General features: G+C 38.5%; 3 protein-coding genes across 3 annotated transcripts; 2 read left to right on the top strand and 1 right to left on the bottom strand.

The window, feature by feature from the left end:
- Window positions 1–7,644: 7,644 nt before the first annotated feature.
- On the bottom strand, window positions 7,645–9,633 carry LOC127949564 (microfibril-associated glycoprotein 4-like). The gene is made up of 4 exons (XM_052547018.1): window positions 9,433–9,633; window positions 9,257–9,353; window positions 8,994–9,161; window positions 7,645–7,934 (listed from the first exon to the last, which is right to left on the bottom strand). The coding sequence occupies exons 1-4, from the start codon at window positions 9,631–9,633 to the stop codon at window positions 7,675–7,677; spliced, it is 726 nt and encodes a 241-aa protein (XP_052402978.1). The 3' UTR covers window positions 7,645–7,674.
- Window positions 9,634–14,195: 4,562 nt separating this feature from the next.
- LOC127948406 (putative zinc finger protein 286B) lies at window positions 14,196–38,737 on the top strand. The gene is made up of 6 exons (XM_052544839.1): window positions 14,196–14,354; window positions 14,471–14,698; window positions 20,411–20,578; window positions 20,695–20,906; window positions 33,443–33,840; window positions 37,580–38,737. The coding sequence occupies exons 1-6, from the start codon at window positions 14,196–14,198 to the stop codon at window positions 38,596–38,598; spliced, it is 2,184 nt and encodes a 727-aa protein (XP_052400799.1). The 3' UTR covers window positions 38,599–38,737.
- Window positions 38,738–43,731: 4,994 nt separating this feature from the next.
- Window positions 43,732–49,995, top strand: LOC127949496 (zinc finger protein 664-like). Its single transcript, XM_052546862.1, has 2 exons — window positions 43,732–44,136; window positions 48,610–49,995. The coding sequence occupies exons 1-2, from the start codon at window positions 43,932–43,934 to the stop codon at window positions 49,632–49,634; spliced, it is 1,230 nt and encodes a 409-aa protein (XP_052402822.1). The 5' UTR covers window positions 43,732–43,931; the 3' UTR covers window positions 49,635–49,995.
- Window positions 49,996–60,948: the final 10,953 nt, after the last annotated feature.

Genomic DNA, 60,948 nt, shown 5'->3' with positions numbered 1-60,948 from the left:
ACGTAAAACACACCAATGCCCCTTAGCAGGTTCAACTGTAAGGTGTGTTTATGTTCAGAAAAAAAAAAACTTCTGTGGTTTACATGAAGTAAGGCTTGACAGGGAAACAGGTTGAGTTACACGAGTGAAGAACAGGTGCTGTTTGACGAGATTAACAGCTGACCAACCTAGGAGTTTTTCATGTTCTGGGAATTTTTCAACAGCAAGTTTTATTTTAGTTCCCAAAATGTTCTGCTATAAGTTAGGATAACATTCTCTAAAAACATTCTAAAAATGTATATTGATAACATTGATAAAACATTATTCTCTAACATTCTGATAAAGCTTCCCATCACACTAGATGTGTACTGACATAGCTCAAAAGTCAAATGTTGGTTGAAAGTGAAAACCCAACTTTTGTTAGATGACAGCATTACCCGCTTCACTTATAAACAAGGTTGACTTTATTTCTGTCATAAATTAAAAAAGTTCCTATTGAGATTAACATACCTGTTGATGGTTTATTGAAAATAATAGTTTGGTTTGACTTCACCATTATGGTGATCAATAGTTATTCAGTATGACTCTTTTTAATGTTAGTTTTTATTTGATTATTGTAACTACAGAGATGGGCAGAGTACCCGAAAACTGTGTTAAAATAAGTTCTAGTCTGAATAGTTACATGAGTAACAGTAAAACAAAGTATCGGATTAAAAAAACTGCTCACGTAGTTAATTTCTTTGGGTCATATACTGAATATCTATGCTCTATTTTTATTTCGATATATAGATAAAATATATGTGTGTATATGTATATTTCATCAGCCTTTATTCCAGTCTTCAGTGTCACATAATCCTTCAGAAATCACTCCAACATGTTGATCTATGTTGATCATGTGACACACAGCAGCCACAACATCATATTGGCAAATAATTATTAAGCATTATTATTTTATTTTTTTTATTATTAGAAACATTCCCAGTTCCCAGATGCATAAACTGTATCATGAAATATCTCGATTCTCACCATAGACTATTTTAATAACGATAATATGCAATGGTCAATGTAGCCTAATAATGTAATTTGTTAACTATGCATAAAAACCTGTCTGTTTATTTAAGTAACAGATATGAGCCTCATGACATAACATATTTTAATACGACTGACTTTATATAAAATGTTGAAACATTTAAAGTTACTGTGACATAAAATCAGCTACAGAAAGAGAGCAAATAACATGTACATTATCAAAGAACACTTTCACTGAATGTCTAGAGTTCAATCACTCTCACAAACTATTCATTTATTATTATTTTTGAGAATTAACAGAGGTTTAAATGTTAATGTTTTATTTGAAAATGTTTGATCACCATTACTGTGATCAGTGTTTGCTTTAGTTGGGTAGTTTGACTCTTGGCTTAGTAAGTTTTAGGTTCCTGTAATAGTGTTTACCAAAACACATAATTTGTTATAAATTATTATTAATTAACAATATTCAAGAAAGTTTTCTTCCATCAGCAAAGAAATCTGAGTGAAATTAACTCTGCTGGGAGTACATGTGAGACCACACTCAAGAGTGTGAAAGTGTTAAAATAGGAGTGTTAAATTAACACTGAAGCACAGTTAAAGTTAATGAGATAATTAAGTGATTCATTGAGTGATGATTGACCATTATTGACGAGAGCTGATGTTAACACACAGAATCAACAAAGATGAAAATCACTATTTTAATGGTGTCACCTTTATAGCGGTCAGTGTTTGCTTTAGTTGGGCTCTTGACCCCTAAAATGTTAAAGTCAGATTTTAATTGGCTGTTATAACTGAGTTATAAATCTGATGGACAAGCAAAGCCCATTTTTCTTTCTGAGTTAAAGTTACATTGTTGATTATTGCAGCTCTATGAGTCTTCAACAAAGTTTTTTCCAGCACCAAAAACCTCTCAGTCAGACATGCAAACATCAAGAATCAACCTATGAATCTCAACAATGGTGAAAATCCAAAAAGCATGTTGCAGTGCATTTTGGATGCCACCTATCAAAATTCATCCATGGCTCCCATGATGCATTGTGGCATGATTAAATTATTAGCTGGATTGTTTCAGTAATTTCCTTTATTCTTACTATTCTATTTTTTTTTTTTATGTTACTTTTAGTAGTTTGTTTTCCAATGTTTATAGTTGTTCTGTTTTTCTGAAAATGCTGTTTGTCATACACAAATTTGAGTTTCATACACAAATATTGGATGTATGTGTGTGCCTAAAACAAGCTTTTTTTTATTATCAGAACAACTTTCAAGAAATCATTTTAATTAACAGTTACCATTAGTGATGTGACATTTGAACCGAGGCGTCGGAGCTTGTGTCGAGAAAAAAGGGGCGTGCCAGATAAAGCCGCGATTCGAGGCTTGTGTTGTTGACATGGAGAACACGTGACTGATGACAAACGAGGCCTCGGTTTGTGTGGACACGTCATCGGTTCGGTCTGAGTGTCGGTTCCGGATAAAGGGGGTTCGAAACTCATGCCACCATGTGAGTGTTTTCAGGTGTAGATGAATCAGTTGTAGTAGAGAGAGTCAAAGTTAGAGTTAGATAGTTGTGTCGTAATCGTTATTGTGTCATATATGTGTTAGGGCTGTATAATATTAGATTATATCAGGTTATATTAGGTATAGTATATTGTTATTATTAATTAAAGTAGTTATGTTATAGAATTGTTATATTAATTAGATAAGATTTTTTGGATTGCTTTGGTTTTTTGGATTTGGACTGGACTGCTTTTTGATTTGGATTGCCCTTTTGGATTTGTTTGCTTTTTGTGAACTCTTCCTTTTTCCTTGTAATGGAGCCAGCAAGAAAAAGGAAATCCTCCCCTGTCTGGGAGTTTTTTTTAATGGTTGGTCACATTAAGGTATGTGTATTATTATTGTTTTACTGTCTTGATCTAATAATAATACTCACTATAAGGCTTTATTATATTTCATGTCTATTCGTTTATGTTTCTAGGTGAAATGTTTGCTGTGCCTAAAGGAGCTGACATACAACAATAACACCTCCTCCATGCTCATGCATCATCGAGCACTGCACGAGCATGCACAGACTACTAACAATCTTTATCAATCAAATCAAATCAATATTTATCCAAAGTGAATCTCACAAGATCTGAGGATCCACTAGTATATTGGGCTCAACATAAACATCTGTATCCTCATTTATAACAGCTGGCCCTGCGTTCCTCTGTTCCAATGCGAAAGGATCTTTTCCAAGGCTGGAGAGGTTCTGTCCAAAAGGAGGATTCGTATTCGTTGAATACGTTGATTCAGTATTTTTTTATTGGTCTGTTATTTCTTTGCACAGTAGCTAGGTGTCACTAGTGAGCAATAATAAATGAAGCCTCGAGTAATGAACCTTTTGGTGAAGCAATGGGCTGCGAGGTCTCAGTGGTTCAGGAAGCCTCATTTTGCCACCACTAGTTACCATACAATCACAGGGTTGTTATAATCAATGAGGTCAATCAAATCTGTTTAGGCTTTATTTGAGTTTGGTGATTCAGATCAAATGCCCATGTTTTGATTTTCTCTCGTCTATTTGTTATAATTCAGTTATAACAGCCAAACCAAATCTGAGTTTAAAAATGTAAGGCTCAAGAGCTGAACAAAACACTGACCACTATAATGGTGACATAAAAATAGTGATTTTCATCTTTGTTGATTCTCGTCAATAATGGTCAATCATCCCTCAATGAATCACTTAATTATCTCATTAACTTTAACTCAGATTCAGTGTTAATTTAACACTCCTATTTTAACACTTTCACACTCTTGAGTGTGGTCTCACATTTACTCTGAGCAGAGTTAATTTCACTCTGTATTTTTTGCTGTGTAGTTTGCACTGCACAAGACATGGTTTCTTTTCCCCATGTATAATAGATAAACATTCACTACATTGGTTTTATGTGGTAATATAAGTCATCCGGCGAAGCAGGTTAAATGAATAAAGTAGCTCGGAACGGACTAGAAAATCAGACAACGATTAGCTCAGATCTGATTAATTTGATCTAAACATTTATTCATTGTTGATTATGCGCTTTTGAAGATAGCTCAACTCCATCAAGCTGGGGTCACAATATTTCAGTATTTCTGGTCATAAGTGTTTGTGATTTTAATAGTTTTATCATTCAGTTCAGAATGTTACCATTGTTAAGTCATCATTTCAGGAGTGACTCATCATTCTGTACACACAACAATCAGACTACTCCAGATTATGATGTTGGGAGGGACTGTACAGACTGATTAATAAAACATTAACCCTTTAGGCGCCAGGGCCTTTTGGAAAAAATGCTGTATTTTGACATCAAGATTTCAAAAGCATGTGGCTTGAAAGGGCTTAAAGATAGAGATCTACTGTCAGTTAGACAAATGTTGGGCATGACCAAAAGTTTATGTGGGGTGTAAATATACTCATCTAATTTGCATATTATGATGTCACCAGGGGCGGTCATCTACGATTTCATAATATTCAGGAAATATTAGATATTGAATTGATGTTTGAATTTATTTGCAAAAAAAAAATTGTGTGTGTGTGTCTTTTTATCTTCATTCTAAGGAGAAAGTACTAAATTATTTCTATATTACTACACTATATAGCAGTAAAAAAAAATACATGTGAAGAGTAGCCTACTTTTTGATCAGCTCATCAGTAATATTCAGGAAATAATATATATTAAATGGATGTTTGGACTTATTGCAAAGTTTATGGTTTTGTTTCTGTTTAGCTTTTTTCATATTTTTATTCATATTCCAATTAATCAGGGGAAAAAAAAGGGAAAAGTAGTAAATTATTACTATATTACTGTTCCATAGTAGAATACATGCACCTATTTTTTGATCAGTGGACCAGCTATCTGCCCACTCTGATATCTAGGTGACACAGTTGTAGTTCTTGAGAGTATGGTACCAATATCTCATTGCATGGCATATTAGGGCTGTCAGTAGAAAGCTGTTGTAGTGACAGCTGAACTACAGCAGAGAGCAGCAAATTACACCGCTCCAGCCATCTAACAGAGAAGCTACTGTACCTTGAGACTTCAGGAGTCATTCACTTCAGCTATTAAATCTTCAAAAACAGTCCATTATGCTGCTTTATATTACACAGTGCATCAGAATGATTTCACTTAGTTTTTCTCCTTGTGATGAATGCAGGATGAAGCATTCACAAAAAGTTACTGTGAATAGCCCTATTCAGATTGTAATTGTTCATTAGGGGGATGTAAGTGATTTTCACCATTTACAGTTGGTGTTTTTAATGCCGTCCGAATCCAGGATCTTGGTGCTTTTCTCTCACCACCCTCGTAAAGATCCCCGTCAGAAATGCTACTTTTATTAGACAAACACAGAGGTCTATTTGCTATTTTTTAAACAGGAGATTTGAATAATCAAATAATAAATATGATTATATATTATAAAATATCCTTGGAATAATAATAATACATTTTACTTACCAATAAGTATTTTTAAATACACTGTACACAATAATAACAACAAATTTGTAAATAAAAATTTATTTTATTTACAGCAGACAATCATGTGACTGGCCACGTGAGCAGCACTTTCCTGAAGTTTCCCTCTTTTCAGGGTTAACATAGTCAGAGTTTTCATTTAACCTTCTTTCTGAAATAGGCCTCTGGATTTGCTCCAAGAGTTGTCATCTTGTTTCTATATTACAAAATCAACAACGTCACCAAAAAAAGTGTGTTTTTTGAGGGAAAGATAACCTTGTTCAGTTTTTCCGGTGCAGCAACAGGATGTTAGCATGGCTCTCAAGTCTTACTCGTCCACAGTGAGGCACACGCATGTCGAGTTCACACGCTCTCAGGCCACGCTGAGAAGTAAGTGATAGCTTGTCCCGCTATTTAAACAATTAACTCTTTCCCCGTCAGCATTTTTTTAAAAACAGTTTGCAGCCACCGCCAGCAATTTTGATGATTTTCAGTCAAATTTGATGTTCTCCAGTATATTTTGCTGTATGTAATACACTAAAATAATGATCAGATTTAAACAAAAAAATATTTTTTATTTTTTAATTTTTTTATCAACACTAGAATATAGGTAGGTTTCATAAATAATCCATAATTTTGAGCAAAAAGCTGAAAAAAAATCTAATTGTTATCAAAAACTACATCTGGATAATATTCAGTATGAATATCAAAGCATAAATCCTGTAAATCGCTTCCATCAACACCTCCAAAGCTAGCACAGATATATATACCACTTCCTGGATCAACATTGTACTCTGTAACATTATGCTGTTTTCATTTATATGCTGTCTATTGCTGATAATCACATTATTTTTCATATGCATCTGTTTACATAAGAGATTAATGTTTACCATCCTTTTCACGTGTGTTTTTGTTTGGGAGGTCTTGTACTCGTTCAGAAGATGTGTAATAGTGCCCCTGAGTGTATAACAGTGAAAACTCATTATAACTCCTCAATGGAAGGGAAATTAATAAACAAGGTTGGGGAAGTTATCTGTCGAGGTCATATCTGTCTCAGAATCGTACAGAGTTACATAACACCTACCAGCCAATCAGAAATTACAATGTTTTTTCTGTGTAAATATGGTGATCACACTGCAAGCATGAACATGGATGCACATCCACACAGAGAGTAAGGTGATAGATCAAGATCCCCTTCGTTTTTTTTTTTTTTTTTTTTTTTTTATAGCATTTTTTACATTTAGATTTTACGATTCCTGGACGAATCAGTTACCTACCTGTCAACACTTTGCTCTCACAGTGATGTCACCATGAGCTCCCAGGATACTTGTGATGAGGTCACAATGTGAGGTCACTGTGAGCTAAAAGTGTAACCTCACACTGCACTCAATGTGTGCTCATACTAATGTGAGGTCAAAGTGCACTCACTGTACAGAGACTAGGTACCCAGCATGCATTGCAGCATGGAGCTTTTAATTGTCACCATTGTTGAGATTCCTACACTGATTTTTTATGTTTCTCTGTTTTTAAATGACACAGCAGTTCAAAATGCTTGTGACTTGTAATGCTTTTCATAAATTATTAAACTGCTGGCATATGTTGCATCATTAAATACCTTTTATAATTAAAAAACTTTAGATAAGTAGCTCCCCACAGAAACTGCGTATTGAATCTGGGTGGTGATTGTGTTATCAAATGTGCTTTACAAACACAGTTACAGCAGCCCAAAAAATATAATGTCTAAAAAGTCAAGGGTTAAGAGTCCAACTAAAGCAGATACTAAGCAGCTTGATGCTAGCGTGTGAAATGAAACAATCAAACATCATCATCTAAATCTCTGTTCATTCTCATTGTCTCAGTGTGGCAAGAAAATTGATTTATCTAATGTATTTCACTTTTTAATGATAAATTGTTAATTTATTTACTTCACTTATTTAATGATTTATCAACTTTATTTTATTTAAGCATTTGTTTCACTTATGTTATGATTTATTGTTCATAAAATGATTGATTTCTGATGAGATCACATCTGACATATAGACATAATGCTTTCAATGCAGTTGAAATTTATTTGAAGGTTTGCTACATTTATACAATAGTAAATCAAACGATCAAAAACAAAGATAAAGTAAAAGCTAAACCTTCACATCTATCAAATGATGAAAATAATATCAGACATTGGTTTCTGAAAACACTGATGTTTCTAAAACACACGTTTGATCTTCATGCGGATGGATTTCAGACCGACATCAAGCCCCTTCCAACTTTGCCAAACATCTCCAATGGCAAAAAAGTTTGTATTTGGAGTTTTTCCCCATAAATACACACCGTTAGGGTTTGTGCCGTGACAGTTTTTGTACCAAAATGCGCCGAGATGCAGACCGGCACAGTTATGTTCATAGGAATCTTGGTCCTTGTCAAAGGTGGAGAACTTCTCTCCGTCATGGTACAACAAAGATTCACCTGCAGAGGAAGAGCATCACTCAGCACATTGAGATCTTGTGACTTATTCACTTATTCATGACATATTGACCATTCATAATAATACATTTCTGATTATTTAGAATGACATCTATTTCTGATTTTTTTTAAAAATAGAAATAATAAAAAAAAAAAAAAACTCTGATATTCTACTATATAAGGAACTCTCTAATTTGGTACATTACTGTAATATTAGAGGTTAAAATTAACAACAGAGCCCAAAGTACTATATTCAGCTGCTATTTATTTTCAGGTTATCCACTGATGTATATAATGACTGGATGCTCATTGCGTTCTAAACTACAGACAATGACTGACAGCCAAAACATTGACCCACATCACCCGATTTAAAGCGTATCAGTCGCACGGGATTAGATTGCATGGTATTTTTATGTAAATTAATTTCTACTTCTACCTGCAATATTCTGATATATAATGTGAAATTACATAAACTGACTGTGCAAGGCAAATTAAGGTATGTGAATAAAAGGCATAAATCTTTATTCAGATTTCAGAATGAGCTTGTCGTTTGTACATATGTTGAGGATTTCGTCTGTCTGTCGTTTATCACAGGCAGGGATGTTGTGGCAGGCTCACACATCTGGTCAGCCAGAATCTCAGGCTTTTCCTCAAAGAAAGTATTTAGCAGCATCCAGTAGGACTTTACCTGGGGCGTCACAAACCAGATCTTGCTGCCAGATCAGACCCTGAACCCCTCCATGAGGGTAATGTTATTTCAGATGACGAGGTGGCTGGCACCAATTAACTTCTTCACATACACTTCTTCTTTGTCAAATAAAGATTGTGGCCCAGTTGGGGTTGTAATGATTTCACATTGGGGCCATATTTATTCAGGCAATCTCCAATTTAATTTGTTCTGTCACAATAATGCTTGTAAAGACAATGATGTTGAAAAAGGTAAAGATCCAAAATAGTCTTTAATAACAGTCACAGGTCGAACCAAACAAAGCAGGCAACAGAGACGGCAGCAGACAAAGATCAGCAAGAAGGACCAAAACAGATCAAAACTGTAACACCTACCTGCTCCGCCATCTATGAATCCTGAAACATGCAGTCGATACCCATCAGCTTCAGGACCCACAGAGAAAGAGGAGTACACCGCAAAAACTTGATTTCCTTCAAAGTCCTCCAGATCCACTCTCAGCGTGTACTTCCTGTTGCGTGTCAGCTGGTTCATGTTCTCCAGCCCTGATCACACACACCCACATGAAGAACACATTCAACCAAACACGGGACATGAACATCCACACAAACACACACACACACACACTGTGAGATCTTACCCAGCCAGTATTCACTTTCCACATTCCCAAATCCTCTCTTGTACTGATCCCACGGCCGATAGAAGTTCACACTGCCGTCCATTCTCCTCTGAATCACCTGTGATGGGTTTATACAGAAGATATTATTTATAATCTATGTTCTGATGTGTGTTAATGATTTATAGTCACATTAATACCGTCCATCCTCCATTGTCTTCAACTTTCCCATCTGAGATCATCTCACAGTAAACCCAGAGAGGAGCGTCGCCCGCTGGATAGATGGGATAAATCCCACTGATTTTTTGTCCTGAGTTAAAAATGTCAGAACAGTCGAATGGCATGAATTTACAGTCACTGCCCAGTACAGCCGGAAGAAGAGCCACCAAAAACACCATCATCTATATGAGACAGAAAGATAAAGAGATTAAATTAAAAAAAATGCTGAAAACATCTCTAGGAATGTAGAGTTAGTATAAACTTACTGCCATCTTCTCAATCTTTCCCACAGCAGATCACAGCAGAGATCTGTTTTACCTTGACAAAAATAACAATCATGTTTCTGTTATGTCTATTTCCTGAAAGATCAAGTTAATTTTCTGTAAAGTAACTGACCATTTGTGTTGTGCCTCTTGTGTTGTTCTGTTTGATAAAAACACTCTTTATATATCTGTCAGATTGACAGGCGCCTCCTCTGCATCTTCATGTAAATGTAAGCACTAGATGTCTAGCTGCATGATCATGTTATCTGTAATGTATGTTTACAGAGAGAGAGAGAGAGAGGGGATGCAAAATTAAATATTAGATTCTGGTAAATAACCCATTCTGCAGCCAAACATTATTTACACACTAAGTCATACACCATCAATTATAACAAAGGACAAAATGGCCACAACTGTTTTATTTATATTAATTAATCAAATTAAATTCAAAGTGTAGATTGCCTCTCAAACAGCCTGACAGCTTGCACTCAGATAGTCCAGTAGAGCCAGACAAATATATTATGATAGCAAACCCTAACAAAATATGTCCTCTGAATTTCCAAAATGTCTCTTTCTCTATAGGTTTTATGAACAATAAGGGAACTTCTTTCCATGTTATCATTCTGCAAACATTATGTAAATTTTACTTTCAAATGGGAATTTTCTGAAAGGAGTAGCAATACTTAACAAAGTACATAGTAAATACCAGAGAATTTGGAACAAACATTCTGTTCATGTCACTGAAAAATGTTATGTAAAGCTTTAGGAGCAGCTGACCGGAGTTTGAATCTATTCCTGTAACTTATTGCATTACAGATTATAACCGGACCCTTCATCGGTTTCTGTTCAAGATGTTGATGCAGAAACACATCTTCGCGAGCATCTGACCAGTAATGCAGTTCATGTTCAAAGGAAGAGCTTTTAAAAACAACTTTCACTTGCGATGGAGTAATATTTGACCATCAGCGTCTGTACTTTCACTCAAGTAGTGGAGTGGTTTACTTTGTCCACCTCTGGTTGCAAGCCCCAGCCTATGAAGAAAAGGGGCACAGGAGACTTGCACAGGACACTAGAAGAGGCAGCATCCATGACATTTTGGTAGGGATCCCAATTCGTCAGTCATTACCGACATGGCGTTGAGAGTGACTGACTGAAAGGGAACATCTCGGTTACGTATGTAACCCTCATAACATGAAGGTGGGACCGGGGACGTCACCACAGCTGATCGGCAGCAATAACCTAACTAGGCCAATGCATTCATACTCGCGCTATGATCAGTGGCAGCTGTGCATTGGCTCATTTATTTTACACTTAAGTTGGATTGGTTTCTCAAAGTGAGACCCCAATGCGCCTGTCATTACTGACATGATGTCTATGTCCCCTTTTCAAGGAAAGAGGGTTACAAATGTAAGTGAGACGTTTCTGAGAGAAGTTCAGAATAAGGGTTGAAAATAATATTTTTTTTTCACATATCATTTATTTATTTACTTATTTATTTGTTGTGTCATTATAAGCAAACCTCAAGGAACATATTAAAAATAATAAAAAAGTCCATGTCATGAGCCCTTTAAAGAAAGAAACTTAATAAGAAGAGAGTTCCGGCTTCAGAAATGTTATTTTCAGTGCTGTTTAGATGTTTAGACAGTTTCACTGTATATTCTGTAGAAAATATAGTTTGTTCTCATTGTATGTTTTTGGGTAATTGCTGTTTGTCCTCGATGGGTTTTGGTCTTGAATGTGTTCTAGTGAAAAGCTTAAGAGCTAATAACAGATCACATGGCCTCCAGCTTTGCATGTGTCATGAACAGAAATGAGTCTTATGTTGGTTTTTGGGATGTCAACAGCTCAAACCAATTCATTTTGTGTGTCAAGAGTACAAATGTATAAAAACAAATAAAGCACTATGAAGACACAAATACAGACAGTGTCTTGAAATGTAAGCCTGTTTACCTCTCAAACATCTGATCTACCGAAGAGCAAACCATTGAGGATGTTGTGTTTTGTTTTGAACATGTCATGTCATCTGCAAAGAAAAAATGGATCCAAGAAACATGTTTGTTAATGTAAGTTAAACAGTACATTGTGCATTATGATGAATTTCCAAGTGAAGGCAGGTGTGAGTGCATGTGATCTGCATGGAAAGTGAGGCCAAGACTTTTGGAGGGTGCCTGGTGTCAAGAAGGGCTGCGAAGAACCCACTTCTCTCCAGGAAAAGCAACAGTACAGATTGGTCTTCCCCACTGGGCAAAGTTACGTCCAGTGGACGTCTTTTTATGTCTTTGCTGACGTTGAAAAGACGTCCCCTGAGGAGCCAGGATGAAAGTTTTTATGACGTCTATTGTTGACGTCTTCTGTACGTCCGATTTAGACGTTCACAGAACCTGCTTACAAGGTTAAAAACTAGTTCAAAAGTGTTCAGTAGAAATATTTTCAACATCATTTAAGGTTAATTTAGACATAACTTATACTTTTTCTGGATCAAATCAACACTCTCAGGATGCATTAGATTTAGAGTCATGTTATATCAGTGTAATTCCAGACACTGTGTTCATCCTAAAATCAAGAAAATAAAATAATATTTATGAAATAATGAAATAACTGACGATTGAGCATGTGGTAAAATCAACTGCAAATCAAAGACATTAAATCTCTGAAGATCTCAGCAGAGGAGGATCAATCATCTTTTATCATAAATATTATTTTATTTTTTTGATTTTAGGACAAACACAGTGTCTGAAAATTACATTGAAACAACACTAGTCTAAATCCCGAGAGTGTTGATTTGGTCCAGAAACAGTATAAATTATGCCTAAATGAACCTTAAATGATGTTGAAAATATGTCCACTGACCACTTTTGAACTAGTTTTTAACCTTGTAAGGAGATTCTGTGAACGTCTAAATCCGACGTATAGAAGACGTCAAAAAAGAGACGTCATATAAACTTTCATTCTGGCTCCTCAGTGGACGTCTTTTCAATGTCAGCAAAGACATAAAATGACATCCACTGGACGTAACTTTGCCCAGTGGGGAAAACACGGTAAATTAAGAACTGTTTGGCATGATGACCTTTCATTTCTGACAGCAGCCACTGTCCCATTTAGCAACTTGTTGGCAACAGTCTTTTTTAAGAAACATAACAGTTAAAAAAATCACAACTGGGGTGTAACTGGTGTGTTTTATGTTGTAGAATAAAACGTGAAAGTTGAACCTGTGTGAATCACGGGCCTTATTTTAGGGATTTAACCAAAATCCCATTCAAAAAACCAATTGACTCTCTATGGAACTGGAAGTGCTAAAATGCTAACTCTCTTCCGGGTTTTTGCCTGCAAAGTGACATCATAGGTCCAGGACTCTATTCTCATGAAATGTGTCAAAAATGTACTTGTTACCTATTGAATTTTATTTTTTTTATTTTTTTTTTATGCTGGGATGACATGCACATGACCAGCATAAACCAGCAAAGGACCAGCATCCCAGCATCAAAACATACCTAACCAGCATATGCTTTTTTTTTTCCAGTAGGGTTGTATGTAAATTATTATTATTATTATTTTGTATTTGTGACATTACTGCATATGATTACATTTACCCCATATACTACCATATACTTTACTCTATATTATACTTATAATATTTTAAAACAGGCTTTAAACAGATGTACAGTATTTTAAAAGAGCTTAGAAGAGTTGCTATCAGGATAACTGTCATTAACAGATATAAGGCGGGGCTTGAGAGAGGGACTGTTATTGTTACATTTGTTGTTCATTTTAGGTGAAATATGTCCCGGACATATGTGAGTCACGTAATTAGTGCTTGGCTACATAACACCAGCAGTTTCCTTAACTCACACAATCGGTGTCAATAAAATCCACTATTTTGCTTAAGTATGTATTATATGAAATATAAAATGGGTTAACTAATCATTATATCTGTGATTGTTTCACTCATTTTCCTACAAGCATCCGTTGTCTGTCAATGCGCTCATTTTCGTCAAACTGAAGTCCTATCCAGCGCTCCAGTCCAGCAGGGGGCGGAAGTGCGTCATATGTTGCTGCGTCTCGCGCAGACTCTGCTGCTGTGTGATTAACGTATTTCAGGTCGGTTATGTGAATTTACTGCATAATGTACTTTAAGAGATTATGACAGTGTGCTTTATTGTATCTCGCTACTGTGTGTCGGACGATGATTTATGTTTTACAGAGAAGCGAGTTCAATATCATGTTTTAATACTTCAAATCCAGCAGCTAAACGTTTCTTAAATGTGATTAATATTATGCATTATTGTATAATATTTGATAGAAAGCATAAATCATCTTTGTAACAAGGCAGTTCATTTTAATAAATTGTATTAGTATAAAGAAAGGTTAGTGAGATTGAAGAATCTGAAGAAACATCTAATTATATGTGAATTAGTTTTTTTTCAGTCCATAATCAATGTGTCTTCCAGTAACCATTAAGTTTTTGTGTTCAGATGTTGATCATGAAAGCGCAGGTGGATGTGGTCTGCTGTAAATCAGTAGGAACTGATCTGTCCATGCTGGATATTGAGGATTTCATCACAGAAATCTGTCAGCTGAAGAAAGAGGTGGCTTCACTGGAGGCAAAGCTGAGAGAAAGAGGAGACAAACTGAACAGAGAGGTTTGAACAGATCTTCATTTCATCTTTAGCTGCTAATATGGACTGATTGTTGTGTGAATCAATGTCTTATTGTTAATCATACTCTCACTAGATATATTACTGATTGTGTTTGTCAGGATGTGGAGCAGGTTTGGGTGCGTGAGACTGATGGGACAGAAGCTCAGGATTCAGTCTGGAGCGTCAGAGATCAGAGATCCAGAGACACACAGGACTCAGAGCTCAGCCTCACTTTACTCTGTTATACTGACGCTCAGGATCATGAATCCACTGATCAAACCTCTGACTGTAACGCTGGAGAACAGCAGATGCTGCAGACGCCGCTGAAGATGTGCTCCGTCAAACTGGTGGACTGCAGGAACCTGATCGAGAGCAGAGGAGAAGAAACCACCGCTGAGAAACAACAACACACTGATGAGGAAGAGGAGGAGGAGGAGGAGGAGAATAATGGGGAGGATGATGAAGATGGTGAAGATGAAGATTTCATTCTTCACGGTTTATTTATCCTTTCATGACCTTTTTTCATGACACTTGAAAGTCAGCAGAGACTCTGATCAGGTTTATATTGGTTGATGGTGCAGATTTTCTGAGATATTTGGGAACATGATGGAAAATGAAAAACTTATAGCAAATTCAAATTGACATATTTACGACAATATTTTGATAAAGTTGTCCAAGCACTGAGCCTTGAGGAACCCCAATAGCAAGAAGTTGTGGCTTAGATACCTCATCCCTCCTATACACCCTGAAGGATCTATCTGAGAGGTAGGACTTGAACCACAGGAGTGCGGTTCCTGAGATGCCCACTGTTCTGAGTGGGACAGAAGAATCTGGTGATTAATGGTGTCAATAGCAGCAGACAGATCCATTAAGATTAGTACTGAGGATTTGGAAGCTGCTCCTGCCAGTTTGCAGGGCTTCAGTAACTGCGAGCAGGGCAGTCTTAGTTGATTGGCCGCCTTTGAAGCCAGACTGGTTGCTGTTAGCTGTAAGAGTTGATGAAGGAGGAGGGAAAAGAGGAAAGAGAAGAGAAAGCTTTGAAAAGTGTTTGAGAGTCAGAACATTTGATAATTTTGGTAGTATGTCATTTTAGCAGTCGAGACGTTTGCAGAGAAGGAACAGATGAGTGACTGATACACATTAAGGTCGGTAGAGTTTTTTTATTTGCACTGAACTCAGGGCTGCAAAGAGGAAATAGAGCGATGTTCCAAGGGGCAGAGGGGGAAGTGCATGCTCGTTTGGATGAAAGTGGGCAAAATTTGTCAAAGCAAGATGTTATAATGGAGATTGTCAATAGCATTGATTGTGTCCAGTGCTGAAAACTGAGAGAGTGAAGGAAGTGTGGATTAAACCATAGAGGATAGGCGAGAAGGAGAGAGTGGGCGTAGTTTGCATTGAAAGGTGACCTGCGGAGGAGCGTGTGCTGTGTCAGGAGTTAGTGTGAGGTTGGAAGTGATGAGGAAGTGGTCTGAGGTGTGTAGTGGAGTAACTAAAGTGTTGTCAGTGGAGCAATAGCATGTGCAGATGAGGTCCAGTTGGTTGCCTGACTTGTGAGTAGCCGTATTAGACGCTCGCATTAGATCAAATAACGACAGCAGAGTGTTGAAGTCAGAGGCTTGGGGTTTATCTAGATGGATGGTGAAGTCACCGAGCAGTACCAGAGGAGTACCATCCTCAGGAAAGTTTGACAGTAACACATCCAACTTAACCAAGAAGTTGCCCAGTTGACCTGGGTCACGATAAATGACTACAAAGTGGATTTTAACAGGGTGGGTTATAGTAATTGCATGTGATTCAAATGAACTGCCCGGTAGAAGATCAAATTTCCATTCATTTTAGATTAGGAGAGCAGTACATCCACCCCTCCCAATTGTGCGATGGGTGTGGGAAAAAGGGACATTAGTGGAGAGGGCTGCAGGAGTGGCAGATACATTTTTACTTGTTTACGTGTTTGCATCTTTATCTTTTGCTGGTTTGCATTGCACATGAACATTAGTTAAGTTCACTAAACATTAGACTCGCATAAAGAGTGCTGCAAAATGTGTGCATTGAATTAATTCAGTCGAGTTCAAATGATCACTAAACATTTGTCATGACATCTCTCTGCTTGCATGATAAATATTATTTTAGAAATTAATAATTATTTTATTTTAACACGGCATAGTTGTTCAGTGATAACTATGAAAAAAAGAAGATAAAAAGTCTTATTGACCATTTACACATGTAACTGTTGCATACGGCTATGAATTAATCAGCGTTTAATGATAAGAACTGTTTAATGTCTTTTCATTTACTGTAGCATGAACCACGAGTAGTCGAGATTTAAAAGCACAAAGTGAGAACAGTTGTCCTATACAAGTATATTAGAACAAGCTGTACAAAGAGTAAAGAAGGGGGAGAAAATAAATACTCAAGTGCCTTGTCGATGGCGTCACGCAGGTAGTATTAAAAGATGTCAGTGAAAAACAAAAAATCATTACAAGCACTGACAGCGAGAGACTCATTAGCACTGCATCTTATGTCTTCGATGAGGAGAAAAGAGTGGTTGTTGTTGGTGTAATGGAGAACAGAGAGTCGGAACTGTGCCGCCAAACCTCACTCCCCTGATCTCAAGAGATGCATTAGTAATTGATGCAAGTGGCTGCAGTCATTTAGCCTCCTTTTAAGTGCATCCGCCTCCCATGGCTGAGATCTGGGTTTTGAGGCCCAGTTGGAGGAAGGACGAGTTGTGGCGGTGAGGACCCGGGGGAGAGGGGTTACATTGGTGCCGTGACCCGGATGAGAGTGAGGTTTAGGGGGGGTGAGTGTAACGGATGCCAGCGGGTAGGTGCTGTGCAGGTAAAACCTCACTCCCCTGATCTCAAGAGACGCACTAGCAACTGGCTGCAGTCATTGAGCCTCCTTGTTAGTGCGTCCACCTCCGATGCTGGAGACCCAGGTTCGAAGGCCCACTCAGAGTGAGTACGTAGTGTTGCGGTGAGGACCCGGGAGAGAGGGGTTACACTGGTATGATTATTGAAATTGCAAAATGTGCTTCAGCCAAGAATTTTCATTCAGTGCATCCCTAGATGTTATCTAACTTTATTCAGCTATATTTTAAAGTTCTTTATTAAAGTTTTTTTCCCTTTCAGATGTCAATGGTGGCTCATCTTCTGATAGAGATGAAAAAACAGTCTCAACATCAAAAGAACAGCTGACGGTCAAGAGTTTCTCCTGCAGCACCTGTGGAAAAACACTGAGTTCAGAGGGCCATTTAGTAAGACATGAGAGAACACACACAGATCAGAAAGACTTCAGCTGTAAGATATGCAACATCAGCTTTCCTACCACAGAAGAGAAGAGACTTCACTCAAAAGAGCACAGTAAGGTATTTCACTGCGAACAGTGTGGGAAGGTTTTTTTCACCACTGCTCAAATTATGAAAGCTCATAAAAAACACACATCGAAAAGTTTTTCCACTGCAATGAATGTGACAAGTATTTCAGCACCAAAGGAAATCTTGTTGCTCATAAGCGAATCCACATGGGAGAAAGACCATACAAGTGTCCTCACTGCGAGAGAAGATTCAATCACGGATCTCATCTGAGGACACATTTGCATTTCCATACTAATGAGAGACCGTATCAGTGCAGTGAATGTGGGAAAGCCTTCACAGACTCAAGATCTCTAAAGCCACACCAGAAAATCCATTCAGATGAGAAACCCTTTCAGTGCAAACACTGCGACAAACGATTCCGTCAGGTTGCTAATCTGAATTGTCACGAGAGGATTCACACCGGAAAGAAACCGTATCTGTGCGCCCACTGTGGGAAGAGTTTTTCTGATCCAACTCATTTCAGGGAACATAAGCGAATCCACACTGGGGAAAAACCATATCACTGCAGCATCTGTGGGAAGAGTTTCACGCAAAACACTAACTTAATAAAGCATCAGAGGATTCATACTGGAGAAAGACAGTTTAAATGCTCACAGTGTGAAAAGACGTTTACTCGATCAGACGTCCTTAAGATCCATCAGCGAGTTCATACAGGAGAGAAACCTTACTCCTGCCCCATCTGCGGCGAGAGATTCCCTTATTTAGGTAGTTTTCAGACCCACCAGAACAAACACACTAAAGAACAAACTGCTCCAGAATCATCAGAGTGACTTTCATGTCTTGGTCTGTCAGTAAAGGCTTTATTTCTGCAGTTGCTTTCATCATTCATGCCATGTGATATATGACAATAGCATCATACAAATTATGATTTCAATTTAAAACATGAACCATATATTATGGATCAGGTGAATTGGATTTCTGAGCAGTGTTCGTAGTGTGGATATTAAGTCCAGGATCACTGAGTGATTTCACTGTTCGTACAGTAGGCTATTCCACACCAGAGAGTGAGTTGTGTTATTTGTGCCTGTTATTTTTCCTCATATAACGTTGGTGTCAAACTCATTTCCTGGAGAGCAGCTCTGCACAATTTAGCTCCAACCCTAATCAAACACACCTGATCCAGCTAATCAAGCTCTTCAGGATCACTAGAAACTTCCAAGAAGTTGTGAGTTGGAGATAAACTCTGCAGACCTGTGGCCCTCCAAGAATCAGATTTAAGAAAATATTCTCAGATATGGAGCCAAATCATATGAACTATCAATTAAAGTTTGACGTTACTTGACATTATTTTTTTATAAAACAATTAAATAACTCAAACTACTGTTGTATAAATGTAGTGTTCACAGTTGTTCTGATGTGCAGAATATCAGCGTTAATTTCACAGAAGAATGAAGATCAGAAACTGTCAGAGATCTACAGTAATTCACATAAAATATGTAAAAAATGGCCATGTATGTAAATTATTATTATTTTGTATTTGTGAGAATACTGCATGTGATTAAATTTACCCCATATGCTTTACTTATGTACTGTATATTATACTTAACGGATTTAAGGCGGGGTTCAAGAGAGCGACTGTTATTGTTAATTTAGGCTTTCTACATTTGTTGTTAATTTTAGGTGAAAAATGTCCCGGACATATGTGAGTCACGTCATTAGTGCTTGGCTAAACAACACCAGCAGTTTCCTTAACTCACATAAATTATCTTTTAGTGTGCAAATCTGTCTACAAAATAGGCTATTTTGCATAAGTATTTATCATACGTAATACAAAATGGGTTAACTAATCATATGTCTGTGATTGTTGCACTCATTTTCCTACAATCATCCGTCTGTCAGTGGCGCTCATTTTCATCAAACTGAAGTCATTTCCAGCGCTCCAGTCCAGCAGGGGGCGGAAGTGCGTCATATGTTGCTCAGAGCTCACGACGGAGGTAGTACCAGTAATACAGAGTTTTCTTTCTGCTGCTGTGTGATTAACGTATTTCAGGTCGGTAAATGTGAATTTACTTCATAATGTACTTTAAGATGTCATGACCGTGTGCTTTATCGTATCTCGTTATTGTGTGTCGGACGATGATTTATGTTTTACAGAGAGTTCAATATCATTGTTTTAATACTTCAAATCCCGCAGCTAATATTTTGCTTCATTGTAAAATATTTGATATAAAGCATAAGTCACGTTTATAACATTGTTTACTTTTTTGTCTCTAAGGTCACTTTTTTAAATATTTGTTATGAAAGGTTTTGCATTTGACGCGTTTTATTGAATGCTTTTTATGTTTAGATGTGGCTGCTTTACCATTATCCCAGACATTCAGTAGAAAACCATAAAAAAGTTATTGTAAATATTCTTTGAACTAATAATTAGGAGTAACTTTATTAACCATCTATATGAAGGCAGTTGATTTTACTAAATTATATTAATATGAAGAAAGGTTAGTGAGATTGGCAACAGTTACATTTACAATATTAAGTTATGATAAATTATTTGACTATTCACTCCGATAAACATAATTTTAATATTTAGTAGTGTAAAAAAATTATATCATATATGAAAGACTAAGATACATTTTAAAAATACAATAAAATTAATTTGAAGAAACACCTTATAATATGTTAATCAGTTTTATCAATCATTTATGGATGCGTCTTTCAATAATCATGAAGTTTTTGTGTTCAGATGTTGATCATGAAAGCGCAGGTGGATGTGGTCTGCTGTAAATCAGTAGGAACTGATCTGTCCATGCTGGATATTGAGGATTTCATCACAGAAATCTGTCAGCTGAAGAAAGAGGTGGCTTCACTGGAGGCAAAGCTGAGAGAAAGAGGAGACAAACTGAACAGAGAGGTTTGAACAGATCTTCATTTCATCTTTAGCTGCTAATATTGACTGATTGTTGTGTGAATCAATGTCTTATTGTTAATCATACTCTCACTAGATATATTACTGATTGTGTTTGTCAGGATGTGGAGCAGGTTTGGGTGCGTGAGACTGATGGGACAGAAGCTCAGGATTCAGTCTGGAGCGTCAGAGATCAGAGATCCAGAGACACACAGGACTCAGAGCTCAGCCTCACTTTACTCTGTTATACTGACGCTCAGGATCATGAATCCACTGATCAAACCTCTGACTGTAACGCTGGAGAACAGCAGATGCTGCAGACGCCGCTGAAGATGTGCTCCGTCAAACTGGTGGACTGCAGGAACCTGATCGAGAGCAGAGGAGAAGAAACCACCGCAGAGAAACAACAACAACAACACACTGATGAGGAGGAGGAGAATAATGGGGATGATGATGATGAAGATTTTGTTCCTCCAGGTTTGTTTCTCTTTTTATGTTGTTTTAAATGACACTTCATTGTCAGCAGCGACTCTGCAGGATCAGGCTCACATTGACTGATGGCGCAGATTTTCAGAGATATTTGGGACCATGATGGAAAATTTTAGTAGTGCTAAACGATTTACAGGAAAATCAAATTGACACATTTCTGATAATTTTTTGAATGGGATTAAAAATGTCCCTTTTTAAGAGCTCCAGGTTTTCTGTGTTTGTTTGTAGGGCTGCAGGGTTTGGCCAAACATCACACTTTGATTGTTTTTCAGTATAGTGTGACAAATATTCATACATTATGAATCATTACTTTTACATTTATTCCTTTTGCAGATAATTTTATCCAAAGTGATTTTGAAATGAGAACAATAGAAGCAGTCAGACCAACAAGATAACAACAACATTAATAGTGACGTGACATACACCCAAGTATGGTGACCCATACTCAGAATTCGTGCTCTGCATTTAACCCATCCAAAGTTCCCAAACCCACATACAGCAGTGAGCACACACCTGGAGCAGTGGGCAGCCATTTTTGCTGCGGCGCCCGGGAAACAGTTCGGGGTTCGGTGCCTTGCTCAAGGACACCACAGTCATGGTATTGCCAGCCCAAGACTCGAACCCACAACCCTAGGGCTAGGAATCAAACTTTCTAACCACTAGGCCACAATTTCTTCTATACAAAAATGCCTTGACATGTCTCAGTTAGTCTAGCAGAGTACACGTAGCTAGTTTTTTATATATATATATAGAATGGAATAGAATAGAAAAAGTAAGTGCTAGGATTTAGTTAGTCAGGTGCTTGTAAAAAAAAAAAAAAAAAAAAAACATATGTCTTAAGACCTTTTATTTTTATTATTATTATTGGTTAAAGAGCTGTTCGAATAGGATCAGGAATGATTCAACCAGCTGGGTACAGTTCAGGAAAAGGTCAATGAGAGTGATTTTGTGCTTTTGGTTAGCAAAACAAGACGCCATTCAACTTGCAAAACGCAAGCTTCTTGACGGCGCAAAATTTTAATAAGTTTAAGTTTATTAGTTTTCAAACTAAGTTTGAACTAGCGATATTAACTTTAGATATATTGGTTCAGTGCCAGTGGTTGCCTTGTAGGCATGCATCAGTACCTTGAATTTGATGCTAGGGCTGACAAGCTACGCAATGTCACGTTCATTATCGAAGGCGATTCATCTGGGATAATGAACGCAATATTGTGTAGCTTTTCAGTGATCTACAGCTCTGTCTATAAAATGTCACTCCATTTAGAAGCAGGTGATGGTGATTTAGCAGTAATCAGGGAACCAGATTTACTGATTAAATGCGAATGATCATATCGTTAGATATATCGCCCAGCCCTATTTGATGCAAGCGGCTAATGGTAGCCAGTGTAAACTGAAAAGGAGAGAAGTAAGGTAAGCTTTTTTTGGCTAATTGTGGACCACTCTCACTGCTGTTGTAAATAGTTGTATATAGATAGTACGTGCTAGAAGGGCCATCAAGAGAGCATTGCAATAGTCCAGGCTAAAGAGAACAAGAGCTTGGACAAGAAGTTTTGTGGTTTGCTCTGACATAAAGGGTCTAATCTTGCTAATGTTGTATAAGGCAAATCTGCAGGACCAGGCCGTTATAGCAATATGGTCTGTGAAGCTCAACTGATGGTCCATCATAACTCCCAGGTTTTTGGCTGTACTTAAAAGAGTTAAGGTTGACGAACCCAGTTGTATAGAGCAGTTGTGATGAAACGATGGATTTGCTGGAACCTCAAACAGTTCTGTCTTCGCTAGGAATGTCTGTCTGACAGACTGCAATGCGAGCAGCTACCGCCGAATCATCTGGTCGGAATAAGAAGAAGAGTTGAGTGTCATCAGCATAGCAGTGGTAAGAAAAGCCATGCTTCTGAATGACAGATCCTAATGACGACATGTAGATAGAGAAGAGGAGTGGTGCAAGCACTGAGCCTTGAGGAACCCCAGTAGCAAGATTTTGTGACTTAGAAACCTCACCACTTTAAGACACCCTGAAGGATCTATCTGAGAGGTAGGACTTGAACCACAGGAGTGCAGTTCCAGAGATGCCCACTGTTCTGAGGGTGGACAGTAGAATCTGGTGATTAACGGTTTCAAAAGCAGCAGACAGGTCCAGTAAGACGAGTACTGAGGATTTGGAAGCTGCTCTTGCCAGTTGCAGGGCACCAGTAACCAAGAGCAGAGCAGTCTCAGTTGAGTGGCCACTTTTGAAGCCGGACTGGTTGCTGTCCAGCAGGTTGTTCTGTAAAAGGAACTTAGAGAGCTGGTTGAACACAGCTCACTCAAGTGTCTTTGCAATGAAATGTAAGAAGGGATACAGGTCTGTATTTTTATGTTTATTTTGTTCTAAAAGTGCTGGATTTAGAGAAGCTTTTTTTAAGCAGTGTGCTTACACGAGCCTGCTTAAATGCTGTAGGAAATGTACCAGAGTGAATAGAGGTGTTGAAAATGTTTGTTAGCGAAGGTATGACTGAAGAAGAAATGGCCTGAAGGAGGTGACTGGGGTCAGAACAGTTGATAAGTTTGTTTTGGTAGTATGTCATTTTAGCAACGGAGACTTTGCAGAGAAGGAACAGATGAGTGACTGATACACATTAAGGTTGGTAGAGTTGTTTTATTTGCACTGAACTCAGGGCTGCAAAGAGGAAATAGAGCGATGTTCCAAGGGGCAGAGGGGGAAGTGCATGCTGGTCTGGATGAAAGTGGGTAAAATTTGTCGAAGCAAGGTGTTAGAATGGAGATTGTCAATAGCACTGATTGCGTCCAGTGCTGAAAACTGAGAGAGTGAAGGAAGTGAGGATGAAACCATAGAGGATAGGCGAGAAGGAGAGAGTGGGCGTAGTTTACATCGAAAGGTGACCTGCGGAGGAGTGTGTGCTGTGTCAGGAGTCAGTGTGAGGTTGGAAGTGATGAAGTGGTCTGAGGTGTGCAGTGGAGCAACTAAAATGTTGGTTACCCGACTTGTGAGTATTAGACGCTCGCTTTAGATCGAATGAGGCGAGCAGAGTATTGAAGTCAGCAGCTTGGGATTTATCTAAATGGATGGTGAAGTCACCGAGCAGTACCAGAGGAGTACCATCCTCTGGAAAGTTTGATAGTAACACATCCAATTCCTCAAAGAAGCTGGTCAGTTGATCTAAGGCACGATAAATGACTACAAAGTGGATTTTAACAGGGTGAGCAATAGTAATTGCATGTGATAGAAGGTAAGATTTCCATTATTATTTGAGATTAGGAGATCAGTACTTCCATCACTTCCATCACACAGGTGTGGGAAACCAAAAGTATTTGGCAACCAAAATTATATGGCCAAAAATAGCAAAACATATAGCTCTGTCTGTGTTTGAATAATCAAAAAGGCCAACAGCGTGACGTGATCAAATATCTTTATCCAAGTATATTTTAAAGTTGTTTTATTAAAGTTTTGTTCCTTTCAGATGTTAATGGTGGCTCATCTTCTGATGGAGATGAAGAAACACAGCTGCAGACCAAGAGTTTCTCCTGCAGCACCTGTGGAAAAACACTGAGTTCAGAGAGTCATTTAGCAAGACACGAGAGAACACACACAGAACAGAAAGACTTCAGCTGTAAGATATGCAACATCAGCTTTCCTACAGCAGAAGAGAAGAGACTTCATTCAAAAGAGCACAGTGGGAAGAAGGAGTTTCACTGTGAACAATGCGGGAAGGTTTTTTTCCATCATTCTAGTCTAAAACTTCACTTAAAGACTCACGGTGAAAAGTCTTTCCACTGCAGTGAATGTGGCAAGTATTTCAGCACCAAAGGAAATCTTGATGCTCATAAGCGAATCCACACGGGAGAAAGACCATACAAGTGTCCTCACTGCGAGAAAAGCTTCAATCACGGATCTCATCTGAAGAAACATGTGCGTTTGCACACCAATGAGAGACCGTATCAGTGCAGAGAATGTGGGAAAGCCTTCACAGACTTAGGCTCTCTAAAGTCACACCAGAAAATCCATTCAGATGAGAAACCGTATCAGTGCAAACACTGCGACAAACGATTCCGTCAAAGAACAAATCTGAATTGTCACGAGAGGATTCACACCGGAGAGAAACCGTATCTGTGCGCCCACTGCGGGAAGAGTTTTTCTGATCCAACTCATTTCAGGGAACATAAGCGAATCCACACTGGGGAAAAACCATATCACTGCAGCATTTGTGGGATGAATTTCACACAAAACACTAACTTAATAATGCATCAGAGGATTCATACTGGAGAAAGACCGTTTAAATGCTCACAGTGTGAAAAGACGTTTGCTCGATCAGATGTCCTTAAGGTCCATCAGCGAGTTCATACAGGAGAGAAACCTTTCTCCTGCTCCATCTGCGGCGAGAGATTCGCTTATTTAGGTAGTTTTCAGACCCACCAAAACAAACACCCTAAAGAACAAACTGCTCCAGAATCATCAGAGTGACTTTCATGTCTTGGTCTGTCAGTAAAGGATTTATTTCGGCAGTTGCTTTCATAATTCATGCCATGAGATATATGACAGTAACACCATACACATGATGATTTGAATGTAAAACATGAACCGTATGATATAGATCTGGAGCTATTCCACACCAAAGAGTGCCTGTTTTGTTTTTATATATATAACTTTGGTCTCAAACTCATTTCCTGGAGGGCACAGCTTAGTTTAGCTCCAGTTTAGCTCCAACCCAATTCAAACACACCTGATCCAGCTAATCAAGCTCTTCAGGATCACTAGAAACTCCCAAGCAGTTGTGAGTTGAAGCTAAACTCTGCAGACCTGTGGCTCTCCAAGAATTGAGCTTGAAAAAATGTTCTAATTTACTTCCAATTAACTATCAAATAAAGTCTGAAGATACTCAACATTGACTGTTTTTAAAACAATTCAGTAACTTAAAGGGGGGGGGGGGGGTGAAATGCTCATTTTCACTCAATATCCTGTTAATCTTGAGTACCTATAGAGTAGTACTGCATCCTTCATATCTCCAAAAAAGTCTTTAGTTTTATCATATTTATAAGAGAAAAAAAGTCAGTGCCGATTTTTTTTGAAAAAAAAAGGCGTGACGTGTGGGCGGAGCTAAAGAATCACGAGTGCGAGTAGGCTTTTGCGTTGAGAGCGTTTGGAAGCTGTGACATTACCCCGAGGGAAAAAAAAACATCATCCAAAACAAACCATGGCTTACAGTCAGATTCAGCCGTTTAATTATGATCCAGAATCAGATCCCGAGGCTGAAACTGAACGAGAGCAGCAGCAGCAACGACTACAACAGCGTCTCTATGTGGTATGTATTGAAACTGTATATATTTGCTTATGTAACCCCACTCTCCCGGGTCCTTTCTGACGCTCCTTGTACTCGCTCCGAGCGGGGCTTGAACCCGGGTCTCCTCTAACAAGGAGGCTAAATGGCTATAGCCACTAGTGTCTGTTGCTAGTGCGTCTCTTGAGATCGGGGAGGTTTACCTGCACAGCACTACTCGCTGGCCTCCGTTACACTTTATGTCGTCTTTTTTTTTTATCTCTAAGGGTGTACAAGAAGTTTACTTGATGTGCTTACACGCCGATAGCTAAGTTAACAACACAGAGATATTTGAAGCAGTTTTACTCACCGCCTGCGGTTCCAACACACGATCGTGACCCTTTTTCGTTGGGACTGCATTATCTTTAAAGGTGGCATCAGTCATGTCTGGCAAAAAAAAAAATCAAGTCATACTCCACATTCCATACCAGATGGGGGCAGTATGCCTCAATAAAGTGAATTGGTTTACTCTAGAGTAACAAACGAGAAACGGCATAGTCTCTGTCCTCTGCCCCTACCTTCACAACAACACTACAGCCATAGCCGAAGCCTAAAAGAGGACGTTTTGCCTCCAGAGGAACGTTGGGTGATGTCAAGTGATTTTGAAACATGACATCTTCAAGCTACTCCCCTTCACCTTTACCAGTCAATATGTTCCTATTCGTTTTCTTCATATTACATTTTGAGTTGTATATACACATTATTTGAATTAAATTAATTTGACAGACAGCATTCTGTCAACATCATTGGTAAACATCAGACAGCTGATCAAAGCTAGCGCCAACCAACGTAACCAGAGCAGCCAACTCTCAAGCATTCACCGTGAAACACACGCAATTGACTTTTTTCACACACTTTCACGCCACACATCAATTTTCTCACGCACAGAAAAACCACGAAACCACGAAGCAAAGAGGACACGGAGACCAACAGACTAGACAGAGCAGGTTAATAATGAAATAAAACAATGGGTAAGTTATAGCTAGCTAATTATCAAACGCAGCTACGGTTAGCCATCGTTAACATTAGCACGTTTATCGAACAGCCTTCTATACATTTCTATATTATAACTTCCCGAAAACAAATACACAAACATATAAAACAAACTTCTAGCGAAATACTAACAGCATCATACTTACCAATCCAAAAGAAATGTTGCAAGTTCGGAGTGGAACCTCATTTATTTCAGGTCCATCAGTTGTCTCCAGTGATTGAAAGCAGTGCCGATGTTTACTCTGGTTCGGCTCCTTTTCTTATTGGATTTGATTTGTGTTTCCGAGTGCGGTTGTTTCCCTGTAGCGGGTGACGCTCTCTTCCCTGAACTTTAATAAAGTAGTGGGCTGTACTTTCCACATGATTGACATCAGGTTCAAGTACACGGCCACAAGCCGTGCGAGTTATTTGTGTATTGCAGGTTGGCTGGTGGTTATGTTGCCTGCATACCGCCTCCCATGGCCGAAACTGGTATTACGACACCTGTCAGGCCGCGGCTAGTAATGCTAATGCTAATTAAGGTTGGTATCTCTGCAGCACTATAACTTGACATTTTTTTAATGACATCATCGCCCTTATTTCTTCTCATTCTTTTGATGCGTGTAGGTCATATTTTGGATATTTTTACCTCAATTTTTGCATATGGCACCTTTAAGAAATAAACTATATGCAAATCCGGCATCAAACTGGGCCTTGTTTGTAAAACAAGCATCTTCGAAATGCAGGGAACAAACAAAAACACTTGCACAACTCCGTCGATGCTCTTTAAAAATAAACTCCATCCACTGGTCCCTTGATGTATTTTTTTTTTTTTTTTTGGTAATCTGTGCAGGGTTGTCTTGCCCTGGCAACCAAAAACACACTTCTTTTGTGACATTTCAGTCTCTCGCTCTGATCAGTGAATGTCTCGTCTCTGCTCCACGGGAGCGCGAGCTCTTCTGGCAGAAGTGCCCTTGGGACCCATATAAGGAGATTCCGCTCCATCTAACGTCACACAGAGCCATACTCGAAAAAAACGTTCCAAAACTTGTTACAAACCGTAAAGAGTAAAAATACTCCTTCAAACGTACAAATTAATTTTTTAAACTTTGTCCATGTTTAGCATGGGAATCCAACTCTTTAACAGTGTAAAAAACTCAGTATGCATGAAATAGCATTTCACCCCCCCCCCCCCCCCCCCCCCTTTAAAAACTCACATAAATCATCTTAGATGCATATAGCTGTGCATTTCTGTGTCAATAAAATTGTCTATTTTACTTATAAGTACTTATTTAATGTAATATAAAATGGATTAACATAATCATTATGTCTGTGATTGTAGTACCCAATTTCCTACACTCAGGGCTGGATTGGTAATTGAGCATACCAGGAAAATTCCCGGTGGGCCAATGTTTTTAAAATCACCGGAATACTGTACAAAGTTCATTTTCATTATTTGTTTTGGGGCAAAAATAAGTTCAAAGAGGTTGAGTGATGGTGTACCGTTTCCGAACATTCCACTGCTGGCAAAATAATACAAATAATAATAATGATTAGCAGAAGTTAAGAGTCAAGTATCAAGTCTGATATACAGAAGAACCGTAATAAGTACTTTATGAGAAGTGTGAATGTCTCAAAGTCTGAAAACTTTAGCATGATGTGAATCTTTGAATTTGTTGGAACATGTTTGGTGTCTTTTCTGAATAAATGCTTGAGCACTGGGACTATCCCCGACATACTAAAACAAGCCACTGTTACACCTCTCCTTAAGAATCCTTCACTTGATTATAGAGATTTTAATAATTTCTTTGACACGTCCTTTTATTACAAAAATATTGGAGAAAACGGTTCTTTATCAACTCCAGTCTTTTCTTAAATCAAATTTTCGAAACTTTCCAGTCTGGTTTTAAGTATCTGCACAGCACTGAGTCTGCTTTATTAAGGGTTTCTAATGATATACTGTTAGCGACTGATGCTGGTGATTCTGTGATCCTAATACTGTTAGACTTAACCTTGGCTTTTGATACAGTTGATCATAAAACTCTCTTATCCCAAATATAATTGTATGTGGGCATCCAGGGAACTGTCCTAAGTTGGTTTAGATCCTATCTAAAAAATAGAAGTTTTTCTGTCAAACTTGTTAATTTTTTTTTTCCCTCTCCAACCCAACTCTTTTGTGGAGTGCCGCAAGGGTCTATTCTTGCACCCATTCTTTTCTCTCTGTGTTTGCTTCCTCTCAGCTCTTTCTTAAGGCATGGTGTATCATTCCATTGCTATGCAGATGATACACATTTATTTGCCTCTGAAACGCAATGACGCAAATTAATCCAAAACCGAGGTTATAGTCTTTGGCCCCCACGGCAACTTTAATTGCAGTAACATTGATCCGGATTACCTTTCTCCAACTTCATCTTGCACTAAGAACTTGGCTGTTCTCTGGGACCACAACCCCAAATTTGAAAAACCTTTGAGATTGCTGTCCATGCACTCATTACATCACAGTTGGATTATTGCAACTCTCTCTATACTATGGCATCACCAAACACTCTATTGCTCGTCTCCAATCAGTACAGAATGCTTCTGCAAAGTTCCTCAAAAGGAAAAGTAAGCAGGTTGGCTACCTGTGCATTTTAGAATTGAGTTTAAAATTATTCTCTGTTTTTAAATCCGTAAGCAATCTGTCACAGAGCTATTTGCCCGAGCTTCTCTGTCCACACAATCCCACACGAAACCTGAGGTCTGGTGATCAGAGACTTTTGGCTGTCCCCAGATAAGATCACAGCTAAAGAAAAGAGGAGACAGAGCCTTTGTGATTGCCGGGCCTAGACTGTGAATTGAACGGCTCAATCTCTAACTGTTTTTAAATCTTCTCTTATAATCTACTTTTTTTCTTTAGCTTTTAATTCATTGTGATGTGATGAAAGTGTTTTATTTTTATAATTGTTCATTGATTAGTACTTTGGTCAGCCCTGCTTGCTGTTTTAAAATGTGCTTTATAAATAAATACAAACTTGAAACTTGATGGTGTGGAAAAAAAAATATATGGTCGGTCTGTTACTTTATTTTATTAGTGTTCATTTATTTTATTAAACTGGATACATTATTACACCTTTTTATATTTATGTGGTGTCATGACTTTATTGAAATTAAATGCTTTCTCTTAATCTTTAAAGGTGCAATGTGTAATATTTACAACAATCTATTTACATAAATGCAATATAATCGACATAACTATGTTTTCAGTGTTGTATAAAGACCTTTCTTTATGAACCGTTATGTTTTTATTACATTAGATTGAGTTATTTCTATCTACATACACCACATGTCCTCTGACATGGAAGTCGCCAACATGTTTCTACAGCAGCCCTAAATCGTCCAACTGCTCTAAAGAGCACGTTTGATAACTTTGTTGTTCTTGCGAATAAAACCCTGACACAATGTCGAACAGGTATGTGAACATTTGCAATAACATTGATGTATTGAATAATTAAGTAAATATAATTCCTTGATTCACCTTTGTAAAGAAATCTCATTACTCTCTGCTGTCATTACCGACGACATCTTTACATGCGTCCACCACCGTGGCTTCGCTAAAGGGAGGGTGAGCGGGGCACTGAGCCGTTAGTTGCGATTCACAACCTCACTGCTAGATGCTGCTAAAAATTACACAGTGCACCTTTAACATCTCTCAATCGTACGGGTGTGGATACATCTGTGCAAGCTCAGCTATTCGACACCCCAGTGTATTCATGTTGCTAGTGACTAGGAGATATTGTTTTCTCTTTCCTGACCTCTGTTGATAAAGAAACGAACAAAGAAAAAATAATTGCACGTCAAAGAAGGTGGAGTTTCAGAACACACCCATCGATTGCTGGCACGGACCAATGGAATCTCAAAGGTGTTTAGTAGCCAAACTAAATCAAAATGAACTTTGTTCTGGCCTAATTTTGTTCGAAATGACATCATATCAGTGCGTTCTTCGATTTAGTTTGAAGTATATTGGGGCCTTGTTTTGTTTTTTTTGTCGAGGACCATCCCGCTGGGACAGTGAGCAGCCAGTGCCCCATTGGTTTGTCTTCTATATTGACAGTGTAAACATCCAATCACAATGCGCTATAGACAGAGTAATTATGTATTTTGTTCTGGCTAAATAAAGATCGCTTCACCCCATCTTCCTTATCATTTTTCCCAAGTTTTCACAGCAGCATTATCAAGAACAGGCTTGTTCTGCGGCGAGGGATGCAGGCCAAAGAGGCAGGCAGGAGGAGAAGAGAGTCGTTGAATTGGCGAAGTGATTTATAGGGACTTGCAGCGGAGACAGGCATCTAAACCTTTCCTAGTGTGTGCACGCCATGAGTGTAGAATATGTAAACCATTTAAAAAAAAAAAAACATATTAGTCCCCTGCGATTTTTTGGAATTAAAAGAAATACTTTTATTTAGCAAGGATGCTTTAAATTTATCAAAATTGTTTATAAATACGTTTATAAAGTTAAAATTTTTTTTTTTTTTTCAGATAAATGCTGTTCTTCTGAACTTTCTGTTCATCAAAGATACCTGAAAAAAATGTATATATGTTTTCAACATAATAATAATAGTAATAAATGTTTTTTGAGCAGCAAATCAGCATATTTGAATGATTTCTGGATGATCATGCGACTGGAGTAATCATGCAAAAAATTCAGCTCTTAAGTCGCAGGAATAAATTCGATTTTAAAATATATTCAATTAGAAGAGCTATTTAAATGCTAAACAAATGTAATAATATTACTGCTTTGCTGTATTTTGGATCAAATCTTACGGTTCAAAAACTTTACTTTTATCCCAGTCCAGCCCTACAGTAAAATCGTAAAAGTATTTATCATATGTAATATAAAATGGGTTAACTTATTATTATGTCTGTGATTGTTGTAGCACTCATTTCCTACAACCATCCTTTGTCTGTCAATGCGCTCATTTTCATCAATAAACTGAAGTAATATCCAGCTCCAGTCCAGCAGGGGGCGGAAGTGCGTCACATGTTGCTGCGTCTCGCGCAGAACTCACGACAGAAGTAGTGCGGGTTTTCTTTCTGCTGCTGTGTGATTGACGTATTTCAGGTCGGTTATGTGAATTTACTGCATAATGTACTTTAAGAGATTATGACCGTGTGCTTTATTGTATCTCGCTACTGTGTGTCGGACGATGATTTATGTTTTACAGAGAAGCGAGTTCAATATCATGTTTTAATACTTCAAATCCAGCAGCTAAACATGTCTTAAATGCGATTTAATATTATGCATCATTGTATAAGCAAAAGGCTCGTTTTTAACATTTTTATGATTTCTTGAGCACTTTTTTGCTTCTACGATCTTTTTTTTATATCTTTGTTATGAAAAGGTTTGTATTTTAAACGTTTTATTTAATGGTTTTTATGTTTAGATTTAGCTCTTTTACCATTATCCCAGACATTCAGTAGAAAACCACAAACAAGTTATTGTAAATATTCTTTGAACTAATAATTAGTAACGTCAGTAACATTATTGACTGGCAATATGAAGGCAGTGAATTTGACTAAATTATATTAATATAAAGAAAGGTTAGTGAGTTTGGCAACGGTCACATTTACAATATTAAGTTAATTATTTTAAATTATTTGACTGTTCACTCCAATAAACATAATTTCAGCATTTAGTAGTGTAAAAATGATATAATATATGAAAGACTAAGATAATTTTTTTCAATATAGTAAATATAAAAAAATGAAAGTATTCTGAAGAACCTAATCATATGCAAATTAGTTTTATCAGTCATTTATACATGCGTCTTTCAATAATCGTGAAGTGTTTGTGTTCAGATGTTGATCATGAAAGCGCAGGTGGATGTGGTCTGCTGTAAATCAGTAGGAACTGATCTGTCCATGCTGGATATTGAGGATTTCATCACAGAAATCTGTCAGCTGAAGAAAGAGGTGGCTTCACTGGAGGCAAAGCTGAGAGAAAGAGGAGACAAACTGAACAGAGAGGTTTGAACAGATCTTCATTTCATCTTTAGCTGCTAATATGGACTGATTGTTGTGTGAATCAATGTCTTATTGTTAATCATACTCTCACTAGATATATTACTGATTGTGTTTGTCAGGATGTGGAGCAGGTTTGGGTGCGTGAGACTGATGGGACAGAAGCTCAGGATTCAGTCTGGAGTGTCAGAGATCAGAGATCCAGAGACACACAGGACTCAGAGCTCAGCCTCACTTTACTCTGTTATACTGACGCTCAGGATCATGAATCCACTGATCAAACCTCTGACTGTAACGCTGGAGAACAGCAGATGCTGCAGACGCCGCTGAAGATGTGCTCCGTCAAACTGGTGGACTGCAGAAACCTGATCGAGAGCAGAGGAGAAGAAACCACCACAGAGAAACAACAACAACACACTGATGAGGAAGAGGAGGAGGAGGATGATGAGAATAATGGGGATGGTGATGATGAAGATGAAGATTTCATTCCTCCAGGTTTGTTTCTCCTTTAATGAGCTTATGTTCAGTTCTTACACATCTCACAGCAGACATAAACTCTTATTTCCATTCTTACACATCTCACAGCAGGAGGTGTTTCATTCATACACTTGATACACTTGATTGATACATTGTCCTGTGTGTGTTGGTAGCGGGTTTGTGTCGTGTAGAAGATTACGTCACGGTAGTTTTCTGTGGCGTCGCTAGGACGACCAGGTACTATTGTGGAGGTACTATCTGCAATGGAAAAAAGTGAAAGGTGAGGTGAGTCGAGTTGACCTGGTACTGGTAATGGAAAGCTGCCACAATCTTCTTAATGTTGTAGAAGGCCGTAATATGGTCTGTGAAGCTCTGTTCCGTGAATATGGTCTGTGAAACTGATCATTGATCACAACTCCTAGGTTACTGGCTGCCCTTGAAAGAGTCATGGTTGACGAACCCAGTTGTATAGAGCAGTTGTGATGAAACGATGGGTTTGCTGGAATCTCAAGCAGTACTGTCTTAGCTAGAAATGTCTGTCTGACAGACTGCAATGCGAATATCTACCGTCATATCATCTGGTTGGAATGAGAAGTAGAGATGAGTGTCATCAGAATAGCAGTAATAAGAAAAGCCATGCTTCTGGATGACAGATCCTAATGATGACATGTAGATGGAGAAGAAAAGTGGTGCAAGCACTGAGCCTTGAGGAACCCCAGTAGCAAGAAGTTGTGACTTAGAAACCTTACCCCTCCAAGACACCCTGAAAAATCTATCTGTGATTCCTGAGATGCCCATCCTTCTTAATGAGTGGGACAGAAGAATCTGGTGATTAACGGTGTCAATAGCAGCAGACAGATCCAGCATGGTTAGTACTGAGGATTTGGAGGCTGCTCTTGCCAGTCGCAGGGCTTCAGTAACCGGGAGCGGGGCATTCTCAGTTGATTGGCCATTTTTGAAGCCAGACTGGTTGCTGTCCAGGAAGTTGTTCTGTGAAAGATGCACAGATTTGCTCAAGTGTCTTTGCAATGAACGGAAGATGGGATATGGGTCTGCAGTTTTCTAAAAGTGCCGGATTTAAAGAGGGTTTTTTTAAGCAGTGGGCTTATCCAAGCCTGCTTAAATGCTGTGGGAAATGTACCAGTGTGAAGAGTGGTGTTGCTAATGTGTGTTAGCAAAGGTATGACTGAATGAGAAATGGCATGAAGGAGGTGAGTGGGGATAGAATCAAGTGGACAAGTACACAGCAAAATCCCCAGTGTTCATTTAACACTCTGAGTGTGGACTTCTATAAACTCTGAAGCAGTGTTCAAGTTAATGGGATAATTAGGTGATTAATTGAGTTATGATTGACCATTATTGAAGACACCTGATAATAGCAAACATAATCACCAAACGAGAAAATCACAATTTGTGTGTCACCATTATAGTGGTCAGTTTTTGCTTTAGTTGGGATCTTGACCCTTGATTTTTAATTATAAAATTAGTTTGGCTGGTATAACAAAGTTATAACATACACTCAAGCCAAGAGCAAAAGTCATTGGTTTTTGATTATTATGTTTTAATGTATTCATTATTTGTCCTGAATCACTGAACTCATTTAGAGTCTTTTCTTTGAGTTATTATTTCTTTATTACACTCAGACTGTTAAATTAACACTGGGAATTTTGCTGTGTAGTAGGATGATCCTAAAGGATAAGTTTGGAAATTTCCATCTCAGAGAGTGGAGAGGAAGAGGAGAGAGAGTGTGTATTTGTCGTTATGAAGTTATCTTCAGTTTGTGATCTGGGGAATTGGTCACTGTTGGTTCTTGTTTTATTTTTGAAAAAAAAAAAATTGCATCAGCTGTAAGAGTTGATGGAGGAGGAGGGAGAAAAGGACAGAGAAGGGAAGAGAAGAGAAAGTTTTGTGAAATGTGAGAGGGTCAGAACAGTTGTTAATTTTGTTGTGGTAGTTAGGGTCATTTAGTCATTTAAGCAGTTGGAGACATTTGCAAAGAAAGAGACGAGTGACTGATACACTTTTAGGTCAGTAGAGTTTTTTGATTTGCACTATTAACTTTCTGCAGCCCAGAGGGCTGTGAATCTTTGGCAAGGCAGCGATTCGATTACGATTCATAGGTTTTCGATTCGATTTAAGAATGATTTTTGCAAATTTAGAACGATTCGATTCGATTCACAATTAAATTCGATTCGATTCGACTATAACGATTCGATTCTGCATTCTTTAAGTGCATTCACGGGATTATTTAAATGCTTCTACTAAATTCTTTAAATGCTTAGTCAGGGGGCAAATTACAGTAGCATTTATGGTTAGAGAACCATAGGTTAAAAAAAAAAACGTTAAAATGTATGCAAGCCAAGTTTTTAAAAAAGAGCTTAAAGTGCATTAAAGTGCTTAAATTCCTTGTAAAAAAATAAAAATAAAATAATAATAATAATACTTACTATTATTATTATTATTATTATTATTATTATTATTATTATTATATAGTCTACATACATAAAATTATTGTATTTGACATTTCTGTCACTTCTGAAATTATGGCTACGCCCCTGGTGTGACAAAATGTTAGCTTATACATAATACTCTTTAAGCTCTTTTTTAAAAACTTGGCTTGGCTTAAAAACTTGGCTAAATTTGAAAAAATCGTTCTTAAATCGAATCGAAAACCTATGAATCGTAATCGAATCGCTGCCTTGCCAAAGATTCACAGCCCCACTCGCTTTAGATCGAATGAGGCGAGCAGAGTGTTGAAGTCAGCAGCTTGGGGTTTATCTAGATGGATGGTGAAGTCACCAAGCAGTACCAGAGGAGTACCATCTTTAGGAAAGTTTGATAGTAACACATAGGGCTGCACGATATTGGGAAAAAATGACATTGCAATATTTTATTTTTCTGCGATATATATTGCGATATGAAATTTAATAAAAAAAATTCTTAGAAAAAAAAATGGGGTGAGCAGATTTACATTCTCATTTTAAATGATTTAAACATCAACACCATGTCAATTGATTAATATGCATGAGGGAGAGAGAGCAAGACAGCGCTCGTGTTCGAGAGCAGAGGAGCTGATGATACTGCGCATGCGTGATTCAGCGTGAAGCAGACTGACACACAGTGCATCAGAACCAAACTGATTCTTTTGGTGATTGATTCTGAACTGATTCTCTGCTAATGTTATGAGCGCGGGTAAACCGAGCGCTTGAATGAAGGGCAGTCTTGCAAAACGTTAGTTTATTTAATAACAAATACATCGCAATGGATTATGTATAGTAAGTGGATCATGGTTTCTGTGCCGTTGACAGCTAATTTATTTACTTTTATCTTCAAGACATAAATCCTTGTATGCACATTATTGCTGTTACTTTATTTGGGTTCGTTGTTGCAAAACTTAATTGTAAACTTTTCATGATTATGAGGTTTTTAACTGACTGAAGTTATGATTACTGACTTTATATATTTGAATGTTTGATATACTTGACGCCATTACGTCATCGCCATTGACATCATTGTGTCGAACGTAAAAGAACCGGTCTTTTCAACCGATTTATTGAATCGAACCGTCTGAAAGAACTGGTTCATGGAAAAGAATCGAACGTCCCATCACTAGTGGTTGTTGCTGGTCGCTGTATAATTATTGAAATTGCAAAATGGGCTTCAGCCAAGAATTTTTATTTCGGTGCATCCCTAGATGTTTTCTATCTTTATTCAAGTATATTTTAAAGTTGTTTTATTAAATTTTTGTTCCTTTCAGATGTCAATGGTGGCTCATCTTCTGATGAAGATGAAGAAACACTCTCAACTTCAAAAGAGCAGCTGACGGCCAAGAGTTTCTCCTGCAGCACCTGTGGAAAAACAATGAGTTCAGAGAGTAATTTAAAGAGACACGAGAGAACACACACAGAACAGAAAGACTTCAGCTGTAAGATATGCAACATCAGCTTTCCTACCGCAGAAGAGAGGAGACTTCATTCAAAAGAGCACAGTGGGAAGAAGGAGTTTCACTGTGAACAGTGCGGGAAGGTTTTTTTCAATCATTCTAGTCTAAAAGTTCACTTAAAGACTCACGGTGAAAAGTCTTTCCACTGCAGTGAATGTGACAAGTATTTCAGCAATAAAGGAAATCTTGATGTTCATAAGCGAATCCACACAGGAGAAAGACCATACAAGTGTCCTCACTGCGAGAAAAGATTCAGTTATGGATCTCTTTACAAGAGACATGTGCGTTTACACACTAATGAGAGACCGTATCAGTGCAGTGAATGTGGGAAAACATTCACAAACTCAAGCTCTCTAAAGTCACACCAGAAAATCCATTCTGATGAGAAACCGTATCAGTGCAAACACTGCGACAAACGATTCCGTCAGATTGCTAATCTGAATTGTCACGAGAGGATTCACACCGGAGAGAAACCGTATCTGTGCGCCCACTGCGGGAAGAGTTTTTCTGATCCAACTCATTTCAGGGAACATAAGCGAATCCACACTGGGGAAAACCCATATCACTGCAGCATCTGTGGGAAGAGTTTCAAGCAAAACACTAACTTAATAAAGCATCAGAGGATTCATACTGGAGAAAGACAGTTTAAATGCTCACAGTGTGAAAAGACGTTTGCTCGATCAGACGTCCTCAAGGTCCATCAGCGAGTTCATACAGGAGAGAAACCTTACTCCTGCTCCATCTGCGGTGAGAGATTTGGTTATTTGGGTAGTTTTCAGACCCACCAGAACAAACACACTAAAGAACAAACTGCTCCAGAATCATCAGAGTGACTTTTCATGTCTTGGTCTGCCAGTAAAGGCTTTATTTTTGCAGTTGGTTTCATCATTCATGCCATGTAATACATTGGGAAGGTTACTTTGGAAATGTAGTAGGTTAATAATTTCTTTAATAAAGTAATGTAACTAATTACTTTTGAGTACTTTTTGATTACATTTGCATTAAATTTACATTTAATCATTTAGCAGACGCTTTTATCCAAAGTGACTTACAAATGAGAACATTAGAAGCAGTCAGGTCAACAAGAGAACAACAACAACAGAATACAAGTGCCATGACAAGTCTCAGTTCGTCTAGAATAGAACGCCTAGCCAGTTTTTTTAATGAAAAGAAAAGAAAAAGAAAAGTGCTAGTATTAGTTGGTTAAGTGCTGTCGAAAAAGATGAGACTTTAGATGTTTCTTGAAAATGAGTAAAGACTGTACGAATTGAGATTGGGAGGTCATTCCACCAGCTGGGCACAGTCCAGGAAAAGGTCCGTGAGAGTGATTTTGAACTTCTTTGGGATGACACCACAAGGCGTTGTTCACTTGCAGAGCGCAAACTTTGGAGGGCACATAAGATTTAACCAGTGAGTTTAGGTATGTTGGTGTCATGCCAGTGGTCGTCTTGTAGGCTAGCATCAGTACCTTGAATTTGATGCGAGCGGCTACTGGTAGTCAGTGTAACCTCATGAGAGGAGTAACGTGAGCTTTTTTTGGCTCATTGAAGACAACCCTGCATTCTGGATCAATTGTAGAAGTTTGACAGTACATGCAGGAAGGCCCGCCAGGAGAGCATTACAATAGTCCAATCTAGAGAGAACAAGAGCTTGGACAAGAAGTTGGGTGGCTTGCTCTGACAGGAAGGGTCTAATCTTCCTAATGTTGTATAAGGCAAATCTGCAGGACCTGTTTGTTGTAGCAATGTGGTCTGTGAAGCTTAATTGATGATCCATCACAACTCCTAGGTTTCTGGCCGTCCTCGAAGGAGTAATGGTTGACGAACCCAGCAGTATAGAGAAGTTGTGATGAAGCAATAGGTTAGCTGGAAACACCAGTTCTGTCTTCGTAAGGTTAAGCTGAAGGTGATGGTCATTCATCCAGCTATAAAATGTCAGACAGGCTGAAATGCGAGCAGCTACCGTCGGGTCATATGGTTGGAATGAGAAGTAGAGTTGGGTGTCATCAGCGTAGCAGTGATAAGAAAAGCCCTGCTTCTGAATGACAGATCCTAATGAAAGTGACGTGACATTCAGCCAAGTATGGTGACCCATACTCAGAATTTGTGCTCTGCATTTAACCCATCCGAAGTGCACACACACAGAGCAGTGAACACACACACTGTGAGCACACACCCGCAGCAGTGGGCAGCCATTTATGCTGCGGCGCCCAGGGAGCAGTTGGGGGTTCAATGCCTTGCTCAAGGGCACCTAAGTCGTGGTATTGAGGGTGGAGAGAGCACTGTACATTCACTCCCCCCACCCACAATTCCTACCGGCCCGGGACTTGAACTCACAACCTTTCAATTGGGAGTCTGACTCTCTAACCATTAGGCCACGACTTCCCTCATCTACATGATGTCATGGAGATGGAGAAGAGAAGTGGTCTAAGTACTGAGCCTTGAGGAACCCCAGTAGCAAGATTACATTTCTAAATTTCTAATGAATGTTTATTTGCAACTGTTAATAATTTTCAAACATTTACACCATGATCAAGTTCAATGCAGATTTAAAATCAAAAGAAATAGTTTATAGATACTGTTTTTGAAACCAAATCTTTGCAAACAAACACTGCATCTAACAATGGTTTGGGAAAAAAATAAAAGCATATATATAAACTCAAATACGGTTATCTAATAAGCATGTGTCCTGTTTTGTGTACTAAATTCCTGTAAAGCTTATTTTATTTTATTTTTTTTTAAACTGCTGTCTCTTTGTATATGATATGATGATACTTTCTCAAAATAAGTAAAATGCTCATGAAGAGACGCACAGCAGTTTTAGAGATTATGTTTGTGTTCATGTACTCATAAATTGAGGCAGCAGAGGCTGAAAACACTGCGAGCTTCAGTAGGCCTATGTGGTAAATGAAACTGCGTGTCTGCGCCATTAATTTCTATGAGGTGCGGACTGGCAAAAAAAAAAAAAAAACAATTAGGCTGGGAAATCTCACAAAACATTCTGAAACATGGACAACCCTATTTTGTGTATGGACCTGACATTATAAAGATTTAACTCCTTAGGTTGGGGACATTCAACATAATTAAGAGTTGTCTCCTGAACTGCACCTTCACTTCCATTATCCATCCATCCTCTCATGACTTTAATACTGAAGATTTTTATTTGACTTTTACCATGTTTTGTAAGTGCATTTTAGTTTTTTGGCAAATTAATTACCACTTGTATTTATTTTTACTACAAATTTCATGGTTAAACTATGGTTAGTGCCATGCCATAGGCTACATTAATTTTCCTAAGGGTTGTGTTTTTGTCTGCACTAGCTCCCGCTAAACCTATGATAAAATATGATTATTTGTCTGCTAAATTACTACTGTAACATTACAATAGATAATGATATCGTTTATACAGTATTTTGAGTGAGTGTGAGCAATGTGCTGCTTGACTAAGTAAACAAAGTCAAAACTACAATAGCATCTTTACAGATGAAACTGACCTGCACTTGAAACCCTGAACAGAAGTTTCGCTTTTCTGCTCCAGCTGTGCTCTTCCACAGTCCAATTTCGGGGCAAAAAAGTAGTTTGAAGAGGCTGAGTGAAACATTTATTCCAAATGCATGTGTTTGGTACTTACTACCTTATATCTTTACTCTTTCCTTTCATTCTTTTCATGGCTTTGGAAAACTTGTCGAAATGACGTCATATCAGTTTGTTCTTCGATTTGGTTTGAAGTATATTGGGGCCTTGTTTTGTTTTTTGTCGAGGACCATCCCGCTGGACAGTGAGCAGCCAGTGCCCCATTGGTTTGTCTTCTATATTGACAGTGTAAACATCCAATCACAATGCGCAATAGACAGAGCAATTATGTATTTTGTTCTGGCTAAATAAAGATCGCTTCACCCCATCTTCCTTATCGTTTTTTTCCCAAGTTTTCACAGCAGCATTATCAAGAACAGGCTTGTTCTGCGGCGAGGGATGCAGGCCAAAGAGGCAGGCAGGAGGAGAAGAGAGTCATTGAATTGGTGAAGTGCTTTATAGGGACTTCTAAACCTTATGTAATATGTAAACCCTTTTTAATAAAACATAAATTAGTCCCCTGCGATTTTTTGGCCAAGTCTGTGTTCATAGAGGTTTCCATGAGCCAGTGTGAATAAAGCTAAATTAAAATAATAATAAAAATAATAATAAACACAATATTGTTAGACCTGAGTTTTCTTCTTATCCAAAACAATATGTGATACGAGTGTGATGCATAGGCTAGTAAGGCTACATGCAGAGTCCTACACTACCAGTCAAACATTTTTGAACAGTCCAAAGATCAGCATTTTCTGAAGTAAAAAAACTTTTGTAGCATTATACATTATATGTGCTATTTAAAAGCTTGGAATAAGTATATATATATATTAAAACTTATTTAGCAAGGATGCTTTAAATTATATATTCTTACATGTTACAAAACTGTTTCAGATAAATGCCGGTCTTTTGAACTTTCTATTCATCAAAGAATCCTGAAAAAATATATACTCAGCTGTTTTCAATATTATAATAATAAGAAGACATGATTGTTTGATTAGCAGATCAGCATATTTTAAGGATTTCTGAAGGATCGTGTGACTGGAGTAATCATGGTAAAAATTCAGCTCTGAAACTGCAGGAATAAATTCAATTTTAAAATTCAATTCAAAATTCAAGTAGAAGACTTGAAAATGTTTTCATGTATTTTGGATCAAATGAATACAGGATTAGTGATCATAAGATAATTATTTAAAAAACGTAAAAAAGTCTTACTGTTCAAAAAAGTTTGACTTTTGTCGCAGTCCAGCCCTACCTACAACCATCCTTTGTCTGTCAATGCGCTCATTTTCATCAAACTGAAGTAATATCCAGCTCCAGTCCAGCAGGGGGCGGAAGTGCGTCACATGTTGCTGCGTCTCGCGCAGAGCTCACGACGGAAGTAGTGCGGGTTTTCTTTCTGCTGCTGTGTGATTAACGTATTTCAGGTCGGTTATGTGAATTTACTGCATAATGTACTTTAAGAGATTATGACAGTGTGCTTTATTGTATCTCGCTACTGTGTGTCGGACGATGATTTATGTTTTACAGAGAAGCGAGTTCAATATCATGTTTTAATACTTCAAATCCAGCAGCTAAACGTGTCTTAAATGCGATTTAATATTATGCATCATTGTATAAGCAAAAGTCTCGTTTATAAAATTTTTATGATTTCTTGAGCACTTGTTTTTTAATCTTTGTTATGAAAAGTTTTGCACTTTGAAACGTTTTATTGAATGCTTTTTATGTTTAGATTTGGCTGTTTTATCATTATCCCAGACATTAAGTAGAAAACCATAAGTAAGTTATCATAAATATTCTTTTAACTAATAATTAGTAGTAACTTTATTAACTTGCCCTATGAAGGCAGATTTTACTAAATTATATGAATAATATAAAGAAAGGTTGGTGAGATTGGCACATTAGTTGTCACATTTACAATATTAAGTTAATTATGATAAATAATTTTACTTGACTCCAGTAAACACAGTTTTAGCTTTTAGTTGAGTAAAATAATACCATATATATATATATATTTAAAAATATAATAAAATTAAGGTAATCTGAAGAAACATTTTACGTAAATTAGTTTTATCAGTCATTTATGAATGCGTCTTTCAATAATCATGAAGTGTTTGTGTTCAGATGTTGAGCATGAAAGCGCAGGTGGATGTGGTCTGCTGTAAATCAGTAGGAACTGATCTGTCCATGCTGGATATTGAGGATTTCATCACAGAAATCTGTCAGCTGAAGAAAGAGGTGGCTTCACTGGAGGCAAAGCTGAGAGAAAGAGGAGACAAACTGAACAGAGAGGTTTGAACAGATCTTCATTTCATCTGTAGCTGCTAATATGGACTGATAGTTGTGTGAATCAATGTCTCATTGTTAATCATACTCTCACTAGATATATTACTGATTGTGTTTGTCAGGATGTGGAGCAGGTTTGGGTGCGTGAGACTGATGGGACAGAAGCTCAGGATTCAGTCTGGAGCGTCAGAGATCAGAGATCCAGAGACACACAGGACTCAGAGCTCAGCCTCACTTTACTCTGTTATACTGACGCTCAGGATCATGAATCCACTGATCAAACCTCTGACTGTAACGCTGGAGAACAGCAGATGCTGCAGACGCCGCTGAAGATGTGCTCCGTCAAACTGGTGGACTGCAGGAACCTGATCGAGAGCAGAGGAGAAGAAACCACCGCAGAGAAACAACAACAACACACTGATGAGGAAGAGGAGGAGGAGGAGAATAATGGGGAGGATGATGAAGATTGTACTGAGGATAATGGGGATGATGATGATGAAGAATTCATTCCTCCAGGTTTGTTTCTCCTTTTATGACTTTTAGTTTTTTCATGACACTTGAATGTCATCAGAGACTGCAGGATCAGGTTTATATTGATTGATAGTGTAAATGTTCTGAGATATTTGAGAACATGATGGAAAATATTAGTAGTGCTGAAAAATGTACAGGTTCTTTTTTATTTGTTGTTTTATTGTGGGATTAAAAATGTGCTCTTTTAAGAGCTCCAGGTTTTCTGTGCTTGTTTGTAAAGCTGCTGGATATGGCCAAATATCACTCTATAATTGTTTTGCATATGGTTTCTGCAGGGTCTTAAAACTTATTAAAAGTTGATACATCAATTTAGAAAAAAATAAGGCCCTTAATATTGCAACTAAATTTATTAAAAAAATGGCTATCCCTGTACAGCTGTGAACACCGGTTCCTTCAACTTGGCTGAGCTTTCAATGTTGTTATGAGAAAGGATGATGCTGATTGGTTGGTTCTTGTCACATGACCCAGTGCACCTGCAGCATTCTGAAAAGTTGAAATGTCGCACCGCACTTCTACATTTTAAATAACAAACTTGAGCGCACAGAAGAAATGATATGTGACCGGCCCCTTAGTCTGAGCTGAAGCCTGATTTGTTCACGTTTGTGTAGCTGCACAAACCAGTGGTACTTTAGCCAACCAGAAAGGGTGGAGTTGACCCCTATATAAGTGGTTTAGAGCGTCATTCATTACATCATTCTCCTTCAGTGATGAGGACCATCTCTTTACTGACTCTGCAACCAAGAAGTCAAAGAAGGAATAAGCTTAGCCTGCAGCTCACGGATATAAAAGAGTCCGGCAGAGGAAGAGGTGAGAAGCTTTCCCCCGTGGCTATCTGGCTCTTAAAAGAGCAAATATCAAGAACAGATTTCAAATGTTGTGCTGCGAGGCAGAAGGTGAGTGCGTCATCTGTCTGGGCAGCACTCAGACAGAGCCGCTCGCTCACTGAGACGAATGCTTTGGCATTACTGAAGGCATTCGAGTCTGGCCTTGCTTGTGGATCACTTCCTAATAAAGGCATTCCCTCCTCTCCTACTCTCAGGTTCCTCCCCTCCAGTTGGGTTTTAATTACAGAAGAGGAAGTTACTCACTCTAGTTCGCTCATGCTGTGGAAACAATACCTCTAGTGGCTTTTTTGGTCGCTACTGCCTTGTTCCAAAGAAAGATGGTGGGCTCACATCTCTTCTAGACCCCAGACATCTGAATTGCTCACTTATGAGATGGTGGTTCAGATGTTAAATTTGAAATGCATCCTCGTGCAGATTTGCCCCTAGGACTGGTTTCTAAAGGTGAATCTGAAAGATGCTTATTTTCTCATCTACATAGCTTCCATCACAGACCGTTCTTGAGATTCAAATTAGGTGCCTATGGTTATGCAGTTCTTCCATGCGGACTGTCTCTGGCCCTGCGCACTTCTCCGAAGTGCATAGATGCAGCTCTTTCCTCTCTGAGACAGATGGGAATCTGCATATTGAATTACCTTGATGATTGGTTGTTTCTATCCCGATCAGAATAAGAATTGGCAGCTCACAGAGAGCTGTTGCTCAGCCACTTAGAGCACTTCTGTTTGACGATCAAACCACTGAAGAATTATCTGTTACCCAGCCAGCAGGCTGTCTTTCTGGGAACAACTTTGGACTGGCTTATGCAGGAAGGATCCCTGACTATTCAGCAATTAGCGGTATATCTCAAACCAGGAACGATATATCCCTTCAAGGTTTCTAAGAGGTTACTCTGCCTTATGGTGGCCGGTGCATCTGTATTACCTCTAGGCCTGATCCACATGCTGCCTCTTATTTTGGCCTGTGTTTCATCCCATGCCTGGTGACTGGGACAATTTTGCGTCAGGGTAAACCACTGCTGTGTCAGAGCTGTTGCCCCTGGACGACCTCTCGCCTGTTTGAAACAGGGATGCGGTTAGGACTGACCTTCAGAAGGCAGGTGGTTACAACAGATGCCTATAACTGGGTTGGGGTTCCCGGTTGGAGGGCGATCTGGCATTCGGCTCCTGCTCAGCCCCAAAAAGCAACGCCAGTATATCAACTGCATAGAAATGTTGCTGGTTTCCTTAGACCTGAAAACAGTCTTACCAGCCTTAAAGGGGCACCACATCTTAAGCCCCGCAACAGCAAAGATACACTATCGCATTCATTTTGATCAAGAGCTGGCGATCTCTGGCGATTTGACAAAGTTAAGAATCCTACCACTTTATTCAAATGAAGAGCAACTTTTGGAAGCATCAGCCAATAGGAAAGAAGATAGTAGAGCTCATGTGATTTTCTCCTCTCAGCTGTAGATAAATAAATGCAATGGAGGAAGGTAGGTTCTGTTTCTCATTTATTTTGTTTGCATGTATTTAATTTAGATTTAGATTAAATTTAGTATTTTGCCTAAAAAATGTATGTACTTAGCAGCAAGAAACCTTAGAAACACCCAATAGTTACCTCATCGCCAGCCCCTCATGACATGCAGTGACATGACATGCAGTGACAAAAGTCAGTGCTAGGGCGAACAGGGCTTAAGGTCGGTCAGACAGCATGACGGTGGTGGCCTACATCAATCACCAAGGTGGTCTCAGGTCACACACTCTGTACAGGATGGCTAGTCACCTCCTCTTTTGGGCACAGAAAGAACTCCTCTCGTTAAGGGTGGTTCATGTGCCAGGCAGATTGAACCTTTTTGCATGTATGCTGTCCAGAGGCAAGGTAGCCTCTGGCGAATAGGCCATGCATCCTCAAATGGTTCAAAAATCTGGTCAATCTTCGAAGGGCAGAGGTTGACTTCTTCTCCTCAGAAGACAACTCTCACTGCTCATCATAATTTTCAGTACAGTGAGAGGCTCTCGCCCACAACTGGCCGGTGCTCATCTGTACACTTTTTCCCCAGTCGCCCTGATTGCTCAGGTCGTCAGGCGAGAGTATCAAGTGCTCTCTCCTCCTAGTGGCTCCACTCTGGAAGTACCAGGCCTGCTTCCCAAAGCTAGTGCAGCTCTCAGCAGCAGCCCCATGGCCCATTCTACTGAGGAGGGTCCTTCTCTCGTACGCGAAAGGCATGATTTGGCATCCCCGGCCAGAGTTGTGGAGCCATGTATGGTGCCCCAATGGGAGCTTAATCAGCAATGCCCTAAAAGAGTTGCTCTACCACAAAGGACTGCTGGTTCCCTTATCTCAGGAAACGGGGGTTACATCAGTAACCGGAGCGTTTCTGTGCAAATGGTTGGAAGATAAGGAGATGGAAACATGACTAATGGCCATGAGGCATACTGTTAGAAGGCGATCAGATTCAGATTAGAAGTGTTTACTGTAGGTTAGTTAACCACTCAGAACTAATAGGTTTACAGAGTTCTATGTGTTCACAGATCTTCCCATTATAACAGGAAAAATGTTTCTCACATAATCCACATTTTGTTTGTCCACGTATACTGTTTCAGGAATGACAAATGTAAGCCTAAAAAATTAAGTCATTGCTATAATTGACAGTGATGAATATTGTTGCAGTGGACATAAATTAACTACCTAACAAGCCAATGATTAATAAATATTTAATGTAGGGCTGATCCGAATACCAGTCTTTGAGCTTTGAATCTTTGGTAGTTATCAACACCGAATATTCAAAGCAGCGGAGGGAGGTGCTGACCATATTATTCTCTCTAATAAAGGCAGGATTCTCTGTGTGTCAGTCTGTTTGCATTCATATTGTGTTGAGAACCGTTCATCCAGTTGACTTTTCGTTCAATATGGACAAGCGACTGAATGAATAAACTTTTAATAACTACAGAACAGCGCGAGCCAATAGCGGCGTGCCTCATGTGGGCAGGGCTTATATGCTCCGAGAACAGACACTGCACTAGTGATAAAAAAAAAAAAAAAACACGCAGGTCTGTTAAGAACAATACTTTTAATATAGACAAATTATTATTAGGCTTGGCTACTGTATGTTTTTTTTGTATATATGACTGCCGTATTCGCAAGTATTTTCCAAGCAAATTAAGTGCAAGTTTTTGTCATGTGTAAAATTACTGATTAACATGGCGGATAAATGCAGCTAGTTTTTTTTTTACACCAACAATATACTATAGGCAAACTACTTACAGAATTCACAAAGCAAATCCAAATTCATTATCAGCACTGATTTGCGCATCTTCTCAGTTAACAACGGCTCTGTGTAGTAACAGCTTCTTTATGTGAAATCATGCACCTGATGGAATTTACTGCTGAATAGAGAACCGGCTTTACTGAGAAGATGTTAAAATTAATTATTGGCCGATATTTATTGTGCATCCCTACAAATGCGTCAGTCCTTGCCTTGGTAATGCAAGTGTTATATAAGCAGCGATATGGACGATATAGCAGAATCATAATAATTATTAATAAATTGCAAAAAGAATGTAAGAGCATTATGCAGACTAACTTTAATCAAGTATATTTTAAAGTTGTTTAATTAAAGTTTTGTTCCTTTCAGATGTCAATGGTGGCTCATCTTCTGATGGAGATGAAGAAACAGTCTCAACTTCAAAAGAGCAGCTGCAGACCAAGAGTTTCTCCTGCAGCACCTGTGGAAAAACACTGAGTTCAGAGGGTCATTTAGCAAGACACGAGAGAACACACACAGAACAGAAACAGAAAGATTACAACTGTAAGATATGCAACATCAGCTTTCCTACCGTAGAAGAGAGGAAACTTCATTTAAAAGAGCACAGCGGGAAGAAGGAGTTTCACTGCAAACAGTGCGGGAAATTGTTTTTAATTTTTTCTAAACTACTAGTTCACATGAATACACACCGTGAAAAGTCTTTCCACTGCAGCGAATGCGACAAGTATTACAGCACCAAATTAAGTCTTGATGCTCATAAGCGAATCCACACGGGAGAAAGACCATACAAGTGTCCTCACTGCAAGAAGACCTACAACCACATATCACATCTGAGGACACATGTGCGTTTGCACACCAATGAGAGACCGTTTCAGTGCAGTGAATGCGAGAAAGCCTTCACAAACTCAAGCTCTCTAAAGTCACACCAGAAAATCCATTCTGACGAGAAACCGTTTCAGTGCAAACACTGCGACAAAGGATTCCGTCAAAGATCATATCTGAATCTTCACGAGAGGACACACACCGGAGAGAAACCGTATCTGTGCTCCTACTGCGGGAAGAGCTTTTCAAATTCTACTCATTTTAAAGAACATCAGAGAATCCACACTGGAGAAAAACCATTTCAATGCAGTGTTTGTGGCAAGAGTTTCCGAAGGGGTGTTGCTTTACAGATGCACACTATAATTCATAGCGGTGAAAGACCATTTAAATGCTTACAGTGTGAAAAGACGTTTGCTCGATCTGACGTCCTTAAGGTCCATCAGCGAGTTCATACAGGAGAGAAACCTTACTCCTGCCCCATCTGCGGCGAGAGATTTGCTTATTTAGGTAGTTTTCAGACCCACCAGAACAAACACACTAAAGAACAAACTGCTCCTGAATCATCAGAGTGACTTTTCATGTCTTGGTCTGTCAGTAAAGGATTTATTTTGGCAGTTGCTTTCATCATTCATGCCAAGTGATATATGACAGTAACATCATACAAATTATGATTTCAATTTAAAACATGAACCATATATTATACAACAGCTGAACTGGATTTCTGAGCAGTGTTTAGTCCAGGATCACTGAGTGATTTCACTCTTCGTACAGTAGGCTATTCCACACCAGGGAGCCGCGTTATTTGTCATTTTATTTTATTTTTTCATTTACTTTGGAAATATTTTCATTTATGGAGCCAAGAGCATGAACTATTGGTTACAAACTGATCACTCAACATTAACAGTTAATAAAAGAATTAAATAACTCCAACAATTATTATGTACATTACATTTTCTACTCACAGTTGTCCTGATGTGCAGAATATCAGTGTGGATGCCACAGAAGGAGTTCAGGAGTTCACTGGAGAAATTTGCTTTATTAAAGCCCCCAAGAAAGATTAGAACAAAGTCAGGGTAGTGTTGTTCTGTCTTGCAGTTAATGATTAGAGTTTCTAGATATGAATAGCACATCTTATTTAACACTGTTACATCTGTACTCCAACTTTCGTTGATGTGAAAGCATGTCTTGCCGCCTCACGATTTCCCCGTTGATTCTGGGAACAGCTGAAAGCCCAGCAGATGGAGTGCGCTGTCTGGAATGGTGTCGTTTAGCGAAGTTTCCATAAAACACAGGGCAGCAGAGTGTGAGAAATCCTTATTTGTCTGGGACAACAGGAGTTTGTCCGTTTTGTTGGGTAGAGAGCGGAGATTTGCCAGATGGATGCCAGGCGACAGCATTCAAAATCACGAGTGCGCCAGCTCTTTTCCCCCATCTTCACGTCCTGAAGTGTGTGATCAACACAGCTGCTCCACCGTCAATAATGTCCAGCAGAACATCAGAATAGTTGAAAAATATATTGGGAGATGTGTGGTGCTGAATGTCCAGCAATTTGTCCCTGGTGAGAAACTGATTGCAGGAATATAACTAAAGACAGGACAAACGAACAAAAACAGAGCACATCAATCCTGTATCAGCGCCAGCAATGAAAAATATGAACATTAAGCTATTTTTTTTTCTTCATTTTGATGCACAGATAAGAAAATTTTAGGCTGCTACTTATAACCGATAATTCTTTAAATATGAAAGCCGATAACTAATATGTTGGCCGATAAGTCTAAATCCACATTTTAACATTATTTGAGAGCTTGGTTACCAAAAAGATATCTGCATTAAACAGTTCAACATAAATCAAACATAAAGCAGCTTTACAGATAAATAAAATAATGCTTATTTAATGGAAACAAGTAACTGGACAACATTGTGTAAAAAAAAATAATAATAAGGCGATAAGATGGAGTGTGTTAAAAGAAGTCTAGTATGTAAGGACTATTGCCAGAGATATTGTCAAAATCATTAAATATTGTCATTATTAAGAGTTTGGCATTTCCAATTAATGTAGACCTGTAAATGCACACGTGAACTCGAACTAGGTCCACTGTGGATGTGATCTTCCCTTAACAACACGCTAAAATATGGGCGAACAAAGATTCTGTTACATTATTTTACATTAACTAATGATTTCATTATATGATACACTTGCCCTGCAGATGTTGCAGTTCACTGTATTTTCCATTTCGAAGTGTTTCCAATAATATTTCAAGCAATTAAAAACAATCATGGTGAAAAGTGCGCATCTGAAGCGTCTATGCAGGAAATAATGCATTAAATACAGGGTCTAAGATATCAGCCATATTATTTTATCGGTTCCTGACATTAATGTGAAAATTTTTTCCCCGTATACACTTTTTATGTTCTGAATATCTTACTTAAAATATTTTAAAATGGGCTTAATCATAGAACAGCAAAATATCATCTCATAGAAAGGTAAATGCTGTCAGGATGATGGTCACTAGAAGAGTAAACATAGAATGAGACTCCACATAACAATCAAAAAGAACAATTTTGTGTTCAAGCTGACCATAACTACTGTAGACAGGCAAACAATGGTCATTTCCCAGTTTAAAAACCTCTAAATAAGCCTTTAAATGGTCTGAGAGATACAAATCAATGTCCAGACAATAAAAGTGTGGCTTATTTACGGACCCCTGTGCGCATTTCTCAATATAAAGTACTCTGATTTTGGACGTGTATCCTCGGTAGTTCAGACTTTGTGCATTAGACTCGGGAGTGTGATGTCCGCGATGACGCAAATCCGGTAAATCTGCAAACATTAGCTTACTTGATAACTTCAGTCAGCTGACCATGGCTACTGCAATTTTTCTCTCTGTATATTTACAATAAAATGAAGTGGGATATCAAATACCACTGGCTCCTTTTGTTTTCATTTAAACATAATTACAGCTGCAGAAATGTACTTAGTTCAGGGAAATGTGTATATACAGTCATTACAATAAAACTAAATATTATATAAATGTTCCTTTTTTATTTTCATTTTAACATATCGATAAATTGAATAGAGACCAAAGGTAACCTGTTAGATTTACCCAAAACAAATTATATGTTATGTTTAACCACTAAAGAGACATCAGAGCCAGCGGCACACATCAGAAGGTCTATCCCAGGAGAGGCTGCTCTCGGCGGATACATGAGGACTGAGCTCCCGCTGATCGCGTGGAGCTGACCGTCTCTGAGATCGGCGAAACACATTTGTAAATAGGCGATGTCTTTATAAATCAACCACAGATTTGAGTTTTAAACAACTACATTCTGGCCTGAAATACTTAAAAAATTACACTTCATGACACAATAACAGTAATATTTTGAAAATGATCTGAATAAATGGTGGTTGAACCCTACCAATGCTGCGTGAACTCAACCATTCAGCTTGCTTAGCACCCAAGTCCCGCCCCAGAAAGTTCCGGAACTTTGAAAAAGTATTACTTCGCCAGCAGGGACTTTTTGAGGGGCATTTTTTTAACCAAGACTTTATTTAGTTCCTGGTTCCTGCGGTGGAAACACACCGAGTACCAGGCCAAAGTCCCTAGTTCCTGGGTAAAGTTCCTGCGGTGGAAACGCCTGCAATTGACACCCTTCACAAGGAGGGTAAGCCACAAACATTGCAAGAAAAGCTGGCTGTTCACAGAGTGCTGTATCCAAGCATGTTAACAGAAAGTTGAGTGGAAGGAAAAAGTGTGGAAGAAAAAGATTAACTGAGAGAACCGCAGCCTTATGAGGATTGTCAAGCAAAATCAATTCAAGAATTTGAGTGAACTTCACAAGGAATGGACTGTGGCAGGGATCAAAGCATCAAGACTGCTCATGCGCAGGCTGCTTTTATGGTTATGGGTGATTTTAATCACTGCAAATTAAAGACAGTCCTCCCCAAATTCCACTAGCATGTTTCCTACAACACCAGAGGAGACAAAACTTTGGATCATGTTTACACAAACATTAATGGAGCTTACATCGCGACCCCCCTCCCCCACCTTGGACAGTCTGATCACCTTTCTTTGCTTCTCACCCTTAAGTATTCACCCCTCATCAACCGTGTGAAGCTAGCAGTGAGGACCACCAAAGTGTTGCCAACTGCAGCAAGACTCTTTACTTCAGGACAGATTTCAATACACAGACTGTAGTATGTTTGCTTCTCAGGCTGCATGTGGCTCTCACATGGACATTGATATCTATACCTCCTCTATACTGGATTATATAAACACCACCATTGACAGCGTTACAACAGAAAAACATATCACAACATACCTTAATCAGAAGCCATGAATGAACAAAGAGGTGCGACTCCTGAAAGCCCACAACACTGCCACAGATTAGATGATGCTCAGGCCTACAGCAAACCCAGGGCTAACCTGAAAAGGGCCATCAAAAAGGCCAAGTACTACTACAAGCTGAAGGTAGAGGAACTCTATCCAACTCTGACCCCTGACACATGTGGCAGGGCATCCAGATCATCAGTGACTACAAGTTCAGCAACTCTGCTCCAACGGTCATGGACATCTTCCTTAATGAGCTAAATTACTTTTATGCTCGCTTCAACAGCAAGGAGACGGCCTCCAAAATCACACCCTCAACAGACCACCAACCCCTCAAACTCACCTCCACAGATGTCCATACTGCACTGAGCTGGATCAACGCACACCAGGCTGGTGGCCCAGACGGCATTCTTGGACGTGTGCTTAGGGCATGTGCAGAGCAGCTTGCAGGAGTCTTCACAGAAATGTGCAACCTGTCCCTAACCCAAGCAACTGTGCCAGCATGTTTTAAGTCCACGTCCATTGTGCCAGTATCGAAACACTCCTCCCCGATGTGCCTGAATGACTATCGCCCCGTAGCACTCACACCCATCATTATGAAGTGCTTTGAGCGACTGGTCATAGCAAACCTCAAAGACTGCCTTCCACCCACACTGGACCCACACCAATTTGCCTACCGCAGAAATACGAGCACAGAGGATGCAGTATGCACAGTGCTGCACTCTGCACTCACAGACTTGGACAATAACAACACATATGTACGGATGTTGTTTGATGACTTCAGTTTAGCATTTAACACCGTTATTACCTCCAAGCTGACCACAAAACTTGGAGACCTGGACATTAAAACCTACCTGTGCAACTGGATTATGGACTTTCTGCATGTTAGGTCAGGCCACACCTGCTCCACCACCATCACACTTAACACCGGCATCCCACATGGCTGTGTGCTGAGCCCATTCCTCTACTCCCTCTACACCCACGACTACAAGCCTGTGGTCAAGAAGGCTCACCAGCGGTTCTTCATCCTCAAGACACTGAAGAAGAACCAGCTGTTTTCAGCCATCCTGGTGAACTTTTACTGGTGTGCGATTGAGAGCATCCTGTCCAGTTGCATCACAGTCTGGGATGGGAACTGCTCAGCTGCTGACCGCAAGTCACTGAAGAGGGTGGTGTAAACTGCCGAACGTATCACAGGCACACCACTTCCTGCTATTGAGGACATCCAGAGGAAATGTTGTCTATGTCGAGTTTGCATAATTCTCAAGGACTCCTCTCACCCTGACCATAGACTGTTTAACCTCCTGCCTTCTGGGAGGCGCTTAAAGAGCCTCCTGACAAGGACCACAAGATTCAGGAACAAATTTTCCCCACAGCTGCCTCCTTCCTGAACTCTGCCCTTCTAACTTCTAAAGAACACACTTTATGTGTAACACTGTAATTTACACATTTTGCGTCAATACTGAATAAAATTGTGTAGAATAGAATAACCTGTTACACATATGTATGTGTAGTTTAGAGATTAAAACTACTTTGTTTACACACATTATTTAACAAAATATGTGTAGACCGATGTGTTTAACACTTTATGCGTAGATTTTAAAGACGTCCGTTATTTAAATTAGCTAGTGTGATGTAAGGCCCTTTTTTTAACAGAATTCAGTCAGCCCATAGTTTTTAGTCTGTAATGACAGCGACATTCCATTTATTTTTACTTCTGTATTGTTGTAAGTAACATATCCTATTTATATCACAATCGCTTCATTATGTTAATCGACTAATACCTTGAGCTAAAACTGCTCATCAAAACCACCGTTTTACTACGGAGGTGAAGACTCGCGCCATTTCCCGCTTATTGGACTGCCAGCAGGATTCCTGAGGTAAGATGTAACGTAATTGAAATCTTTTTGCTTACATTTATTAACAAAAGCAATGTTTCCTGCACCTGTCTTTTTAATATTGCGGGCACATTTTGTGAAATGTTGTGTCCATAAATTTAGCTGAAGCACATTAGTCATGTAACTTTACGTTACAGTAAATCAATCAGCTTTCTGTTGGTTAGCACGGCGAAAACGCATGGAAAACTTTTTCAAATAGACAATCTTTTCCCACTTTCATTCAAACTTCCCAAGAGTGAAGAGAACTTTACAAATGACTGAATTTAACACGCGGGATTTCACCCAGCATGGTTGGTTAATGTGACCACACTTTTAGACTCTGTATTTTACTCTGTTTTTGTCAATAAATAAATGGTGCTAGCAATGCTATTTATTCATTCTGTCTAAAGTATTTAAAAGTTGCTGAAATAATTGGTAATATGTTATAAGTGCTGAGCAACTGGTGCAGACCAGGTAAGTTAATGTTAACTTTCAATCCAAACGGTTAACGAAAATCTGAAAGGAAATGTCGTTGAGAAAAGTTAATGCGCACACAGAAAATAAATGTTGTTATAAAACGATATGATATTACAAACCCATTTTATGAGTAAGATTTTACACTTTATTTTGCCGTATTCCGTCCTCATACAAGCCACGTCGTGAGCAAAGTATGTGGCGTTTTCAGATGGGTCAGGCACGCACACACAAGCAAATGTCCCGGATGTGATTATTAACACTCAACAGTGTTAATAACATAGACAGTAAAATAAAATAAAAAGTTAATTTTGCGTATTTACACCGCCAGAGGGGGCTGTTTACACTAGCTAGTGTTAATACTTTAAAATTCAACACCACAACTTTAACACTTTACTCTGAAAGTCCCCAACACTAGGATTTCAACACTAAATAATTTGCAGTGTATAGTATGTTCATAGTACACCTATCTGTATATGATGCTAATAGTATTTAAAATCTGTAAATTATGTCAATAATACTTATCTGAATAGTAAATTGTACATTTGTATCATATTATAGACCTTGTATATTCTGTACTTACTGCTTATTGCACTTCTGGTTAGATGCTAACTGCATTTCGTTGCCTTGTACCTTACATGTGCAGTGACAATAAAGTTTAATCTAATCTAATCAAGAGCCACCATACACAGATGTGTCAAGGAATTATTTATTGGTATTCTAATTTGTTGAGATAGTGAATTGGTGTTTTTTTTTTTTTTTTTAATGTGAGCCAAAATCATCACAATTAAAAGAACCGAAGACTTAATCTACTTCAGTCTGTGTCAACAGACAGATGTTGTGCTAATTGTTTTTAGAGCTTTGAAAATCTGACTAGAGATTGGACTAAGGGATGAAAGCAATTAAAAAAAAAAAAAAACTGTAAGAGGTGGTATCTTTGTTTATGATTCTTTGACTTTCCACGAATAGCAGATAGATATTCAGTACTTTTAGGTGGTAATGAATCCAGTGAACCAGGTTCAATGAATAAAGCAACTCAGAATATATCAGTCATCATTTCATCATTTTGTACACAGAAAAATCAGTCCACTCTTGGATATAATGTACATGTTGGCAGGGATTGTTTGTAAAGACTGAATAATGATGGTTATAAAACAAAGAGTTTGAAGGGGTGCCAATAGACACTTGTAGTGTTTGCTGAATTACAGCAGAGGGCAGCAAATTACCATTAGCCATTTTTTAACATATGAGTAGTGATGGCAAGATGAAGCCTCATGAATCATTAAGATTTTCAGCCAAGTGGTTCACAAAAGGGTTAATTTCCGGAAACTTAATTTGCTCACAATACCACCTGGTGGCCAACAAGTGTAAAACAAGCAGATATATTACAGACAGAGGTGTAAAGTTCAGGGGTCAGAAAGTAAAAGTCCTGCCATATTTTTGATCCACACATGAATTCAGCAGCTGATTTCATCAGATGAACCAAGTCATTCCTTTCAAGTCACCAACTAGTCTCAATTCAAATCCCAAGTCCTCAGGATATCTCTCTGTAAAAGTACATGTGCTGTTATAAAGCAGTGCAATCAGCACTGTGCAGAAAACCACTACTAGCTGATTTTACATGATGAAGTAATTATTAGGCATCAGCCTGTTCATTTCCAGAATAATTGTATTTCATTTAACATATGTTCAGTTTTTAAATAATCTTTTAAATTAGTTTAATAGTTGATGAATTCCAATGTATGTAATGAATATAAATTTTTTAAACCTTGTCCTAATAAGATGCACAGACAACATGACTCAGCATATGAATCTCAATAATGGTGATAATCAACAAAATGCAAAATGCTGAAGTGCATGCTGGGTAACACCATAGTAAAAACTCCCATCATGCACTGTAGCACGTTGCATTTTTTTGGTCAAGAACCCAACTAAATCAAACACTGATCTCCATGACGGTGACATAATTTTAACCAATAAATCATCCAATCCTCTGGAATTCTCAATAACAGCAGGTGTTTATCACTAATGCACAATCATCATTTAATTAGTCACTTAATTAACTCACTAACTTTAACTCTTTAAGGGCTTGGGATTTAACTTGAGACTCATTTGTGATTGAAAGGAATGACTTGGTTCCTCCTCTCGTGAAATCAGCTGCTGAGTTCATGAGAGGAACAAAAATATGGCCTGAATTTTACTTTCTGACCCCTGGACTTTAGACCTCTGTCTGTAATATATCTGCTTGTTTTACACTTGTTGGCCACCAGGTGGTATTGTGAGCAAATTAAGTTTACAAAAATTAACCCTTTTGTGAACCACTTGGCTGAAAAGCTTAAAGCTTCATGAGGCTTCATCTGACATTACTACATAAGAGCATTTATTTAGTATGAGAAATGATATATTTCAGCTGATTCCAGTACTTTTACCTGTGCAAAAACAGACAGCTGCTTTATGTTGCAGATTGTTGTTTTATGGTGACTTTGCAACCCAGTACTTCTGTGATTATTTGAATGTTTTGAATCCACTGGGGATAAAAGTTCATAGTTTAGATAAGCTAATAATCATGACCTTGTCTGATTACAGTAAAATTAACATTGAGCTTTGCATAATCAACTCAATAAAACTACAGCATTTAATACAATTACAGTGAGTGAATTTAAAGTCTATTAAGTGCATACAAAATTTAAGCTCCTCTACTCTGCAGACACACAGAGACATCAAGAACCAGCATATCTCTCAACAGTGGTGACAATCAACAAAATGTTGCATGCTGGGTAACACCGTTGTAAAAGCTCATCATGCACAGTATGAAAACCTATCACCACTGTTGAGTATCGTGTGATAAGTGTGCATGTCTAAAAGCCTGAACTGACAGCTTCCTTGTTTGTCTTCAACGTTGAAGCATTGTGCTGGTGTTTGTTTGCTGGGGCCTTTTTTTTTTTTCAGTTCACGAATAGAGTCAAGTCACATTTGTTTATGTAGCGCTTTAAACAAAATACATTGTGTCAAAGCAACTGAACAACATTAGGAAAACAGTGTGTCACTAATGCAAAATGATAGTTAAAGGCAGTTCATCATTGAAATGAAGAGTGTCAGTCAACAATCCAAAGATAAAGACTAATTCATGATGTTCAGTCATCATGAGTTATTAATAGAGAAAGCATAAGATCATCTGTTACTGCAAGGTGTGATTCAGCAATACATACATGTTTGTTGCGAAAATAATATTGCAGTTGTTTTGAATCAAATTGCTTTGAGTTAGTAAAAGGGTCAAGAGACTCCCTAAAGCAAACCTTGAACACCATTATGGTGTCATAGTGTTTTGTTTTATTTTTTTCAGTTGAAGGCTGTGGCTAAATTCAGTTGTAGTTCTTGTGTTTCTCTTTACTTCAGTGATGTCGATTGTTAACTGCAGATGTTCATTACTAATGTACAATCATAATTTAATTTAATTACTTTAATCCTTTGAGGATTTGGGATATGACTTGAAGACTTGCTTGTGACTTGAAAGTCCCACCTCTGACATACACTATATGTTTGCTTTGAACTGGAATGGTGGCAGAAGGGTGCCGGTTCGATTCTTTGGTGCTAGCAGGAGTTGTAGGTGAGAGGGAGTGAATGAACACCTCAATACCCATGGCTGAAGTGCCCTTGAGCAAGGCACTGGACCCCTGGCGCTGGATCTATAGCTACCCATGGTGTGTTCACTTCTCACTGCTGTGAGTGTGCACTTGGATAAATGGTTAAATGCAGAGCCCCAATTCTGAGTACGGATGTTTCGAATGCTTCAAAACAATCAGTCACTTTGTAAAGCAAACGTTTCGACTGAGTCAAAGGTTTGAGAAGCTTCATTTCCCCCATCACTGGTGACAGGTCTGTGATTATTTTAATTTCCACCTGCCATGAAAGCAGAAGTGAAAGCATGTGGGATCCATAAATACACTATATCAGATACAAGTGACAGAAGAAGAAATAAGACATCTCTCAGATCTTGTGATGCATCTCAATCAATTTGTAGGCCTTTCATAACATCCAATACTCATAAAAATCCAACTGTATGTTTAATAATGTTTTAAGATGACTGACATCTAATAAAACATAACTTCATTTTATTCTGTTTTCAGTAATGAATGTAGCATGAAGCTAAAATAAACCCCTTAAAATCATAAACAGTAACTATGTACAGTATTGTTCAAAATAATAGCAGTACAATGTGACTAACCAGAATAATCAAGGTTTTTAGTATATTTTTTATTGCTACGTGGCAAACAAGTTACCAGTAGGTTCAGTAGATTGTCAGAAAACAAACAAGACCCAGCATTCATGATATGCACGCTCTTAAGGCTGTGCAATTGGGCAATTAGTTGAAAGGGGTGTGTTCAAAAAAATAGCAGTGTCTACCTTTGACTGTACAAACTCAAAACTATTTTGTACAAACTTTTTTTTTTTCTGGGATTTAGCAATCCTGTGAATCACTAAACTAATATTTAGTTGTATGACCACAGTTTTTTAAAACTGCTTGACATCTGTGTGGCATGGAGTCAATCAACTTGTGGCACCTCTCAGCTGTTATTCCACTCCATGATTCCTTAACAACATTCCACAATTCATTCACATTTCTTGGTTTTGCTTCAGAAACAGCATTTTTGATATCACCCCACAAGTTCTCAATTGGATTAAGGTCTGGAGATTGGGCTGGCCACTCCATAACATTAATTTTGTTGGTTTGGAACCAAGACTTTGCCCGTTTACTAGTGTGTTTTGGGTCATTGTCTTGTTGAAACAACCATTTCAAGGGCATGTCCTCTTCAGCATAGGGCAACATGACCTCTTCAAGTATTTTAACATATGCAAACTGATCCATGATCCCTGGTATGCGATAAATAGGCCCAACACCATAGTAGGAGAAACATGCCCATATCATGATGCTTGCACCTCCATGCTTCACTGTCTTCACTGTGTACTGTGGCTTGAATTCAGAGTTTGGGGGTCGTCTCACAAACTGCCTGTGGCCCTTGGACCCAAAAAGAACAATTTTACTCTCATCAGTCCACAAAATATTCCTCCATTTCTCTTTAGGCCAGTTGATGTGTTCTTTGGCAAATTGTAACCTCTTCTGCACATGCCTTTTTTTTAACCGAGGGGCTTTGCGGGGGATTCTTGAAAATAGATTAGCTTCACACAGACGTCTTCTAACTGTCACA

This window comes from Carassius gibelio, chromosome B1, assembly GCF_023724105.1.
Source record: "Carassius gibelio isolate Cgi1373 ecotype wild population from Czech Republic chromosome B1, carGib1.2-hapl.c, whole genome shotgun sequence".
NCBI lineage: Eukaryota > Metazoa > Chordata > Actinopteri > Cypriniformes > Cyprinidae > Carassius > Carassius gibelio.
This window is presented reverse-complemented; position numbering and strand designations above follow the sequence as displayed.

What these genes read in the sequence shown, in the direction of transcription:
- LOC127949564 (XM_052547018.1), bottom strand. Translation starts at nt 9,633, where the DNA reads ATGATGGTGTTTTTGGTGGCTCTTCTTCCGGCTGTACTGGGCAGTGAC. An exon ending in AAGACAATGGAGGATGGACG is followed by an intron (nt 9,354 to 9,432) that starts GTATTAATGTGA and finishes AACCCATCACAG; the next exon opens with GTGATTCAGAGGAGAATGGA. An exon ending in ATTCATAGATGGCGGAGCAG is followed by an intron (nt 7,935 to 8,993) that starts GTAGGTGTTACA and finishes CTTCCTCTGCAG; the next exon opens with GTGAATCTTTGTTGTACCAT.
- LOC127948406 (XM_052544839.1), top strand. Translation starts at nt 14,196, where the DNA reads ATGAAAGCGCAGGTGGATGTGGTCTGCTGTAAATCAGTAGGAACTGAT. An exon ending in AGATGTGCTCCGTCAAACTG is followed by an intron (nt 14,699 to 20,410) that starts GTGGACTGCAGG and finishes TTTTGTGTTCAG; the next exon opens with ATGTTGATCATGAAAGCGCA. An exon ending in CTGCAGACGCCGCTGAAGAT is followed by an intron (nt 20,907 to 33,442) that starts GTGCTCCGTCAA and finishes TACTCTCACTAG; the next exon opens with ATATATTACTGATTGTGTTT.
- LOC127949496 (XM_052546862.1), top strand. Translation starts at nt 43,932, where the DNA reads ATGCTGCAGACGCCGCTGAAGATGTGCTCCGTCAAACTGGTGGACTGC. An exon ending in TGAAGAATTCATTCCTCCAG is followed by an intron (nt 44,137 to 48,609) that starts GTTTGTTTCTCC and finishes TGTTCCTTTCAG; the next exon opens with ATGTCAATGGTGGCTCATCT.